The sequence below is a fragment of the Oryza sativa genome, chromosome 8 (assembly GCF_034140825.1).
Source record: "Oryza sativa Japonica Group chromosome 8, ASM3414082v1".
NCBI classification, from domain to species: domain Eukaryota; kingdom Viridiplantae; phylum Streptophyta; class Magnoliopsida; order Poales; family Poaceae; genus Oryza; species Oryza sativa.
In genome coordinates this window covers 21,570,256-21,641,729 of record NC_089042.1, presented here as the reverse complement: position 1 = coordinate 21,641,729, position 71,474 = coordinate 21,570,256, and the positions used below count along the sequence as shown (strand labels likewise).

Genomic DNA, 71,474 nt, shown 5'->3' with positions numbered 1-71,474 from the left:
AAGATAAATCTAAAACAGCCTTTACCATGACAGAAATAGATTTCCCAATAATTAAAACCCAGAAATTCCTACTATAGTAATTAGTAGAGGTAGTATTTGACTACTCAGTTTAAATGAGTAGCTTAGTGACACAATAATGTCTTAAATATGTAGTTCTATGAAATAGGTTCACAGATTTGTAGTCCAATGAAAGCTTTACAATTTACGTGCAATTTAAGCAATTCATATATACTTCTCTGTAAACTTATCGTTCATATGAATCATAAAGAGTTCACCATTTGTATGTAACATTACTTTTCTGTTTCACACTTTCACTTAACTAAGTAAACCCTCCTTTTTGTATTTGCATTTCCAATTTTATCCATCACATCTAGCAACACCTGGGACACTGGATATCCTAAATGTGTAAGCTGAATATTGCATAGAAAATGACATTGCATTTACTAGAAAGTATAAACTAGAAAGGCAGTACGAAAGTATGGATCTATGTATAAACAAACACATCATTACCAAAGTAAAGCATAGCACTGCAGGTCATGAACACATTTTACCAGAAAAAAGTGTAGCAATGCAGATGAACAAATCGAAGAATTATTGGAGAAACCCAAGCATATAACAGAATACAGAATCTTCAGATCACCCTAAAAGAAAAAAGGTTTAAATAGTTCCCAGTGTTACCATAAATTCATATTTTAGTATTTGCATTAAGCATTAACTGCATGTAGGGAGTAAGCCTGAAATGGCACTACATCCTGTCATCGTACAAATCAACATGGCATCTTGCTTTCAACTTATCTGTCGTCTGGTATTATGAATCACAGGCCGAACTACCCAAAGCAAGATTCACAGAAAGCCCAAACAAAATCCGAGCAAAACTCATATGCAAAGGACCAGCTGGTATGTTGGATGGACTACACATCCAAGGAATTTACAGCATAAAGCAATAAGAGGTTGCAAACAGTCAAATAATGCTCAAATCATCTCCTAATACGATCCAATGAAAGTCAGTGTAGAATTTTGATGGATGATCAAAGTGGTCTATTTCGACTTAACAAAATCTGTCCATAGGACCCAAGGAAAATCACAACAAGAGCTAACACTCGATGTTTTGATGCATTCAACAGTTTAGTAGGCATAGGTGAAATCCACATTGCATACTAAAGCATTTTTTCTCAAAATATGAACCAAAAAACACATGTGCGTTCAACAATAACTGTATCTTACAGTTTAACAAAATTATATGTGAATTACTTAATGAGATGTTGATTTGATAACACAAAACAGTGGCATATCATTGGTATCAATTCAGTATTTCAAATTTCGAATTATCACATACTAAGACAAGGTTACTAATTACATTTTATCATATAAGAGAAATATTACGAATGAGACTACTGAAGCCACACTTTGGAACTCACACAGCAAACATGAAACATTACGAGTATGTATTAACCATACTATTATCATTTATGTGGATGACAACAGCACCAAGATGATAATGAGAAAACGAGGCCAACATGCAGCTTGATCGAACCATTTATCTTTGCTTCTAAACTTTGTCCGTTGAAATAAAGCATCAAACAGCAGAAATTATAGTGAGGATTATGGACAGTACCAATGTATTGCAACAAAGATATAAACACTACCACAACAAGATCTTGATTGCGATAAAAGTCATAGGCAAGTTCTTTCTCATCCATTCACAATTCATACCAACGTACTAGAAAGCAGAGGCATATGCCTTCCATCTTAACACCACCAAATCTGAAACAAATACTGCCGCATCCAGTCTCCGACGCAAAGATGTAATTCAGCTCGGTACCGAGGGACGGAACCAGCAGCAGAGCTAGCTACCTATTGCTTGAACGTGTACGGCTGGGGGAGCGAGATGGGGCCCCGGCGGTCGTCGCCGCCGTCGAGCAGCCGCTGCACCCGCTTCTTGGCGGAGTACTGCCGGTCGAAGTGCTTCACCTGCCCAAGGAAACCAATGTCAGAAAAAAAAAATCAAGAGAACGACGCGAATCGTGAAAAGGGGTCGGATCGCCCGCGTCTGACCCAGGAGGGGCGGCAGCTGTTGACGAAGTTGGCGCGGGACTTCTTGCAGTCGGCGGGGTAGAGGAGCCCCATGGTGGCGATCTCGGTGGGCTTCTTGTCCGCGTGCTTCTCCACGCACGTGTAGAAGGCGTCCCGGGCCTAGGGTTTGGAGGGAGAAAGACAAGCGTCGCCTCCATCATCATCAGTAAACGAGCGCGGCGGTGGAGGTAGGGTTTTCTCAGGGGGTGGGTCGCTCACCTTGTAGCAGGCTTCCCGGCCCTTGGAGAGGACGTCGGCCATCACTGCTCCGGCTGCTTCGCCGCCGCCGCCGCCGCCGCCGTAGTCGGAGTCGCCGTCCGGGGAGAGGGTGGACATCGGCCGCGGTGGTGGGGGGTTGGATTTGTTTGCGGCTTTCGCTTGGGGGAGGGGAAAGGGAAGGAGCAGGTGGGTCGTATTGGGCTCGGGTCTGCCACGTCGATCGGCCTATAGAATGTACTGGGCCGAACTCTCCGTGGGCTCGTGCTCTCGGCCCGAGGCTGCGGCCCAAATCAGGTTTGCTACGAAATCAGAGGACACAAATTAGGCCGCATGGCTGCACCCGTATATCTTATCTTATCTTAACTACTTCAAAATTTTGTATCTTTCCTATTGTCACACGCAATTTTGGTTCGTCGTCCGAGTTAGGACGTGATCGGATGAAGCAGTGGCGACGTCCCCACACCTGGCTACGTACGTTCCTCTTCTTCTTCCTCGGTTCAGGTCGAGCAAGCAAAGGAAGAGCGGATGAATGGTGTCAGCATCCGGTGGTATAACAGCGACAACGGCGGCGCATTGACGTGATCCTGAACATGGCCCGATGGAGGAAGGAGGCAGCTAGCGTGGGGAGCGAGGAAAGAGTTGGGAGCACCGGCAGGAGAGAGAAAACTCCAGGGTGGCTTGATGTGAGGTGGGAGAGAAGGGAAAATGGGGAAAACAGACTCGCTCAAGTGTGAAGATGCTAGTGGCGAGATACGCTCTAGGGAAGGATATCACTCCGACGAGACGGTAGCTCGGTATGGCAGAGCTCAAGCTTGAAGCTTGGGTGCAGTGGAGGGAGATGGGAGCGTGGATGTTGATGAAGAAAGGCGACCGCAATGACTGGTTGGAGAAGGAGGCGCGGGGCATCGTCTTGAGATTGGCTGACCATGGTGGCTGGGCTTGATGGCGATGGCTTGCTGACGTCGGTGGGATGACGCAGCAGCTGAGGTCGGCGACGGAAATGATGGGCGATAGAGGAAGCACTAGGAGGCGGCGCTCCCATGGCGACACGTCTTGCCCACGGTTTGTAGCGGCAATAGGCATGGCAACGGGCTAGAGCAAGGGAGGCAGTAGAAGCAGTGGAGGAGGAGGAGCACGACACGGTGGTGGTTCCTCTTGACTCGGCAAAACGGTGGCAGTGCCCTTGCGGCAGGGGCGGCAACGACGTGCTAACACGTGCCACATGGGCCCTTTGGAAGGAAGGAGACGGTTGGATCAGCTGGGCCACATCCTGGCTAGGCCGTGTAAGGGAGAGAAGGCCTGAAGGGCCCAGAAATCAAGGGGATGGAATCAACCCAGGAGGGAGAAAACGTGGTAGAGAGAAAAAGAAGGATGACCGGTTGAAGGGATTTCGGCCCAAAAGAAATAGAATAGTTTTCTGAAATTTTGGAGGGGATGATTTTAATAGAATCTAAAAGGGATGCAATGCAAAAGAATTTGTTTGGAGGCTATTTAGGATTTGAAGATAAATTTTAACATGTAGTTCATGGACTCTATGAATATGTGGGTTTTTGCTTTATTTTCGGAAATGGAAGTTTAAAGGAACTTTTTTTTGACGGTATTGCTTTAAGGAAGGAGTATTTGAATAAAGGAATAGATACTTGAATTTGGAGGAGAGCCCTTCGGCAAGAAAACTTTAGAATATCAGTGAAGGCAAAAATCATGGAATTTAGATGAAATGAAAAAGGAAAATAACCCAAATACAACCTTTTAAGGACGCTGGTGCTTAGGAAGCAGAAAAAGACACATGAGTTTTGGCATTTTAAAAATAACCAAAACAACATTCTGCAATGTCTTCTCCTAATAAAAGGTGTGGAGGAATACACATGAAATGGTTGGGAGAGAGGAGGGATGACTGACCTATGATCCCACCTGTCTAGATTATAGTGATGGTAGATTCACCCTATACTACGCTGATAACAATATCATTCACGCATATACAAAATGTGTGCATGATTAAAATTTTATTTTATCCAAACAATTAAAATTTCCTTCGCCTGTTGTAACAGGCATTTTGCTAGTACATACAAAAATAGAGAAAATACATAATACAAATCACATGGAAAATATGTAAATTACCGTAGGATCTAAAAGTGGGTTTACTCAAGATGATGTGGATAAATCTCAGACGTCCACTTTTTAATCCTACAATAGTTTTTAGATTTTTCACTAAATATGTATCGATTCCATTTTATGGTCTTTTTGGACAAATCTCAATTGGCTAGTACTACCTTTTAGACTCCATTTTGTGGTCTTTTTTTTAAAGAAAAACTCAATATTCATAATAAAGATTAAAGACAAGGTTCAAGGGATACAAAATCCTTCATACATTGTCTGAAACAAAAGATCAAACTGTACAAAATCATATTCCTTCAAAAGGTAAGCAGAGCTGAACTAGGAAAAACAATTTTGCAAATGAAAATATACAACAGAATTAGATCATTTTGTGGCTGGTAGACACTAGAGTGACGGATTAGAAAGAAACATATATATTAAAGGGAAAGCTCTAAATATATATATACTATCTTAAAAGATGCTTGTGGTGGTGGTTGTTATGCCACCCCTATCTATCTGGCAAGTGAGGACCATCACCTATCTTATGGACCTATCATTCTTGATCAACATACTTAAAGTGAGAAGCTTTATTTGCTTTATGCATATGCACTATACAACATACTGTTTGTCCTATCATCAATATTCAGAACTTGAGATCAATGATTTAGTTTTAATCAACTTATCTAATACTATAATGAGTCTGGTGCAACACATGAGTATTTTGCTAGTATCTTTGAAGATCGTTGTATAATGAGGATATTACTAGCTCAGATATGACCATGCATACCTTATATTTATACACCAAATGTGTGCATGATCTATATGAGAGATTTATGTGCTATATATTTGAACAAACGTTATTGCACTATGAGTTTCATGTATTCTGGTTTGCAGAAATACTTGATTGATGAAGGAAAGGAGTGATGGATAACAAAGTGCTTGGATGATCAAAAAAAAGTTGACTGGGGAACAAACCAAGATCTTCCCCAAATTTACTCCTACCTCACCACATCACTTTTAGTCTACAAAAGGTAACAGATGAAGGTCTGCACGTTTTGGATTCGGATTCGGGTCTCCTAATAGTATCAACTTTAAACGGACCTAACCACCGATCTAGAATGAATCTTAGGGCTCACGAGTACTTGTTGAAAATTTTATGAAGTCTACTTTCAGATGGTTTTGGTCCCACATCAAAATTTCTTCTCAGCCATTGGGAATCTGCAAAACAAGCCATATACTTCATTCAGTCTGAGTCTGATTTGGCTTTGGGCCTTGTAATTGTATCATGGGCTAAGCCCAAGGGGGTGGTGCCCTAGGTAAACCCTAGGACATCCCTAATCATATTTATTCAGTAGCCATCATAGTTTCAGGTCGGGTTTTGCTTAGATTATTTCTGGCATTGCAGTTTTGTCGCTTGTTCGGTTTGTGGAACCCTAAATTCGAGTGCTTAATAATTCATATGCAATCGAGTTGCAATAATCTACCTTGTTCTTACTCGTGTTCTTCGATTCGCATGTAGGGATTAGTCTTCTCGATGAGGTCAACTGGGCAGGGCACGGTTGATAACCAAAGGAGATGTGGTGCTTTGATTGTAGGGTTCGAATTATATTGATCGGAAGCTGGATCATGTGTGTCAAGTTTCCGCCATTTAATTGAGAGTTATCAATATATATATCAGAAGATCGGGACCTAGTTCCTTATCATTGTCCTCCTGTAGAGAATCCCCATTTCGTTTAGAGAAATTTCCTTCTATACCCCTGAATGTTTAACCAATCCCTTCTATCCCTATGAGTTTTGTCCATTTTCTTGTATGCCCCTGAATTTTGGTTTTGATCCCTTTCATACCCATTCAATTAGTTGACCGTTATTTGAATGTTTAATTCCTATGAAAATGACCATTTTGCCCTTACACATGAAGGAAATCTGGATATTGTAGACTAGCTATATTGTTGGAAGTGTATAATTTTGTTATATAAGACTATTATATTCATGATTTTATTGTACAAGGTATTATTCATGACAAAGTTTATTTTTACATAATGACATAAAAACTAATATTTATTTACTTATTAAAAGATTATATGTAGCATTTTTTTATGGTAGTTCAATATTTTTTTCCTGTCCTATATATTATATAGGAATGCTTTTCAAAACTATGTTTATGATTTAAAGAAAATGCTACACATACTTTTTAATATTTATTAAAATTTCTATGTACAACAAGCTTATGAATATTATAATCACACAATAAATTTCTATGCTTCCAACAATATAGTTTACAAATTTCTACATATTCCTCACGTATTGAAGGGCAAAACTAACTTTTCTATACCTATTAAATGGTCAACTAGCGATCAATTGACGGCAAGGGTATGGAAGAGATCCAAATCAAAATTCAGAGGTATACAAGCGAGTGAAGAAAATTCAGAGACATAGAAGGGATCGGCTAAAATTTTAAGGGCATTAAAGAAATTTTCTCTTTCGTTTAGTACATGCTCTGAATGTATCTCTGAAGTCTGATAATTTTATGGGGTTCAGAAGACTTGCAAGCTTCATTACTTTGGTCGTATGTCTATCGGCGAGATCAAAGATGTAATTAAACCATTTAATTTCCGTTATATAAGAAAGATCGATCATAACAGTAATGCTACTGTGACATCTATATGATACGCTAATGCATGATGCAGAATCAGCACAAATAATCCTGCTACATTCATAGGATCGATCCAGGATGAATTAATACAGAGTTTCAGCGGCAGCTTCTTGTCACTACTCATGCCCGATCAAAAGGTCAATTGATTGCCAATATGAAATGGTACGGTACCCACTGCACAATAATTTGTAGGGTTAAGATCACAGCAATTATGGCATATAGATGATACATCGTCTATATGCGCCTGGAGTCTTGTGATGGGACGACTGATGCATGCGTTGATATAGACACGCGGATATTCACTGATAAGGGGAAACAAATTTTTTTGTATTAGTAACTTTGCTAGCTAGAACATGCTGCGAATTTATATTACACACTATTGCAACAAAAGAACAATGGTTTAGTAGTATATATTATTAGTCTACAAATTACTCATACTGTATATTATCTTCTGATTACAAAAGTCGGCATACAAATGGTGGAAATCAGTCAATCATTCAATCATTCATTCACATTACATACTCCTAGGGACCAAAAAATTAAAGGTGATCCTGACTCATGTTTCATGCATTCAGAGTTTTCAGTTGTCTCCACATGTCCATCTCCAGACTTAATTTCCAACACGTGCCAGATTGTCTGTTGTTGGGGCATATGGATAGCTGAGATCGAGCGAGACACATCGATCCACACATGGCGATCGATATCTGTACTGCTGCAAAGTGTTATTAGCATGCTGACCACATCCACATGGCGATCGGTATCTGTACTGCGGCAAAGTGTTAGCAGGTTAACGTAGCAGCAAAAACCAGTTTATTGACCGATACTTTCTTTGATTTTAATCGTTTTGATTTAAATCAATTCTTTTAAAGTTTGATCTTGTTTATCGATAAATATAGCAGTGTGTGTGTCTGTGTATATATGTATATAAATTAGTTTTATTATGTTTATTTTATGTTAGAAATATTATTATAGTTTAATATAAATTTGGTTAAAATTAAAATATATATTTTGACTAGAAAAAAGTTAAAGCGTCTTATAATACGAAACGGAGAAAGAACAATTAATAAAGCTTATACAGATGCATACATAGAGATCATCGTGCATATATACTTCTCAATTTGTTAAGAACGTTTTATACGCTGAGAGTAATAACAAGAAAATACAGATTTGCCAAACACAGCAGAGAGATCGGTCTCAGGTGTAAGAGCATTCAGCACCAACATTTCAACTTCGATCGTAAGACAATTTTACTGCTGTATACGTACGAATCACTAGCTACATGCTACGATATCGGAACCCTTTGAAATTGGTATGTTTCAAGGCATTTAATAAGTATATATTTCAAATAATGGAAATGATGGTTTATATGATCCCCGATCTATGTCATAGAGCACACAGCCAAGAAATTTGGCTAAATAAGAGGCATTTAGCTAGCTACATTTAGAAATATATTATATATAGTGTTGCTGTTGGTTCCTGTATGTATATTATTTATGAATAAAATCAAATTAACCAAAACTACATTATTTCTGTAAATGGTGTATGCGCATATACAAACTACAGGCGCAGCTGATAAACGCCATAGTATCAAAGAATTATACACATTAAGTGCTAGTTTTATCAGAACAATATATAGATATCAGGACAATAGTGCCAGGGATCTAACCTCCAAAATATGCAGTTTTGCTACAAAATCTGATGCTAAAAGATATAGTTTTACGGTACCGTGTGGCTGAAAAAATAGTCATAATATATTCAGGGTTTAATCTATAGTTTAATTTATGGTACTGTGGCTTTAATACGATGTAGTTATGTCATAGTTTCTGTCAAGATTTTTGTTGTTTTGCAAAATTTGCTCTTTAATATTTGTACAAATATTGTACTCATCATCCAATCATGTGAATTTGATTTGTATGGAGCAATCACTACTGCAGAAAGACTAGGTACAAAAGGAACACTGCTAGTGTACTTCTAAATCAAGGTTCACACAGGGGCACATACACGCGATTACATACAGCGGGACGACAGGTACAATGCCACAGAACATTTAGCACATACTTCTGTCTAAAAAAAAATAAACTTTAGCTACAAATCTGGACACGCATGTGTCCAGATTCGTAGTTAGGATTGGATCTTTTTGGGACGGAGGGGTAGGCCACAAAAGTGGCTCATATATAATGACTAGTCAGCATCCCGTGGCATTGCATGAGCTATTATTTTTTTTATATTATAATTATTTAAATTCTAATTATATATATAATAAATTAGTTAGATTAGAATTAGAAGAGACTAGCTACGTCAATTACAACACTCTGATTATTGAATTTAAATTTCGAAACTAAATTAACAAATTAAGGTCCAAGATAGGTAACTCTATATTCAATATATTGATTCTAAAGAATTACTAATCCTAAAGCATTCATGGTAGTAGAAACTAAAGAGAATCTATGATGTTTTCAATAGACCGCTTTATTCTTAATATTATCAACGTTCACAATATATGATAAATCCAACTATTAAAGGGCCACATCTATTTTTTATTAATGCATGTGAGAGCTCTTTCGAAGTACTCAATTAGCCCAATTAATTAGACTCAATATGTTGCTTAAGTAGTATTTTACAGCACTACCGCACATACTAAAAAAATCTTACAAACTTTTCATTCATTGTTTTTAATTTGTTAGAAGTTATAGATAATTAAACACTCAATTGATTTATGTAAAAGTCTATTCAGCAACTAACATTAATGAGAAACTGAGTTAAATAGAAAATTACTTATTGCGCTGGTAGATGCAAACCTTCACATTAATAGCTATGCTATATTTAATGACTTCAAACTATTTGGTCAAATTCGAGCAAAGAAGTTATAGCACTGAAAAAATACATATGTATAGATGGAAATAAGAAAATATGTGTAGACGATCAACGACCAGATTTCCTGGTTAACATGGGAGCTCGTATAAAGTGTCCAATTTGAGTATATAGAACACAAATGAAAATTCTACTCAACCCCTGATGTAAAGTTGGGATATAAATCAGGACCAAGGGACCACATGAAATTAAATCCATGAGCAGAACTTATACATCTTTTTTCTGAAGAACATGCAAAAAAAATGCCTATTGCATTAGAAAATTAGGATGGTTAAAGGTCAATATGAAATAAAGGGATGGTCAGAAAAGCTAAGTTTTACAAATATATATGTTATACTCCCGGTATTAAATCCCCTAGTTTATTTGCCCATGATATATATAAACACCACCACCTGCTTTCCTACTTAATTTACTTTTGAATGGGGAAAGAACCTTTGGAAAAACTCTTTGATTGGGGGAGAGAACCTACAGAAAAGTTGAATTAGTGTGCAGCAAAAAAGATAGATGGTTGATCTTAATTGGCTTCGAAAATAACATCATGTGTAAATTAACTAAGGTTGCTTATGGGTTCCTAATTAAACATTGGTTAGCTAGAAATTAAATCTCCACACAAATTAAAAACCATACAAATCCGCAGAAAATAATCATCACCATGTAACTGAGAAGATCATATCTCATCTCATAAAATAAGAATCTCCCACCCAGCTGATTTGTGCATATATATTGCGGTCCTCTATAGGTCGAGTAAAGGGATTTGTGTGCATATATAGTGTTGTCTATAATAAAGAACATTAAAACCAAGAACAGGTTGTTTTTCGCAGTAAAGAATCTTATTCATCTTAAGTTGTTAACATAACAAGCAGCTGCTTATGTGCGAAGAACATCCAAAGAAATAAGTACTAATTAACAGCAAAACTCATTATTCCTCAAAAATAAATTTGAAAAAGGAAAAAAAAACTCATGCACATGAATGTTGGCATAGTTAGAATCAAGCAACCACTTTCAGACTCGAACAATCAGTACACAACAAATAGGCAAATAGAAAACCTCAAGAAACTTCTATCAACAGAAATCAATCGATGAGAGCAACATATAAGATCAGATCGATCGATCTCCAACTCGAAGCCAACAAGTACGAACCAATATACATACGTTTACAGCGCAGTTTCCAGATCTGGGCCAGCCGCTATACTGACGCTCTCCTCTCTTCTGGGGCAGGTGCGCAGGTTGCCAGATCTGCAGTGTACATCAACCTTCTCCAATAATCACAGCTAGCTAGCCGCTGCCATGGCCGTCCTTTCTCCCCCTTTGCAGCAGCACACATGAGATGATAGCACAAAAACACACAAGCTTGAAGCTTTCTTAAGAGAGGTTGTAAAAAAGAAGCAGCTAGCAGCTAGCAGCTAGCTAGCAGCAAGAACACACAGCGGGTAAGTACCATATGGCGTGCAGATCTTGGGATCCGCTAGTAATTTTCTCACCAGCAGCATCATTAACCCATCGACTCGAGGTTAATTAATCGCGCGTGACAAATTAGCACTCGAATTTATACAGGTTAATTAATCAAATCGTCACGCGCGATGCTCCCTAGCTTATTCCCCCGAGGCTGGCTGGCTGTAGTAGTGTCGTCGTCCTCCCCCAGATCTCTGGGAAACCAAGACAAAAACCTGCAAAAGCAGAGAAGAGCAAAAGGAGTATACTACTACTATGGCAAAGCCCATGTATAGTAGCTCATGCCAAAATAAGAGTCTCCAAAGCCGTCTCCTCCCTCCTCCTCCTTGTCCTCGGTCAGAGAGCTCATGGCACGTATAGGGCTCACCCCCAAACCTGCAGTACAAGATAAGGACGAGGTCCCGCGCTGCCTAGCTTTATCACCACCGCGTTGCAGCAGCAGCAGCATGCTCTTATCTCATCGGAGATCGATGCGAGTCCAGAGAGAGAGAGAGAGAAGAGGAAATTAAAGGAGCAGTTAGATAATGGAGAGAGTGTGGCTGTGGCAGCGTGCATGCTGCAGGGAGAGCTGACAGAAAGAGAAGTGAGCACGCAGCGGCAGCTGTATCATCATCATCATTTCATCTCTCTCTCTCTCTCTCTTCCATGGCCGCCGACGGCCTCTCTTTCTTTCTATCTAGCTATCCTGTCGAAGGGAAGATTGATAGATCGATGCAGTCTGGCCGCTGTGTGCTCACTCTCTTCTGTCAACTGCCACCACCCAAAACCAAGAAAACAGAAAACCATTAGGTAGACAGACATAGCCACATAGGAGCGAGAGAGCCACTAGCTGCCGGCTGACCGGCCGGCGGCGGAGATGTGCCGCCGGAGTGGGAGAAGAAAGGTGGGCGCTAGCTAGCTCAGATCTGTGTGCTTTGATTGATTGGTGGTGTGTGACCATAGCCTGGTGGATGCAGCATTATATATAGAGGGGGGAAGAGACCATGGTTCATAAATCCTTTACCCCATATCTCTCTTTTCCTGCTTTTCTCATGATATGCCATATACGGCTGCTGTTCTAGCTTAGGGTTTGGCCGGCCGCCGCTGCCGTATCCCGGAGAGGATACAATATCATGCTATATCATGTTGTCAGCTTTTTTTACCGTGGGGAATGGGGTTCTTTCTAAAGAAAAAAATATTTTCCGAATGCCTTTCCGTCATTACTGGCGCATCCCGTCGGCAACACCTATCCACGGATTGATTGATGTCACTAGGTCCACATTTCAATGTGTGGACGATGATTGATCTGTCCTAAAGATATGTTATGTTTGCATTTATGAGAGGGACGGCTAGATATAGTTTTTTATTGTGTGGTTCAATCATTGGTCGACACGTATTTATTCCTTGTTTGATTGGGTTGTTGTGGTTATTCAATATTTTATTGTTTAATGTTTTATCTATCACATCTTTTATGTATGCATATACTACTAATGAAAAAGTAAAATTCCTTGCATATATAGCTTTATATGAACATGCAGATATATAGAGAGCTTTCATTTAACATAGTTCTGTACTATTATGACAAATTCGAAACTTAGTTTTCATGCATGTGTAACTCTGCTTGATTTACATAATTTGGAAGATAATTAAATCACACATATTGTTGAGTACCAAGAAGACATATTCTTTGCAAATATAGCTTTTACATGAATAATATATAGAGATCCTTTTTGTTTTATTTTAATCTTTTATTGCGGAAGCATTACGACCGGATGCACTTTGTATTACACAAAAACTACTTTGGGATTCATAAGTAGCCCTCAAACCATAGCAACAGAATCTCATGTGTACTACTGCATAGCGCGTTCATTGCTACTGTGGTATCGACACTAAAATATACTGTGGACACGATAACATGTACGAGACCTCGCAAAAAACCAACTCAAAATTCTACGTACATGTATATATACATAGAGAAAACAAAACAAATTCATACCCTGAATAGTGCACACAAACAACACGCATCAGTATTTCTTTGTTTAAATGTTTTTATATCTCCATTTATATATATATTGAATGTCAAGGTGAATATTTGTGTGGCGATACACATTATCATGTGCGCACTTAAAAAAAAACATTTTTTGCGTCGGTAGCATGGCGCTACATGGCAGGGTCATTCCTCCATAGAGAAAATTTTTATTTTTTAATAATAGACCATTTCAAAAAAAAATTCTAAATCTGAAACTTTGTCACGCCACGCGCACCACGCGCAGTTGGCGTGACCATGTTGTTCGGCCACGCCACCATGGTTGGCCACACCAGCTACTCGGCTGGCGTTGCCGAAAGGTTTAGTTTTCATAAATACTTTTTGGAATGGTCTATTAATAAAATTTAGAAAAATAAAAAGTCTAAACAATAAAAAAGTTTCCTCCATAGAACTACCCCGATGCATAGGACATCAGGTAGCATTTGTACTTTTTAGTTATTTTAGACTATGAATTACAATACTATTGTCAATTAGAGTCTAACTAGGTTCTCCACGGGCTGTTGGTTATCCACGGTCTGGTTAAATCTACTGTTGGTCTAGCCACATGGTCCTGATTAGAGGAGTCTGAGATTATGAGAAGTTGTTGGTGAGAATCTCAAAACATTGGGTTTTATAGTTTCAAACTTTTAGTTTTTTTTCAAAACTATAAAATAGAAGTACTGAAAATATTCCTAGTAATTAGTCCATAGAACTAAACAGGGCCTTAAGAACTTTTTAATAGCTACAACTTCTCTCTTAGAATCAACTCTTCTAAGAGAGAAGTTGTGGCTATCAAAAAGTTCCTGAGGCCCTATTTGGTTCCATATATGGGCTAATTATTAGCCCTAAATTAGCCCCAAGAATCTAAATAGGTGGGCTAATCTGGGGCTAAAGTAAATTAGCACCCCTCAAAATATTAGCTCCTCCAAGAAATGCTAATTGGGCTAATTTTCTATAGGACCATAAAAAAACAGCCCTATCTCCCCCCTCTCTCTCTACTCTCTCTCCAACTTTTAGCGCTGATTTAGCCTATGGATCCGAACATAATGTTTAGCCTACCAATTCAAAACTAAACATTAGCTCTCAAAATTAAACCTGGGCTAATCTTTAAAGCAGGACCTAAGTGCAGCGTACATCTAGATGAACCCTAAAAGAATCCAAGCGGATTAGGAATCTTTAGTTATGCATGCATAGTTGCATATGGACTCACTCACGCAGAGTAAAAGGCACCACCACTGAAAATTACTTGTCTCATTGTCTGTAGCAATTATCCTATTACCGATTCACTGTCAGTGACAGAATGCTTTATTCTCAACTAGTGAAGAACATTAATTAAATCGCTATTTGCAACAGTTTCAATACCTCAAAAACAGCGTCCTGTCTATTTTCAACAGATCCGCGCATAACTACGGCACTATGCGCATCCAGCCCAACTATTACTGGCCCAGCCACTACGTCCCCATGTCAGAAGGTCGACACATTCCGGCCCAATAAGTATGGGCCGTACGTACGTGTCAAATTGTCAAAAATGTTTGGGTTCGGCCAGGTTCTAGTCCATATTCTAGGTTTTATAACTGCATATTCTTAGATTCTAGTCTATTTGGAGAGAGGGGCTAGTGCTTCTGAAACTAAAAGTAGAGCTAAAAGAATAAGGTGGACCATTTACAGCGAAAAATTCACTGGATACAGGCTGCCTTTTTTTGGGGTCGCAACATTCCTCTTGGCATGCAAAATGGAACGAAAAATTAGCGTATTATTAATTAAGTATTAAATAAAAAATAAAAAATAGATTAATATATTTTTTAAAGCAGTTTTAAAAAACACGACGTTTATCAGTTTGGAAAGCGTAAATGTAAAAAACGAGGGAATAAAAGTTACTAGAAAGGAAAGAAAAGAATACATCCTTAGCTAAAGTTTCCTTCCTTCATTCCAAAAATAACTTAATCTAGGATGTGATGTGATCCATCCTAGACCAACGATAAATTCAAATTCGTTGGTTTAGAATGTGTCATTTTGTATCTTAGATTAAGTTATTTTGGAATAGATGGAGCATATGAAGGAGCAAAAACACATGAACGTACACGGCGCCATTTATTCCATTATTTCGCTGCATATGTAACAGATGTGATAAGACGAGGAGAAATATGCATGCATCAGCCATGGGAGATCAGCTAGTGCCATAGCCCATAGGCTAGCTATTGGAGCATTTAAGCTAACCGATGACGGGAATTTTGAAGACGATGCCGTTGTCGTCCATGAAGACACGGACGCGCTTGTCGTTGAAATCCGGCGTGAGGGGCGCGCCCGGCGGGAGCACCTCGACGGCGACGTCCGGCCTGTCCTTGCCGATCTGCGTCGCCGCCAGCGTCGCCAGTACGCCCACCAGCTCCGGCCACGACGACTTCTGGCTCATCTCCGGCGATCTCTCTAGCTCTCCCCTGGCTAGCTTAGCTAGCTAGCTCAACCAGAGAAAGACGATGGTTGTCAGTGATCGATGCTGCGGCTAAATCTATGAGTGAATTTATAGGAAGGTATGTACATCGAATAGCCATATCAGACAGAGAGATGCGAAAGCGACCGACGAAGAGAGAGAGAGCGCGCGCCAAACTGCATGTCTGAGACCCTGTTTAGATAGGTCACATCGAATGTTTGGACATTAATTAATTATAAATATTAAACGTAAACTATTAATAAAACCCATCCGTAATTTTGGACTAATTCGCGAGACGAATCTATTGAGTCTAATTAATTCATGATTAGCCTATGTGATGCTACAGTAAACATTCTCTAATTATGGATTAATTAGGCTTAAAAAATTATCTCGCAAATTAGCTTTAATTTATGTAATTAGTTTTGTAAGTAGTATATATCTAATACTCTAAATTAGTGTCTAAATATAGAGATTAAAGTTAAGTCCCTATATCTAAACGCCAACTGCGTTGCCAGAATCCTAGATAGAAATCTTGTTTTGGTCAGTATAACTATCTTGTTTGCTGATGCATGCACAGCTAGAGCTCGCAGTCGTCGTCTCGTCGAGCTGTTTTAATTGGTTCATCCGTTAATTATTCATCGCGCGCGACGAAGTGATCACTAATTCCTAGGGCTTCTGTTGGTAACCACGTCCGCCGAACAACTAGGTGATACGCACGATGTTCCAGGGGTGATAAAACGAATTAACCGCGAAAATTATAAACCTAAACAGCCAATTTAAATTGTTCATTCCAATGACCGGAAATTGGATAGCAAAACTCTAGCTAGCAGCAATCTCGGTCGTCCGTCCAGGGCCGTACAGTACTTGGGCCCTCCGTATTTGGCCCAAAATCTGCGCCCAACGTAAAGATAATTTGGGCCCCAAATCTTATTTGGGCCGTCCACGCTTTCTGCTCCCGCTCGATCAAAACAAGGCTGGTTTCTCTCTCATCGGTGATGGTGTCGGCGCGGGAGAAGAGGGAGTTGAGAGGATCGGCTACTCTCCCCGAAACATGGTGAGATTATTACATCACAACACATCTCTCGTTTTATGTCTGCTACGATGAGTAGTGAATTCATTATCCAATCGAAAGAGATTCACTTATATTGCTAACGTTTTGGGAGATTTGGAAAGAAAGAAACCAACGAGTCTTCCATCATATAGAGCTCTCAACAATCTTCACTTGTCACTAAAATAAAGGAGGAATGAAAACTTAGGCGTGAGCAGGAGCAAAAGACTCGTGGAAATATTACCCTAGTTTCTCTAAAAACACTTGTACTATCTTTTTTCTTTTCAGATAAATACTTGTACTCCTACGCTATACAATAAAATTGGCATTGTATTGTGCCGGTTTGTTAAAAAAAATTGAAAGAGATTCATGATCCACGGAAAAACAGATAGAATTCCCCAATTATTGCGCTCATATAATGCTGATGTAGATATGGATTATCTGTCTACTATCAATCTGAATGTCCTGTACCCCTGACCTCTTTACACCTGCCATGGCCCAAAACTGGCTAGCAACAGTAGGCTAGGCTACCATTCATCCATCATCCACATTATCATGTGGCTGCATCTTAATTCCTACTATCTGCCAATGGATGGATGCGTCAGTGTCGTCCTCCACGACTTCGATTATTCCGAATACAAAATTCCATATCCTAAACCGAAATTATCGTGCCATATTAGCCGCATAATCAAGCAGAGTTATGCAGTTCTGGAACACTCAGCGAAGTCATTACTTGTCAGAGCGTGACCAATGTCACATCCCCATGGTAGGTGAAAGCACCGTGGAGATGATGACACATGCATGGACCCAAAGGACAATAATTGAACAGTTTCTCATCAATGGGAATGGGTATTTGATTAGAAAAAGTTAACCAAGATTCAATGTGTGAGCCTATTAGAAGGGGACACCAATGATAGTCCTTTTCTAAACAATATCATCTTTCCTCTCAAAAGAAAATATTTTCTGAATAGAACATGAAATGCACCTATGATTATACATTCAGGCTCTGTGTTCAGTGCATGAATCAGGGTTGTCTTTTAGGGGACAGTGAGCCTATGTATTATATGCTTTTAAAAATGACATTATTGTGGATGGTGCATCTCATTTTGTCTGGGAAAAGGTTCTCCATTTGTTCTGTTTTGCATGGAGATACACTGTCACCGGTAAGAGATAATAAGGCAGCGTTCGTTCTAGGAGATTGGAGATAGATTGCACATCGTTTTCCGCATGCACGCTTCCCAAACTATTAAACGGTGTGTTTTTTGCAAAAAAAATTCTATAAGAAAGTTGTTTTAAAAAATCATATCAGTCTATTTTTGAAATTTGAAATAATTAATACTCGATTAATCATGCACTAATAGCTCACCTCGTTTTGCGTATCTTCCCAATCTTATCTATCTCCCCTTTCTCTAACACAGCCTAAGATTTCTTGTCGCAATGAGCTAGCTGGACACATGGGCAGAGTTAAGCCTACTAGACCTTTCTCTTATATGCACTGTATGTCATTTCATTCTGACCTGAGTCTATCCGTCCCTATCATGCACTAGAGATCAATTCAAATAATACAGGTTAAATATTTTCATTCACAGAATGAGAGAAACATCATGTTTATTTGTTCAAGCCTATGCAACCAAAGAAAAATCATGCATTTTCAGGCACTCACTGCAACTGGCCATCTTGCAACATAGTCCGCCCAGAAAAAGGATTTTTTTACTGTACCCTCGGGTAAACATGGATCATCCATTCGTTGCATCCAACGGATCATATCCGCCACTACTACACTGAGTATTATGGATAGTATTATTTCCCCAAGGGTAGATTTGGAAAATTTTGCATGGTAAAGAAGTAATTTCGCATGTGTTAATTACCGGTTAAGTTTTTTTTTCTAATCTACTCTATTTTTTACGCCATCTCTTGGTTTTGCTTAGATTATTTCTGGCATTGCAGTTTTGTCGCTTGTTCGGTTTGTGGAACCCTAAATTCGAGTGCTTAATAATTCATATGCAATCGAGTTGCAATAATCTACCTTGTTCTTACTCGTGTTCTTCGATTCGCATGTAGGGATTAGTCTTCTCGATGAGGTCAACTGGGCAGGGCACGGTTGATAACCAAAGGAGATGTGGTGCTTTGATTGTAGGGTTCGAATTATATTGATCGGAAGCTGGATCATGTGTGTCAAGTTTCCGCCATTTAATTGAGAGTTATCAATATATATATCAGAAGATCGGGACCTAGTTCCTTATCATTGTCCTCCTGTAGAGAATCCCCATTTCGTTTAGAGAAATTTCCTTCTATACCCCTGAATGTTTAACCAATCCCTTCTATCCCTATGAGTTTTGTCCATTTTCTTGTATGCCCCTGAATTTTGGTTTTGATCCCTTTCATACCCATTCAATTAGTTGACCGTTATTTGAATGTTTAATTCCTATGAAAATGACCATTTTGCCCTTACACATGAAGGAAATCTGGATATTGTAGACTAGCTATATTGTTGGAAGTGTATAATTTTGTTATATAAGACTATTATATTCATGATTTTATTGTACAAGGTATTATTCATGACAAAGTTTATTTTTACATAATGACATAAAAACTAATATTTATTTACTTATTAAAAGATTATATGTAGCATTTTTTTATGGTAGTTCAATATTTTTTTCCTGTCCTATATATTATATAGGAATGCTTTTCAAAACTATGTTTATGATTTAAAGAAAATGCTACACATACTTTTTAATATTTATTAAAATTTCTATGTACAACAAGCTTATGAATATTATAATCACACAATAAATTTCTATGCTTCCAACAATATAGTTTACAAATTTCTACATATTCCTCACGTATTGAAGGGCAAAACTAACTTTTCTATACCTATTAAATGGTCAACTAGCGATCAATTGACGGCAAGGGTATGGAAGAGATCCAAATCAAAATTCAGAGGTATACAAGCGAGTGAAGAAAATTCAGAGACATAGAAGGGATCGGCTAAAATTTTAAGGGCATTAAAGAAATTTTCTCTTTCGTTTAGTACATGCTCTGAATGTATCTCTGAAGTCTGATAATTTTATGGGGTTCAGAAGACTTGCAAGCTTCATTACTTTGGTCGTATGTCTATCGGCGAGATCAAAGATGTAATTAAACCATTTAATTTCCGTTATATAAGAAAGATCGATCATAACAGTAATGCTACTGTGACATCTATATGATACGCTAATGCATGATGCAGAATCAGCACAAATAATCCTGCTACATTCATAGGATCGATCCAGGATGAATTAATACAGAGTTTCAGCGGCAGCTTCTTGTCACTACTCATGCCCGATCAAAAGGTCAATTGATTGCCAATATGAAATGGTACGGTACCCACTGCACAATAATTTGTAGGGTTAAGATCACAGCAATTATGGCATATAGATGATACATCGTCTATATGCGCCTGGAGTCTTGTGATGGGACGACTGATGCATGCGTTGATATAGACACGCGGATATTCACTGATAAGGGGAAACAAATTTTTTTGTATTAGTAACTTTGCTAGCTAGAACATGCTGCGAATTTATATTACACACTATTGCAACAAAAGAACAATGGTTTAGTAGTATATATTATTAGTCTACAAATTACTCATACTGTATATTATCTTCTGATTACAAAAGTCGGCATACAAATGGTGGAAATCAGTCAATCATTCAATCATTCATTCACATTACATACTCCTAGGGACCAAAAAATTAAAGGTGATCCTGACTCATGTTTCATGCATTCAGAGTTTTCAGTTGTCTCCACATGTCCATCTCCAGACTTAATTTCCAACACGTGCCAGATTGTCTGTTGTTGGGGCATATGGATAGCTGAGATCGAGCGAGACACATCGATCCACACATGGCGATCGATATCTGTACTGCTGCAAAGTGTTATTAGCATGCTGACCACATCCACATGGCGATCGGTATCTGTACTGCGGCAAAGTGTTAGCAGGTTAACGTAGCAGCAAAAACCAGTTTATTGACCGATACTTTCTTTGATTTTAATCGTTTTGATTTAAATCAATTCTTTTAAAGTTTGATCTTGTTTATCGATAAATATAGCAGTGTGTGTGTCTGTGTATATATGTATATAAATTAGTTTTATTATGTTTATTTTATGTTAGAAATATTATTATAGTTTAATATAAATTTGGTTAAAATTAAAATATATATTTTGACTAGAAAAAAGTTAAAGCGTCTTATAATACGAAACGGAGAAAGAACAATTAATAAAGCTTATACAGATGCATACATAGAGATCATCGTGCATATATACTTCTCAATTTGTTAAGAACGTTTTATACGCTGAGAGTAATAACAAGAAAATACAGATTTGCCAAACACAGCAGAGAGATCGGTCTCAGGTGTAAGAGCATTCAGCACCAACATTTCAACTTCGATCGTAAGACAATTTTACTGCTGTATACGTACGAATCACTAGCTACATGCTACGATATCGGAACCCTTTGAAATTGGTATGTTTCAAGGCATTTAATAAGTATATATTTCAAATAATGGAAATGATGGTTTATATGATCCCCGATCTATGTCATAGAGCACACAGCCAAGAAATTTGGCTAAATAAGAGGCATTTAGCTAGCTACATTTAGAAATATATTATATATAGTGTTGCTGTTGGTTCCTGTATGTATATTATTTATGAATAAAATCAAATTAACCAAAACTACATTATTTCTGTAAATGGTGTATGCGCATATACAAACTACAGGCGCAGCTGATAAACGCCATAGTATCAAAGAATTATACACATTAAGTGCTAGTTTTATCAGAACAATATATAGATATCAGGACAATAGTGCCAGGGATCTAACCTCCAAAATATGCAGTTTTGCTACAAAATCTGATGCTAAAAGATATAGTTTTACGGTACCGTGTGGCTGAAAAAATAGTCATAATATATTCAGGGTTTAATCTATAGTTTAATTTATGGTACTGTGGCTTTAATACGATGTAGTTATGTCATAGTTTCTGTCAAGATTTTTGTTGTTTTGCAAAATTTGCTCTTTAATATTTGTACAAATATTGTACTCATCATCCAATCATGTGAATTTGATTTGTATGGAGCAATCACTACTGCAGAAAGACTAGGTACAAAAGGAACACTGCTAGTGTACTTCTAAATCAAGGTTCACACAGGGGCACATACACGCGATTACATACAGCGGGACGACAGGTACAATGCCACAGAACATTTAGCACATACTTCTGTCTAAAAAAAAATAAACTTTAGCTACAAATCTGGACACGCATGTGTCCAGATTCGTAGTTAGGATTGGATCTTTTTGGGACGGAGGGGTAGGCCACAAAAGTGGCTCATATATAATGACTAGTCAGCATCCCGTGGCATTGCATGAGCTATTATTTTTTTTATATTATAATTATTTAAATTCTAATTATATATATAATAAATTAGTTAGATTAGAATTAGAAGAGACTAGCTACGTCAATTACAACACTCTGATTATTGAATTTAAATTTCGAAACTAAATTAACAAATTAAGGTCCAAGATAGGTAACTCTATATTCAATATATTGATTCTAAAGAATTACTAATCCTAAAGCATTCATGGTAGTAGAAACTAAAGAGAATCTATGATGTTTTCAATAGACCGCTTTATTCTTAATATTATCAACGTTCACAATATATGATAAATCCAACTATTAAAGGGCCACATCTATTTTTTATTAATGCATGTGAGAGCTCTTTCGAAGTACTCAATTAGCCCAATTAATTAGACTCAATATGTTGCTTAAGTAGTATTTTACAGCACTACCGCACATACTAAAAAAATCTTACAAACTTTTCATTCATTGTTTTTAATTTGTTAGAAGTTATAGATAATTAAACACTCAATTGATTTATGTAAAAGTCTATTCAGCAACTAACATTAATGAGAAACTGAGTTAAATAGAAAATTACTTATTGCGCTGGTAGATGCAAACCTTCACATTAATAGCTATGCTATATTTAATGACTTCAAACTATTTGGTCAAATTCGAGCAAAGAAGTTATAGCACTGAAAAAATACATATGTATAGATGGAAATAAGAAAATATGTGTAGACGATCAACGACCAGATTTCCTGGTTAACATGGGAGCTCGTATAAAGTGTCCAATTTGAGTATATAGAACACAAATGAAAATTCTACTCAACCCCTGATGTAAAGTTGGGATATAAATCAGGACCAAGGGACCACATGAAATTAAATCCATGAGCAGAACTTATACATCTTTTTTCTGAAGAACATGCAAAAAAAATGCCTATTGCATTAGAAAATTAGGATGGTTAAAGGTCAATATGAAATAAAGGGATGGTCAGAAAAGCTAAGTTTTACAAATATATATGTTATACTCCCGGTATTAAATCCCCTAGTTTATTTGCCCATGATATATATAAACACCACCACCTGCTTTCCTACTTAATTTACTTTTGAATGGGGAAAGAACCTTTGGAAAAACTCTTTGATTGGGGGAGAGAACCTACAGAAAAGTTGAATTAGTGTGCAGCAAAAAAGATAGATGGTTGATCTTAATTGGCTTCGAAAATAACATCATGTGTAAATTAACTAAGGTTGCTTATGGGTTCCTAATTAAACATTGGTTAGCTAGAAATTAAATCTCCACACAAATTAAAAACCATACAAATCCGCAGAAAATAATCATCACCATGTAACTGAGAAGATCATATCTCATCTCATAAAATAAGAATCTCCCACCCAGCTGATTTGTGCATATATATTGCGGTCCTCTATAGGTCGAGTAAAGGGATTTGTGTGCATATATAGTGTTGTCTATAATAAAGAACATTAAAACCAAGAACAGGTTGTTTTTCGCAGTAAAGAATCTTATTCATCTTAAGTTGTTAACATAACAAGCAGCTGCTTATGTGCGAAGAACATCCAAAGAAATAAGTACTAATTAACAGCAAAACTCATTATTCCTCAAAAATAAATTTGAAAAAGGAAAAAAAAACTCATGCACATGAATGTTGGCATAGTTAGAATCAAGCAACCACTTTCAGACTCGAACAATCAGTACACAACAAATAGGCAAATAGAAAACCTCAAGAAACTTCTATCAACAGAAATCAATCGATGAGAGCAACATATAAGATCAGATCGATCGATCTCCAACTCGAAGCCAACAAGTACGAACCAATATACATACGTTTACAGCGCAGTTTCCAGATCTGGGCCAGCCGCTATACTGACGCTCTCCTCTCTTCTGGGGCAGGTGCGCAGGTTGCCAGATCTGCAGTGTACATCAACCTTCTCCAATAATCACAGCTAGCTAGCCGCTGCCATGGCCGTCCTTTCTCCCCCTTTGCAGCAGCACACATGAGATGATAGCACAAAAACACACAAGCTTGAAGCTTTCTTAAGAGAGGTTGTAAAAAAGAAGCAGCTAGCAGCTAGCAGCTAGCTAGCAGCAAGAACACACAGCGGGTAAGTACCATATGGCGTGCAGATCTTGGGATCCGCTAGTAATTTTCTCACCAGCAGCATCATTAACCCATCGACTCGAGGTTAATTAATCGCGCGTGACAAATTAGCACTCGAATTTATACAGGTTAATTAATCAAATCGTCACGCGCGATGCTCCCTAGCTTATTCCCCCGAGGCTGGCTGGCTGTAGTAGTGTCGTCGTCCTCCCCCAGATCTCTGGGAAACCAAGACAAAAACCTGCAAAAGCAGAGAAGAGCAAAAGGAGTATACTACTACTATGGCAAAGCCCATGTATAGTAGCTCATGCCAAAATAAGAGTCTCCAAAGCCGTCTCCTCCCTCCTCCTCCTTGTCCTCGGTCAGAGAGCTCATGGCACGTATAGGGCTCACCCCCAAACCTGCAGTACAAGATAAGGACGAGGTCCCGCGCTGCCTAGCTTTATCACCACCGCGTTGCAGCAGCAGCAGCATGCTCTTATCTCATCGGAGATCGATGCGAGTCCAGAGAGAGAGAGAGAGAAGAGGAAATTAAAGGAGCAGTTAGATAATGGAGAGAGTGTGGCTGTGGCAGCGTGCATGCTGCAGGGAGAGCTGACAGAAAGAGAAGTGAGCACGCAGCGGCAGCTGTATCATCATCATCATTTCATCTCTCTCTCTCTCTCTCTTCCATGGCCGCCGACGGCCTCTCTTTCTTTCTATCTAGCTATCCTGTCGAAGGGAAGATTGATAGATCGATGCAGTCTGGCCGCTGTGTGCTCACTCTCTTCTGTCAACTGCCACCACCCAAAACCAAGAAAACAGAAAACCATTAGGTAGACAGACATAGCCACATAGGAGCGAGAGAGCCACTAGCTGCCGGCTGACCGGCCGGCGGCGGAGATGTGCCGCCGGAGTGGGAGAAGAAAGGTGGGCGCTAGCTAGCTCAGATCTGTGTGCTTTGATTGATTGGTGGTGTGTGACCATAGCCTGGTGGATGCAGCATTATATATAGAGGGGGGAAGAGACCATGGTTCATAAATCCTTTACCCCATATCTCTCTTTTCCTGCTTTTCTCATGATATGCCATATACGGCTGCTGTTCTAGCTTAGGGTTTGGCCGGCCGCCGCTGCCGTATCCCGGAGAGGATACAATATCATGCTATATCATGTTGTCAGCTTTTTTTACCGTGGGGAATGGGGTTCTTTCTAAAGAAAAAAATATTTTCCGAATGCCTTTCCGTCATTACTGGCGCATCCCGTCGGCAACACCTATCCACGGATTGATTGATGTCACTAGGTCCACATTTCAATGTGTGGACGATGATTGATCTGTCCTAAAGATATGTTATGTTTGCATTTATGAGAGGGACGGCTAGATATAGTTTTTTATTGTGTGGTTCAATCATTGGTCGACACGTATTTATTCCTTGTTTGATTGGGTTGTTGTGGTTATTCAATATTTTATTGTTTAATGTTTTATCTATCACATCTTTTATGTATGCATATACTACTAATGAAAAAGTAAAATTCCTTGCATATATAGCTTTATATGAACATGCAGATATATAGAGAGCTTTCATTTAACATAGTTCTGTACTATTATGACAAATTCGAAACTTAGTTTTCATGCATGTGTAACTCTGCTTGATTTACATAATTTGGAAGATAATTAAATCACACATATTGTTGAGTACCAAGAAGACATATTCTTTGCAAATATAGCTTTTACATGAATAATATATAGAGATCCTTTTTGTTTTATTTTAATCTTTTATTGCGGAAGCATTACGACCGGATGCACTTTGTATTACACAAAAACTACTTTGGGATTCATAAGTAGCCCTCAAACCATAGCAACAGAATCTCATGTGTACTACTGCATAGCGCGTTCATTGCTACTGTGGTATCGACACTAAAATATACTGTGGACACGATAACATGTACGAGACCTCGCAAAAAACCAACTCAAAATTCTACGTACATGTATATATACATAGAGAAAACAAAACAAATTCATACCCTGAATAGTGCACACAAACAACACGCATCAGTATTTCTTTGTTTAAATGTTTTTATATCTCCATTTATATATATATTGAATGTCAAGGTGAATATTTGTGTGGCGATACACATTATCATGTGCGCACTTAAAAAAAAACATTTTTTGCGTCGGTAGCATGGCGCTACATGGCAGGGTCATTCCTCCATAGAGAAAATTTTTATTTTTTAATAATAGACCATTTCAAAAAAAAATTCTAAATCTGAAACTTTGTCACGCCACGCGCACCACGCGCAGTTGGCGTGACCATGTTGTTCGGCCACGCCACCATGGTTGGCCACACCAGCTACTCGGCTGGCGTTGCCGAAAGGTTTAGTTTTCATAAATACTTTTTGGAATGGTCTATTAATAAAATTTAGAAAAATAAAAAGTCTAAACAATAAAAAAGTTTCCTCCATAGAACTACCCCGATGCATAGGACATCAGGTAGCATTTGTACTTTTTAGTTATTTTAGACTATGAATTACAATACTATTGTCAATTAGAGTCTAACTAGGTTCTCCACGGGCTGTTGGTTATCCACGGTCTGGTTAAATCTACTGTTGGTCTAGCCACATGGTCCTGATTAGAGGAGTCTGAGATTATGAGAAGTTGTTGGTGAGAATCTCAAAACATTGGGTTTTATAGTTTCAAACTTTTAGTTTTTTTTCAAAACTATAAAATAGAAGTACTGAAAATATTCCTAGTAATTAGTCCATAGAACTAAACAGGGCCTTAAGAACTTTTTAATAGCTACAACTTCTCTCTTAGAATCAACTCTTCTAAGAGAGAAGTTGTGGCTATCAAAAAGTTCCTGAGGCCCTATTTGGTTCCATATATGGGCTAATTATTAGCCCTAAATTAGCCCCAAGAATCTAAATAGGTGGGCTAATCTGGGGCTAAAGTAAATTAGCACCCCTCAAAATATTAGCTCCTCCAAGAAATGCTAATTGGGCTAATTTTCTATAGGACCATAAAAAAACAGCCCTATCTCCCCCCTCTCTCTCTACTCTCTCTCCAACTTTTAGCGCTGATTTAGCCTATGGATCCGAACATAATGTTTAGCCTACCAATTCAAAACTAAACATTAGCTCTCAAAATTAAACCTGGGCTAATCTTTAAAGCAGGACCTAAGTGCAGCGTACATCTAGATGAACCCTAAAAGAATCCAAGCGGATTAGGAATCTTTAGTTATGCATGCATAGTTGCATATGGACTCACTCACGCAGAGTAAAAGGCACCACCACTGAAAATTACTTGTCTCATTGTCTGTAGCAATTATCCTATTACCGATTCACTGTCAGTGACAGAATGCTTTATTCTCAACTAGTGAAGAACATTAATTAAATCGCTATTTGCAACAGTTTCAATACCTCAAAAACAGCGTCCTGTCTATTTTCAACAGATCCGCGCATAACTACGGCACTATGCGCATCCAGCCCAACTATTACTGGCCCAGCCACTACGTCCCCATGTCAGAAGGTCGACACATTCCGGCCCAATAAGTATGGGCCGTACGTACGTGTCAAATTGTCAAAAATGTTTGGGTTCGGCCAGGTTCTAGTCCATATTCTAGGTTTTATAACTGCATATTCTTAGATTCTAGTCTATTTGGAGAGAGGGGCTAGTGCTTCTGAAACTAAAAGTAGAGCTAAAAGAATAAGGTGGACCATTTACAGCGAAAAATTCACTGGATACAGGCTGCCTTTTTTTGGGGTCGCAACATTCCTCTTGGCATGCAAAATGGAACGAAAAATTAGCGTATTATTAATTAAGTATTAAATAAAAAATAAAAAATAGATTAATATATTTTTTAAAGCAGTTTTAAAAAACACGACGTTTATCAGTTTGGAAAGCGTAAATGTAAAAAACGAGGGAATAAAAGTTACTAGAAAGGAAAGAAAAGAATACATCCTTAGCTAAAGTTTCCTTCCTTCATTCCAAAAATAACTTAATCTAGGATGTGATGTGATCCATCCTAGACCAACGATAAATTCAAATTCGTTGGTTTAGAATGTGTCATTTTGTATCTTAGATTAAGTTATTTTGGAATAGATGGAGCATATGAAGGAGCAAAAACACATGAACGTACACGGCGCCATTTATTCCATTATTTCGCTGCATATGTAACAGATGTGATAAGACGAGGAGAAATATGCATGCATCAGCCATGGGAGATCAGCTAGTGCCATAGCCCATAGGCTAGCTATTGGAGCATTTAAGCTAACCGATGACGGGAATTTTGAAGACGATGCCGTTGTCGTCCATGAAGACACGGACGCGCTTGTCGTTGAAATCCGGCGTGAGGGGCGCGCCCGGCGGGAGCACCTCGACGGCGACGTCCGGCCTGTCCTTGCCGATCTGCGTCGCCGCCAGCGTCGCCAGTACGCCCACCAGCTCCGGCCACGACGACTTCTGGCTCATCTCCGGCGATCTCTCTAGCTCTCCCCTGGCTAGCTTAGCTAGCTAGCTCAACCAGAGAAAGACGATGGTTGTCAGTGATCGATGCTGCGGCTAAATCTATGAGTGAATTTATAGGAAGGTATGTACATCGAATAGCCATATCAGACAGAGAGATGCGAAAGCGACCGACGAAGAGAGAGAGAGCGCGCGCCAAACTGCATGTCTGAGACCCTGTTTAGATAGGTCACATCGAATGTTTGGACATTAATTAATTATAAATATTAAACGTAAACTATTAATAAAACCCATCCGTAATTTTGGACTAATTCGCGAGACGAATCTATTGAGTCTAATTAATTCATGATTAGCCTATGTGATGCTACAGTAAACATTCTCTAATTATGGATTAATTAGGCTTAAAAAATTATCTCGCAAATTAGCTTTAATTTATGTAATTAGTTTTGTAAGTAGTATATATCTAATACTCTAAATTAGTGTCTAAATATAGAGATTAAAGTTAAGTCCCTATATCTAAACGCCAACTGCGTTGCCAGAATCCTAGATAGAAATCTTGTTTTGGTCAGTATAACTATCTTGTTTGCTGATGCATGCACAGCTAGAGCTCGCAGTCGTCGTCTCGTCGAGCTGTTTTAATTGGTTCATCCGTTAATTATTCATCGCGCGCGACGAAGTGATCACTAATTCCTAGGGCTTCTGTTGGTAACCACGTCCGCCGAACAACTAGGTGATACGCACGATGTTCCAGGGGTGATAAAACGAATTAACCGCGAAAATTATAAACCTAAACAGCCAATTTAAATTGTTCATTCCAATGACCGGAAATTGGATAGCAAAACTCTAGCTAGCAGCAATCTCGGTCGTCCGTCCAGGGCCGTACAGTACTTGGGCCCTCCGTATTTGGCCCAAAATCTGCGCCCAACGTAAAGATAATTTGGGCCCCAAATCTTATTTGGGCCGTCCACGCTTTCTGCTCCCGCTCGATCAAAACAAGGCTGGTTTCTCTCTCATCGGTGATGGTGTCGGCGCGGGAGAAGAGGGAGTTGAGAGGATCGGCTACTCTCCCCGAAACATGGTGAGATTATTACATCACAACACATCTCTCGTTTTATGTCTGCTACGATGAGTAGTGAATTCATTATCCAATCGAAAGAGATTCACTTATATTGCTAACGTTTTGGGAGATTTGGAAAGAAAGAAACCAACGAGTCTTCCATCATATAGAGCTCTCAACAATCTTCACTTGTCACTAAAATAAAGGAGGAATGAAAACTTAGGCGTGAGCAGGAGCAAAAGACTCGTGGAAATATTACCCTAGTTTCTCTAAAAACACTTGTACTATCTTTTTTCTTTTCAGATAAATACTTGTACTCCTACGCTATACAATAAAATTGGCATTGTATTGTGCCGGTTTGTTAAAAAAAATTGAAAGAGATTCATGATCCACGGAAAAACAGATAGAATTCCCCAATTATTGCGCTCATATAATGCTGATGTAGATATGGATTATCTGTCTACTATCAATCTGAATGTCCTGTACCCCTGACCTCTTTACACCTGCCATGGCCCAAAACTGGCTAGCAACAGTAGGCTAGGCTACCATTCATCCATCATCCACATTATCATGTGGCTGCATCTTAATTCCTACTATCTGCCAATGGATGGATGCGTCAGTGTCGTCCTCCACGACTTCGATTATTCCGAATACAAAATTCCATATCCTAAACCGAAATTATCGTGCCATATTAGCCGCATAATCAAGCAGAGTTATGCAGTTCTGGAACACTCAGCGAAGTCATTACTTGTCAGAGCGTGACCAATGTCACATCCCCATGGTAGGTGAAAGCACCGTGGAGATGATGACACATGCATGGACCCAAAGGACAATAATTGAACAGTTTCTCATCAATGGGAATGGGTATTTGATTAGAAAAAGTTAACCAAGATTCAATGTGTGAGCCTATTAGAAGGGGACACCAATGATAGTCCTTTTCTAAACAATATCATCTTTCCTCTCAAAAGAAAATATTTTCTGAATAGAACATGAAATGCACCTATGATTATACATTCAGGCTCTGTGTTCAGTGCATGAATCAGGGTTGTCTTTTAGGGGACAGTGAGCCTATGTATTATATGCTTTTAAAAATGACATTATTGTGGATGGTGCATCTCATTTTGTCTGGGAAAAGGTTCTCCATTTGTTCTGTTTTGCATGGAGATACACTGTCACCGGTAAGAGATAATAAGGCAGCGTTCGTTCTAGGAGATTGGAGATAGATTGCACATCGTTTTCCGCATGCACGCTTCCCAAACTATTAAACGGTGTGTTTTTTGCAAAAAAAATTCTATAAGAAAGTTGTTTTAAAAAATCATATCAGTCTATTTTTGAAATTTGAAATAATTAATACTCGATTAATCATGCACTAATAGCTCACCTCGTTTTGCGTATCTTCCCAATCTTATCTATCTCCCCTTTCTCTAACACAGCCTAAGATTTCTTGTCGCAATGAGCTAGCTGGACACATGGGCAGAGTTAAGCCTACTAGACCTTTCTCTTATATGCACTGTATGTCATTTCATTCTGACCTGAGTCTATCCGTCCCTATCATGCACTAGAGATCAATTCAAATAATACAGGTTAAATATTTTCATTCACAGAATGAGAGAAACATCATGTTTATTTGTTCAAGCCTATGCAACCAAAGAAAAATCATGCATTTTCAGGCACTCACTGCAACTGGCCATCTTGCAACATAGTCCGCCCAGAAAAAGGATTTTTTTACTGTACCCTCGGGTAAACATGGATCATCCATTCGTTGCATCCAACGGATCATATCCGCCACTACTACACTGAGTATTATGGATAGTATTATTTCCCCAAGGGTAGATTTGGAAAATTTTGCATGGTAAAGAAGTAATTTCGCATGTGTTAATTACCGGTTAAGTTTTTTTTTCTAATCTACTCTATTTTTTACGCCATCTCTTGGTTTTCTCAGACTGTAGGTGGGCCTGTCCTAGTGATGAACGTGCAAGTGTTCATGCGGATTTTTGTTTTTGTTCTGTTGATTTTGTTGCTTCTAATCCGGAGAGAAGGACGGTTCGCCGATCCCTAATTGCATGAATGCAAACATGGTTGGAATGCATCGCTGCTCTTTCTTCAAATTAGTACATGCATATACACATGTGCCGTCTAAATTGATGGAGGATTCCTAAAAATAAATTGATCGAGCATTATTCCTGTTCAAGACACCAGTGAGAAGGTTAAGACGCCACACGCCGGTGAGAAGTTATATGAACCGGCGATGAAGCAGCCGGCGGCGCGGCGACCTTGCCAGGATCCGTCGATTAGGATAATTGCAGCGCCAAGATTACGAGCAATACCCTTCTATAATTGAAATTAGAGTTGAAAGTCAAAAATACCCTAATAAGCATTTTTAAAAGCCCTAAAATACCCAAACAAATGAAGGGTCTGATTTAGTTTCTACTACACTACTACACCCAGTAATAAAATGTACTGTAAAAGGCCCCCAGAAAAAACAACCAAGAGGTCTGCCTGATGAAAAGTTCTCTTTAACGAAAAATTTCGTAACTGTCCACAAACAAGTAGGCTAAATCACTCTTTATCTGCGTGTATCTGTGGTATTCAATTATCCTTTTTCTTAAGAAATCACTCGTTGTTTTTACCTGTCTCTTCCTGCAGGTTAAGGTAGTAAACATGATTGTTTCGATAGACTCAAGCTAATAATTAGAACAAGACGAACAAAATACTGCTAAAATTAATCTGGATGGGGTAACAATTAAAATCATGCAGTGATAAGTTTAGCTAGATGCATCCTGGAGCTTATCTTATTTTTTGTGGCAGAAAAATAGATCAGGAAGTGAAGGGTTATCAGTGAGCACAGCACACTAGTGGACAGGATAGCCCAGCAGATGAATCAGGTTTGGAGATACCCTGACAAAGAATGTCTCGTGAACATGCCGTATGCACGCTCAATCCAGCAATAGTGTGTGTATTGCCTATATATCTTTATTCATCTGCTGTTTAATCATTCTCTATAAAATTTTACCTGCAAACTGTCTGATAGCAGGTTCATAGGCTTACGGATTATGGATCAGCGCGAGTATGGTTTTCAAGCTCCTAAATGATACGATTTTTTCAATACCTTTATTCATTAACATTTCTTAAAATTCTTCTATTATTTAATTTATTCTTTTGTGCCCTCAAATAATTGTTTTATACTCAGTTTTATCCATCATCAAGAACAGGCCAGGTTAGCCGTTGAACATGCCCCTCAACGTCCCCTACTCTCAAATCCCCAACTCAGATGAGGAGCTGCAGTCTGCAGAATGAACAGGGCAGTATCTAAGAGGAACTTAATTAGCAAGCCCCAACAGAAAGATGATTCATCTCAAACAGAAGAAAAAAAGATAAACTTTTTATGTCATTTATTAATAAAAAATTTATGTCAAAAACGTAAAAGAGAAAGATGATGTTCGGGGACAGGTCCTAGAGACATCGGCTTGGAAGAACACAGGAAGGGAGCTGGCCTGATTGACTGATTGTCCCACGTGCAAAATGTTGAACGGTTATAATGCACAAAAGCATCCCGAGTTGCCGACTGATGGAACGAGTAACAAGAGGAGCTTGAGCTTTGCTCTGAACAAGTTCAAAACAACCACTTCGTTAAACATTAGCATAATAAAGAGAGATGTAGACAGAAGAACGTTCCCTTTCAACACTTTAAAATTTTTCAAGTATCATTTTTATTTTCTTTCTATCTCTCTCTCACCTCCTCTCCTCTCCTCATTATTTCTCACTTCCTACTTACTAGCCGGCGGCAGCGGCGATCGAGCGGGAACGGCTAACGGGCTGGTGGTAGCCAGCTCGGCTTCCTCGAGAGCTCGGTAGCGGGAGCAACGAGCGGTGGGCGTATCTGCCTCCATCGGCCCTGCGATGATCGGATCCACCGCCACTGACCCGTGATGGCCGGATCCACACCTCCTCCACTATGGAGGCGCTAGGGTTTTGATTTTTTTTGTGTGCGGACGACGTAAACACCTAATGCGAAAATTTGACTTTTACGTGCAATTACACCACTGCAAGGGAAAATAAAGATTTTCGCAGATACTTTAAAGCAGGCTGGTTGTTCAACCGCACATAGCTTTTTTTTACTAATGTCGGAAAAATCCACCGAGCTGATGATTGTCGCAGAAGCTTTTGATGCGTATTTTCTTCTCGCCAGGTGACGCATTAGTGTATTATTTCTCTCTCTATCAAGGAAGCGAAGCGAAACTTCTGTCCTTCGTTTAGAAGTTTGCCATGGGAATAAAATCATAGTTAGGCGCTCTAACTAGGCTGCTGTTTGAGAGCAGCGCACGAGTGTTCGGAGATCGAAATTGGAAGCAAATTAGCTTCTTTGAAGCTTTACAGTTTCGCTTTCACATTTTGTCATCGCCGACAGACATCAAAATCCATAAGTTAAGTAGTGAACGATAAGACGAGCAAATCGAACTGCAATTGAAGAGAGAAAAAACCTCAAAACCAGCTCTAAATTTATGGTTAAAAATTTAAATTTTAACTTACAAGCATAAACATAAACGAAAAGATGAGCCCTAGAGTATACGAACTACCTTTTTTTTTTACCGATCCATTCTACGAACTATTTACTGTAAATTTGATGTCTTTTTACCCTCGTTGCAACCACTAGACTACGTTCTCTTTCACAACACATTTACTGTTTAAATTACCTTCTTATATCTATCATTCAAGAGTTGTAGGGAAATCCTTTTAATCAATGGCCAGGCCGATTTTTTTGGTAAAGAAATCTATGTCAAAGCGAAACAACTTTGGACTGAACACTGAAACTGTGAACCATTCCAATCATACAGTATTGCACGGCGTCTGAATACATATAAACAGCAAAGACCATCAATCATGCAGCAGAGATTGTCCCAGAGAAGACACGGAATATTCAGATGTAAGCAAAGACCATCACAAAAACAATTGCAACTTGTGCAAAAGAAAAAAAAATGCTGTTGCTTTTGAGGCAGAGATACAGATTTGTTCTTGCCAACTGCCCCCACCACCCAAACAGCGATACTAGTTCATGCACGTCGCTATCGAATCAAGCACAGGAGGAGGAAGAACAGCATCGGCTACTGTGACACAATGACTTTGGACGCTAACAATGGTGGCATCAGACGGCGGCGGTCGGCGTTGGGTCGGCGGCGGCGCCCCAGACGATGTCCTGGAGCGCCGGCCGGAGCTCCTCGCTGCAGAATGAGCGGTACTCGAGCGTGTCGCCGCCGTCCTTCTTGACGTCGACGACGAGGACGGAGGGCGCCACGCTGAAGATGTCGGCGGCCACGGCGAGGCGGCCCTTGGCCCCGCCGCGCTCCGCGCCCTCCAGGCGCACGCCGCGGGCGCCGCTCTTGGTCACCCGCATCCGGCCGCCGCCGCGCGCCGCCACCCCCTCGAGGCGGGAGATCACGCCGCTCGCTGGCTCCCGCGTCGCGAACAGCATGCCACCGTCCCGCCTCCCCTTGGCCGAGTCCCCCTCGAACAGCGGCGAGAGGTCGAACCCCTCCGAGAGTGATATCAGGTGGAACGCGTTCAGCGTCTCCGGCTCGTCCTTCTCGGCCTCCTCCTTAGCCGGAGCAGGATCGGCAAAGGCCGGAGGAAGCTCTATGCTCACAGGCCTGGAGATGGACGTCTTCTTGAACCACGGCGTCTCGACGAGCTGCGCGACGCTGATGCGGGTGGTCGGGTTGGGGTCGAGCAGCCTGGGGATGAGGCGGCGCGCGTCGGTGGACAGCCACGCCGGGCACCGGTAGTCGCCGCGCTGGGCCTTCCGGTACAGGGTGACGATGTTGTCGTCGGGGAACGGGAGGGACCCGGCGAGGAGCACGTAGAGGATGACGCCGCAGGACCAGAGGTCGGCCTTGGCGCCGTCGTAGCCCTTGTCGCGGAGCACCTCGGGCGCGGCGTACCCCGGCGTGCCGCAGAGCGTGTGGAGGAGGCCGTCGGCGCGGGCGTGGTCGGCGAGCGCGCTGAGGCCGAAGTCGACCACCTTGAGGTTCCCGGCCTCGTCGAGCAGCAGGTTCTCCGGCTTGAGGTCGCGGTGGTAGACGCCGCGGGAGTGGCAGAAGTCGACGGCGGAGACGAGCTGCCGGAAGTAGTGCCGCGCGGCGTCCTCCCTGACGCGGCCGAGGCGGACGATGCGGCCGAAGAGCTCCCCGCCGCGGACGAGCTCGAGCGCGAGGTAGATCTTGGAGCGCGTGGCCATCACCTCGTGGAGCTCGACGATGTTGGGGTGGGAGACGCGCTTCATGACGGCGATCTCCCGCTTGATCTGCTCCATCATCCCGGCGCGCACCACCTTCTCCTTCGCCACCACCTTCACCGCCACGCTCCTCCCGGTCCTCAGGTCCCGCGCCACGTGCACCCGCCCGAAGTTGCCGTGGCCGAGCACCCGCCCCATCTCGTACCTCCCCTGCAGCACCGTGCCGCCGCCCTTCTTCCCCTCCCCCTCCTCCGCCGCCGCCGCCATCATCCTCCTCCTCCTCCTCAAGAATCTACCTAACTACTACTAATCTACTACCAAGAGATGGATCTACCCGTCCTCGACGTGCTTCCGGTGGCAGGTGCGGCCGCCGCGCAGCTTGCGCTGGACGGCGGCGTCAGTGCCTCGTGCCCGCCTCATCGCTCCGCATTCCCCTTGCCCCGGACGGCCTCCGGCGTCGGCGTCGTCCTCCTCGTCGTCGTCGTCGCGCGGATGCGGATGCCGAGATGCGATAACTCAGCGTTGGTCTTGCGATGCGCGTGTGGCTCGTGATTTGCCGTTGCCCTCCCGCTGCGCCGCGCGGGTTATATCGGAGGAGGGAGGTGCGCGGTGGCGTAGGGGGGCTAGACTCGTAGGGGCCCTGGGCTGCGGCGCCCTAGGAGGGTAGGACGGTTTCTCCCCGTCTCTGGGCCGTCGGATGCGGATCGGACGGCGGGGGCGGCGGTGTCGCGACGCGCGACGGGCTCTATGATTGAAGGGCGGGGTGGTGGTGGACCGTGTGACGCGAGATGGATGGACGGCCCGATTTGGATCTTAGCGCCACGAGGTGGGGGCATACGGGGAAAACCGTGGTCCGGGCTTATGCAACGGTTGGGCAGGATGATCGCAACGCGTCGTATACTCGTATCTCTCCAAGCGGTTAGCCCATTGTTTTGGCCTTTGCGTCTAGGTGCGGAATCTGTTTCATTTTTCACCGCGTATCAGAATTTTAAAGGAGAAGATTTTTTTTTAATTTGGTTATATGAGGAAAAATTATCTTCTAGCTACCGTTGTTCATACTATTAACTATTGAGATCGATTTTAGAATACCCTGATTTGAATTGTAATAATGATTTTCTCTCTGTACATTTTTAAGGTGATTGATTGCTTGGCAAATTTGGCAGAGAAAAATTGATCATTTATCCTAACGTTTTCGGTTCATCCTTTTTGGTGGAGATGTTGGCATCTCATTTCGTCCTCATCAAACCGCTCTTCCTACATCATCCTAGCTAGCTCACCTCAAGGCGGCAGCAGGTCACGCTGATAAAGAGATATGTACATGATGTTTTGTTTGTTGTTCCTTAACTAAGCTAGAGACATTCACATGCACGCAAGGCGGCAAGGCTTCTGTTAGGTGCCTGCTGGCTGCTAGCGCACAGATGATGGTTTGCAAGTAGGAGCGGAGGCATCGTTTGTTTGCTCGGAGACCCTGGATTCATTGTGTCATTTCGATTTGTTGAAGGTGCAACTTCCAATAAACATCTATCTTAGATACAATCGGTTTTGCTGCGTATTATAACGCATTATAATTGTTTGTTTAAGAAACAAAATACAAATGTATGCGCTCGCAACGCCCTGACACTCACTAGTCCTATGAATATGCACACGCACACCCTACCCCCATTAACGTCTCCAGAAAACTGAACCGGTATATCATGAGATTGACGATGTCACCATGAGTGTCTCGCTATTTATTAACGTCTCCTAAAAACTGAACCGGTATATCATGAGATTGAAGAAGTCACCACGAGTATATCGTTGTCGACGGATACACCACCTACCACCGAAAAAATAATTAACCGTAGTGTCTTGCTATCTATTAACATCTCCGAAAAACTGAACCGGTATATCATGAGATTGACGAACTCACCACGAGTATCTCGCTGTAGATGGATCACGAGTATCTCACTGTCGATGGATAAATACGAGCACTCATGCCAAGTTTAGGACTTAAAACCTGGGTGGTTTGGTTCCACTACAAGAAACCTAGCCAGTTGAGTTACGCTACCTTCGCGCACGATAATTACTAATAAGTAATAATATACTTCTAAATACTATAGATGTTCTCATATATAATTAGATAATGATAATAAAACTTTAACAACATCGTGTTATGTCCAAGTAAAACTCTTCGACCAAGCATTTCCATCCTTGAGCTGACATCGTTTTGGCCTACCATGAGGTTCTTTTAGAAACTCACAACTTAATTCGAAATGCAGCACTGATCGAGTTTGCTCTTATGAGCCGCGTCAAATAATCGTTACCAATTTCAGCTTTGGCTTTTATAGCTACGAGTAACAAGTCGCCGGAGAATTCAACCGGCATTTCCTCTCTGTGATAATGATCGATTAGGATAATGCGATTCGGCTCATCTGTCCCAAGAGTTCGCAAGTCAATCGCTCTCACATATCGAACCGAGCTGCAAGGCTACAAGCCTACCTAGGCATGAGCATCCTGAGCTGGTACGCTCTCACATCAGTAAAACTACAGCGGCAGTCAATGTATAGTACTAGAAGTTGCAGATCGCAGTTGCCGGCTGCCGCGAACTGTACATATTACAAAACCATGTTTTACCCGTGTTCCATGCCTTGAAAATGCAATGACTTTTACCGTGTTTAGTTCCAAACTTTTTTTCAAACTTTTAACTTTTCCATCACATCAAAACTTTTCTACATATATAAACTTCCAACTTTTCCTTCACATCGTTCTAATTTCAACCAAACTTTTAATTTTAGCGTGAACTAAACACACCCTTTCGCCGCCCGCCCGGCCATCGCTACCCTCCAGCTACAGAAATAATGGAGCCGTGAAAATGAGAGAACGAGAGATCGAGAGATATCATCGACGAGAATTTGGTTGCCATGCGGCCGTACGTGTGGTGGTACACGCCCCTACACGGCGCACCGCATCCCTAATCGATCGAGCAACGGCCCAACGGCCAACGGCCAATGCCGCCCTCCCCAACCCGAGCTCTGGATGAGACGCGCTATCTGATCTATCAGCTGCTTTGTCGCGGCTGGCAACGGCGCGCGTGCGGCCAGCGGTTCAGTTTTCTCGCGACCCCGGCCGCTGCCATCGCGCCGGCGACAAGTGTCACGGCGATCGCTGTCGCCACCGCGCGCACGCGCGCGAACGATCGGCGCGCGGGCTGGTTGTGGATGGAGGGGTTAGTTAGCCTCCAAAACGCGACGACGCGCGGGGCCGGGTCGGGTCGCCGTCGCGTCGGGGTCTCCGGAAGGTGAGGCGAGGCTGGCCACGCGTCGATCGTGTATTTTTGCGCCACCGCGCGCGGCGCCGATCGACGACGTCGCACTCGGACACTCGGTGTGCAGTCGTGCGGCGGGTCTTTTAGCTCCTTCTCGCCGTCCTTGTCTCGTCGATTTCCCAGAATCGCAGCGACCGCAGCCTACCACGTTGCGTGCACCGTCATCGGCGGTTCAGCGTGGAGCCGTGGATCGCCCGTGAGGCCGTGAGACCAATCAAGCCAGACGCTCTTGGCCCGTTGCGCACTCGGGTCGGCTGTGTCTGGACTTGGGTGAATTTCGATCGGGCCGTGCGACCGCCTTGGGTGGACCTTGGCAGATGGGCTCTATGTAACGGGCCGTCTGATTTAGAGCCGTCTAGTTGGGCTGGCTGGCCTGGTTTGAATCATTGGACTGCCTCATGTAAATTGTCAGGCGGGATAAGTTCATCTGAGGTCCCTTAACTCGTGAATGAATTCGATTTTGTCCTTCAACCACAAAACCATATACAACTCGCCCCTCAACTGTCAAAACCGGTGCAATATAGGGCCCATGATGGTTTAGATGGCCTTTTTAGCTGACATGACATCTATGTGGCTAATTTGACTCGATCTTCATCAGACGTGGCATTTGACGTAGCACATGAAGCAAAATTTAATAATTTAATAAATAAAATAAAATGGGCGCACATATCAATCTTTATCTTTACCTATTATAAAAGTTTAAGATGTTTTTACCAACTTTCTTCGTACATCGTCTCTAGGCACAGTCCGATTCCCTCCCTGTACGCGAAACGGACAACTCTAGGGTTTGCTATATGGCTTAATTTCAAGGTCGATACGATGCGATTTTGCTCTATATCTTGGAAAAACAGAAAGAGAAGAAAATAAGAATCAAAACCCCTCAATCAATTTTGGATTATATCCGTAGATGCGGACGGATTTCACGGAGGGGACGGTTTCCGGCGGTGTTGGGAAGCTGCGGAATCGGACGGAGGTAGGGAACGACCTTGTAGTACTGGAACCCATGTGACAATGAGAGGAGGAGAAGGGACGCTGATTAGACTTTGTGGTTGCTTGATGGGCTGGATGCGCGCTTGTAGGCCGAGGTGGAAGGGAGGAGAAGTCAGGTTACTGGGCCGGCTCGGCTACGGGCTAAAAAAAGAATGGGCTCAAAATGGCCTAGGGAGAAAGGAGGGTTTACATTTAAATAAATGCTAAAATGACGTTTGTATTATTAAAAATAGCAATGGTGCTCTGAAAATACTGAAAGAAATTTCACATAGTGTAATTACTCCCTCGGGGCTGATAATACTTGTCATTTTAGACAATGTTGAGGTCAAACTTTAGAATATTTGATTATGAATCATTTTTAAAATATATGTCTTTCAAATATGGTGACTACATGTATAGATTAGTCTTAAAAAGTATTTTAGTAAAATCATATATTTGTTAACACTTTTATACATATTATAATAGAAAATAATAGTCAAAGTTGTTTTTTGGAGACCGTGCCCTTGTCTAAAACGATAAGTATTATCAACCTGGAGGGAGTAATCATGGAGAGTTTAATAAAAATTAAATCCAGCTATAGTTTATTTGGAAAATTTTATTTTCCACATTTACCTTGATTCTTATGAACTTTTTTTTTTCTTCAACATAGTATACATGTATAGTTGTGATTTTATATTTTAATTAATTACATAATATAAATATTTCTTAACCTTTTCTTAAATTTCTCATGTTTTTCCCGTTGCAACACACGAGCATTTTTAGTCAAATAATAAAATTAAAAATAGTGGGACCCACATGTCAGTGGGCCTACTTCCTCCCCCTCATCTCCTCCAGGCCTCCACTTCTCTCTCCCATCCCCTTCTCCAGTGCTCTCATCCCCCTCATCCACATGACCACACGGCGAAGGATGGTGGCGTGGCCCACGGCGGCGACGGAGGAGGCAGCCGATGGAGAGAAGCAGAACGTTGAGGGAGGACGACTGCTGCCGCATGCCTCGCTGTCTTGTGACTACTAGACCAAACCATGCCACAAACTGCTCTCGGACCGTGGGAAAGTCGGCTCTCTGCCACTCCTAGCACCCACGCGGGTCCTCCGGTCCATCGTCATCCCAGCCCCTTAAAGTCGGCTCTCTCCCAACCATGATGCCCTCTTCCCCTCGCCTAGCCGCGCCCCCAACCATAATGTTGCTCGCGGACGCTCGGGCTCCTCTTCCCCTCGCCTAGCCGTGCCCCCAACCATAATGCCGCCCGTGGATGCCCACCCAAGCAAGCTCGACAACAACCTCTTCTCCCCATCGGCCGCCTGCGGGCTGCTCACCCTGAGCCGCCTCGTCGCCGGAAGACCCTAGCCCTGCCACATAGAGGCAGAGCTTGCTCCGCCCTCACTTGCTACCAAATCACACCGGAACGCAACCACATCCATCGATCCCAATCAGAGTGGCAGTCGCGCCGGGTTAATACGGGCACGCTCGACCGTTGTTTTCCATGTCGCAAGTGGCCGCTCATCGCAGGACTTGTGTCGTTGAGCTCCACTCTAATAGTCGTTCTCCATCCTTCGTCGCCCCTCTGCCGCCACGGGCCACGCCATCATCCTCCTTGATGAGGACATCATTTCGTCGGATACGCTCATAACTTCACACACGTTCCAATGATAATTCCAAGTCCAAGTCCAGTTCGGCCTCCGGAGACAATACTGACTTCAAATGGACCTAGCGTCTTCATGCCAACTCTGATTTGGGTGATCTTGGACTTCGTGGAAAGCTTATCTCGCTACCTTTCAAACGCATCCACTCTCATGTCCAAATTCATCTCGAGTCAACGGGAATCGCCAAAATAAGACAGTACTGTTGCTAAAACCGAACTTGGGCCTTGGACCTTGTAATAGACTAGCCCCATCTCGGAAGTGTCTCCCTCCACCTCCACGAATTAGCACTTAACCCTAGCTTTATTTTCCTCTACAAATAGCTTTGTACATCCTCAAAAATAATTGGGTTTTGTTTAGTTGAATTTTGCCAAGTGCCATTCACCTTGTCTCTAGTCCTCGCTCGATTAGTCGACGACTGTAGATTCAGAGCCCCCAATAGTTGGTGTGTTGATTTTCCGTGTCGATTAGATCTACCACTTCAATCGCAACTATTTCTTTGTGCTTCATCACCTATTCGCAATATTTAGATTGCATCTTATCTTGTTCTTGCAGTGTTCTCTCGTTTGCATTGCAGGGATCATCAACCGCGCGTCACGGTTGGTACGACATCGTTTGTGGTGTAGCGATTGCACGACGTCCTGGACTTGTTCTGGTTGGTAGCCACGTCGCAAACGTCGCAAACGTCACACTCGATTAAAGCGAGAGTTATCCCCTCACCAGAAGATTGGGCCACGAGAGAGAGCGTCATCAGTTGGTATCAGAGCATCGGTTGCCTGGTGAGGATTTTAGTTTGCAATTTTATTTCATTTACCCATTGTCTACCATATAGCCACACCATTTTTTTTCCATCACCAAACATTAGTTTTGAGCCACGCAATTTCATTCAGTTTTGCTTTATTGAGTTTCTGTCCACTGTCGAGTCGGAGTGCTGGCTTTAGTCCTAGTTTCATCCTGGTTTGAGTTTGCATCTCGGTTGTGCTAGGTTGAAGGAAAAAAAAATAGCAGATCGATCCATTCATGATTTGGTTTGTTGCTTGCGCAAGGAATTATAGAGATCTGTTTCCTCTAAATTTTGAGTCGGTTTCCATTTAGTTGGGGAATATCTGTATTGTTTTCCTCCTGTTGTGCGCAACACAGAAACTGAGTGGGTCCCGTGTTATCTCGTGCATGCAAATGCAAGTCCGGTTTTCTTGCATTTCAGTTTCTTTGTTTCGGTAGTTAATCTCCCTAATTACCTTGGTGTGTTTCCTTTTGTTTAGCCATGCATGCAAGTTCCATACATGCACGTGAACTCCTCTTACAGTAATAGCTAGCAGCTGCTTGTATTTGTGCATGCGCGCACGCACTTGCCACTTGTTAAAGAAAAAAAAAAGGAAAAAAAGAAAAAGGTATCAGAGGTGCAAAAAAAAAGAAGAAAAAAAAGAGCCGCACCAAAAAAATCAGAAAAGGGAAAAAATTAAAAAAATAAAAGAGAAGAAAAAAAATCAGAAAAAGAAAGTGTGATATTTTTTTTGTTGGAATCTTGGAGAGAGAGTTGCTTGTTATAGCTAGTTGTGTTTTGTCCGAGTATGATCATTTGCTTGGTTAAGCTAGGATTGAGTCTAGGCTAGACCAGTAATTTTGACTAGTACTTTGGACTATTATTCAATTTTCGTATTTCTGTTTGATTTTTGCTATTCCTTGTGATATAGTAAAGCCTACCAAGATCCACATACTACTAACCTTTACAGGTCCGGTTTTGCAATCGCTCCACTCATCAAGCGTGTCATTGTGCCACGAAACAGCCATGGTGATTGACCTGTTTTGCATTCTTTGAGAATATTATAAGAATTTGGTATATGCTTTAGTGTTGAGTGCCTTCAAAAGCTCCACATATCTATATATTGTTAGGAACTGACACTTTCTTGTGAGTTTCTTTTGCTTGCTAACGATGTCAGGTACAAGTTCCGACGAACCAACACTGGAGAATCTAGCGCATAAACTGAAGGGCATGGAAAATTGGTATGAAGAGTTGATGCGTAATAGTAAATCATACAATGAAAGCACAGATAAACATTTAAAAACCTTAAGTGAAAGCCTGGTGAAAGTAGTGGATCAAATTGAGCAAATGAATCAATCACATAAACAATTAACTGAAAATATTCAGAATATGAATATTGGACATGAAAATATTGTGCGACACATTGGTTTACTTGAGGCTGCAGGTGAAGAAGGTGCAGGTGCCACTGCTCATCGACACCAAAGATATGACGATGAAGACGAAGAGCAATCTGTTGCTGACGATGAGGAGGAAGACGAGAGTGTTGGAAATAGAAGACGACGTCGAGTTAGGGATAAAGATGATCCTTTATCTAAGGTAAAATTTACTAAGCCTTCTTTTGATGGTAAGTTTGAGCCTTCTGTTTATCTAGACTGGGAGCTAGCTGTTGAGCAAAAATTCTCTTGCTATGATTTTCCTGATAATAAGAAAGTTAAAGCTGCCAGTAGTGAATTTACCTCCTTTACATCTCTATGGTGGAATGATATATGTGGTAGAGGACTTAGACCTAGAACATGGGATGATATAAAACGTACAATGAGGTCTAGATTTGTTCCTTCTTACTATGCTCGTGACATGTTAAATAAACTGCATCTTTTAAGACAAGGTTCCAATTCTGTAGAAACATACTATCAAGAGATGATGATTGCTTTGTCACGATGTGATTTGCAAGAAACTGAGGATGCTAGAATTTCTAGGTTCTATGGAGGTCTTAATAGAGAGATTCGGGATATTCTTGAATATAAAGAATACAATACCATGAATAGATTATTCCATTTTGCTTGCAAAGCTGAAAGAGAAGTGCAGAGACGCAACAAGCATAGGAGTTCTTTTGCAGGTGCTACTTTCACACGACAGTCAACACCACGTCAATCTACTACTGCCGTTCGTCCACCTACCTCCACGCCACCTACCTCCACGCCATCCCATGCTCAAGAACCAAGCAAAAACGCTTCAGTTCAGACTCCAACCAAGAGTGCAACTTCGGTAGCTTCCACTGGACGTACCCGTGATATTACATGTCATAGGTGCCATGGCATTGGACACATTGCCCGCAACTGTCCAAATCAGCGAGCTCTATTTGTGAATGATGATGGTGAGTATACTTCTGCTAGTGATTGTGATGATGAATATGCTTTAGCTGCCACTGACCATGCAGGAGGACAAGATAACGATGACATCGAGGAAGTCCATTTGCATCCAGAGTCGCTAGATCAGTATCCTAGCCTAATTGTCAAGCTAGCACTTAGTGCTAAAGAGAAGTGTGAAGAGCAAAACCAACGCCACAATTTGTTCCAAAGCAAAGTTCTTGTGAAAGGCCATACCATCAAAATGATTATTGATAGCGGGAGTTGCAACAATTTAGCAAGTAAAGAGATGGTCAAGAATCTTGGCTTGACTACCTATCCACATCCACATCCGTATTATATTCAGTGGTTTAATACATGTGGTAAGATGAAGGTAACCCGCTTGGTTAAAATACCTTTTTCTATAGGCTCCTACCATGATCAAATTGAATGTGATGTTGTGCATATGCAAGCTTGTTCTGTTATTTTGGGGCGACTATGGCAATATGATAGAGAAGTTGTTTTTGATGGTAGGACTAATACATATAAATTTATGTTCGATGGTAAAAGAGTTGTTTTGCATTCTATGACTCCAGCCGCTGCTTTGAAAGATGATCTTGCAAGACTTGAATGTGAAAAGAAAGTGAAAAGTGATAATCAGATTATTGCTAAACATCTTGCTTCAACTAGTAAAATAGAACCAAGTACCACAAAGAATGAAATTAAGTTGAAGGGTGCTTCGTTGGCTTCTAAATATAATATTTGTGCACTAGATGAGCCAGATTCTTGTTGCTATGCTCTATTTTGCAAAGATCCTATACTCACATTCGCTACTGCTCCTAGTACTTTATATTCTTTGCCACCCACTGTTACTCAGGAATATGAGAATGTTTTTCAAGATGAGATACCTCCAAGGATGGCCACTAGACGAGAGAGTGCACACAATCAAAAAGATGGGATTGAGTCGAGGACGACTCCAATTCAAGAAGGGGAGGATGATGAGGACATCACTTCGTCGGATACGCTCATAACTTCACACGTTCCAATGATAATTCCAAGTCCAAGTCCAGCTCGGCCTCCGGAGACAGTACTGACTTCAAATGGACCTAGAGTCTTCATGCCAACTCCGATTTGGGTGATCTTGGACTTCGTGGAAAGCTTATCTCGCTACCTTTCAAACACATCCAGTCTCATGTCCAAATTCATCTCGAGTCAACGGGAATCGCCAAAATAAGACAATGCTATTGCTGAAACCGAACTTGGGCCTTGGGCCTTGTAATAGACTAGCCCCATCTCGGAAGTGTCTCCCTCCACCTCCACGAATTAGCACTTAACCCTAGCTTTATTTTCCTCTACAAATAGCTTTGTACATCCTCAAAAATAATTGGGTTTTGTTTAGTTGAATTTTGCCAAGTGCCATTCACCTTGTCTCTAGTCCTCGCTCGATTAGTCGACGACTATAGATTTAGAGCCCCCAATAGTTGGTGTATTGATTTGCCGTGTCGATTAGATCTACCACTTCAATCGTAACTATTTCTTTGTGCTTCATCACCTATTCGCAATATTAAATTGAATCTTATCTTATTCTTGCAGTGTTCTCTCGTTTGCATTGCAGGGATCATCTACCGCGCGTCACGGTTGGTACGATATCGTTTGTGGTGTAGCGATTGCATGGCGTCCTGGACTAGTTCTGGTTGGTAGCCACGTCACAAACGTCACACTCGATTAAAGCGAGAATTATCCCCTCACTAGAAGATCGGGCCACGAGAGAGAGCGTCATCACTCGTTCCCCGTCGTGGGCCACGCCGCTGTCCTCCTCCACATGGCGGGCCACACGCTAAAAATCTATCTTCAAAAGTGCATATTGAACGCAACTTAAGATAACAAAGCTAACCCAACAATCAAGAGAACATGTATAGTTAGGCACTGTTCACTTCTAAATAAGATGTAGGTTTTATCTTAGTTTGCATTATCACGCTATTTAAACGGTTAAACAATACATTTCGTACGAAAACCTTTTAGGCAAAAGTTATTTTAAAATATCAAATAAATCGATTTTTAAGTTTAATAAAATAATTAAAACATAATTAATCACACGCTAAAGATTTTTTTGTTCTGTATGCTTGTACTTAATCTTTTTTTATCTTCAGTAAACTTATAAACGAAAACAGAAGCCTCTACTTTATATAGGTTCAGAGAGATTCATTCGCCGCCTCGGTCGGTATAGGCTGGCTTTATACAGGGCCGCGGTCGCGCCGTCGCGGCCGCACCAGCCACCACAAGCAGCCGTCCTGGGTCACACCCGACCTGTCCCGGCCGACCCCACCGCTGCGAGCTGCGGCGCGCGCAAGCGGGATTTACAGCCACCCACACCACCAAGGCACCAACGCATCCATCCAAACCGCCGCCCGCCGCCGCCCGGCGTCGTCGTCGTCTCCACGCTCCCTCGCCACCGCGCGCCCTCCCGGCCTAGCCCGCCGGGCCCCGCTGCTACCAGAGAGGGCGATGGCGACGGCGAGCGGCGTCTCCACTCCCCTGCAGCTCCCCTCCACGCGGCGGGTGGGCGGCTGCTGCTCCCGCCCCGGCAGCCCGGTACGCTCCTCCTACTTGCAATGCCCACCACCTGTTCGTTCGAATGCCTGTGTGAGGAGAGGTCGTTTTATCTGTGGCTGTTGATGCGCAGGCCCCGGGCAAGAACGCGTTCCCGCGGAGAGCAGCCGGTGGTGCCCCGGCAGGTATGGCCCTGTTTCGGTAGCAGTTTTGTGCTGGTGTTCCCTGGTGCTTTTGGGATTTGGGATGTGTTGTTCGTTCTAAGCATAAATATTTCGAGAGGTGCGGACTGGAGCAGAGTAGCCGACTAGTTAATTCAGTCTTACATATGGGCTCTTGGTTGTAAATGGTAATCTTGGGGTGACAGCTAGAAATTCCATGACCTGGTAGCTCCTGAAACGGCATGCCACAATGTGCGGTCCAGTTAGGTGTTCTCTGCCGGGACTGGATGATATATATCATGGAAGCATGGAATGTTAAAGATGTTATATTAAGTTGTATTTTAGAAGAATAATGGAAACGATTACTTATTAGTGTGTTCATTGGTGTATATCGCAATGAAAACTATTGATTAAATTACTGTCGTGCTTATTTGGCAATACCGTTCAGCACTTTAGATGTTACATTATCATGTTTCACCAGGTACATTTTTTTTGAAGAGAGATTCTGTATATAAAGGACAGAGTTGTCATCAATTTTTACCATTGAAACAAAGCGGAAGGTTGCAAGCAGCAGTTCTGCCTGTTACTCCACCTTTGTTAGATGATGAAGAAAAACGGAAGCAAATGTGTGAAGATTATGGATTCAAACAAATTGGAGAACAGTTGCCAGATAATGTTACTCTTAAAGATGTAATGGATAGTCTGCCTAAAGAGGTATATGAGCTACCAACACCAGCTATGCTGCTGTGGCTTCCTATACACAAATTCCTCTAATGTAAAATTTCTTGTCTGCTAGGTATTTGAAATCGATGATCTAAAATCTTGGACTTCTGTTTTAATATCAGTTACTTCTTATGCTCTTGGTATTTTCTTGATATCAAAAGCTCCCTGGTATCTTCTTCCCTTAGCCTGGGCATGGACTGGTACAGCAGTTACGGGGGTAAGAACCCTCCCCTCCCTTTGTAAGCTTATATAAGTTTGTGTTCCTTTCATGTGCTACATGCTTGCTTGCTGTTTTGTCTATTGTCCACTATTTAATTGATGCCTTTGTAAAGTTCTTTGTCATAGGTCATGATTGTGCCCACAAATCATTTTCGAGGAATAAGCTGGTGGAAGATATTGTTGGAACTCTAGCTTTCTTGCCATTGATATACCCCTATGAACCTTGGAGATTTAAGCATGACAGACATCATGCCAAGACAAACATGTATGTACATACCACCCTATATTATCATCTCCAATATTCTCCAAATCTCAGACAACGCTCTTTCCAGTGCGGTCATGCATTACATTGTAAGAACACTCATGCACTTCATCATGCTTAAATACATATGGGATATGGCATACCAAAACAGTTTTTTACTTGCCGCTTTTTTAATTATAGTTCACATGTCAAGTGTTGAAACAATTGTACAAATAAAACAAACATAACAACATGATCAACATTTTTTTGAGTTATCTGTAAGTCTGTGTTCATATGTATTAAAAGCCATTTGATAATATGAAAAGACTTAAAAACAGTTCCAACCAGGTTGAACTTTGGTCATTCAAATCTTTACCTCCTGCATAACCTCCAGGTTGATAGAAGATACTGCATGGCAACCCGTTTTTTCAAAGGAGTTCAGAACAAATTCCTTACTGAGGAAAGCAATGATATTTGCTTATGGTCCTATCAGGCCATGGATGTCTATTGCTCACTGGTATTTCTTTTTCGAACACCTTTTCATATAACATGGACATCTTCTTTAGGAATTATTTTCCTTCAACTTCTCCAAGCAATATCATTGCTGTTCACTACGATTGCTTGTCAGGTTAATTTGGCACTTTGATCTAAAAAAATTCAGACCAAATGAGCTCCCAAGGGTGAAAATAAGCTTAGCATCTGTGCTAGCGTTCATGGCAATTGGATGGCCACTGATTATTCTCAAATCAGGAATAGCTGGATGGTTCAAGTTCTGGTTCATGCCATGGATGGTTTATCACTTTTGGGTAATATTTCTTATTCTGTCAACATCATTTACTGCTAAGCTTTATATGGTCCAAATTCATGGAAATGTTTAGCTATTAGAGCATATTGGTGCTATATATTGCAAGTAGAAAGTAGAAACTCATGTTAATTGGATAATTAGTCCTTGAATATAATATAGCTCTGACCCATGGAGCCAACCAGATGACAGGCTACTGACCTTTTGTGACACTTATATGCCACTTCTGTGTTGCCCTGTTACCATTTTTTTTCTTAGTTCAAGAGTTTATATATTTTAAGCTTTTGTATTCCCGAAGATATTTGGATTGCTTCAGATCACTACTCTGTGTGCATTATCAACTCCTGGCAATGGATCTGACTCAGTTTTAGTTTTTATTACAGTATTTGGTTACATTACAAGGTAACATTTCGGAGAATAGTGTATCATTGTATTTTTTTTTTGTAGCAGTACGTAAGCAGTCGAGCTACATATTTTCAGATCTTATTATGTTCCTTTCCACTGTTCACAAACTAGCAACAGATATGATTTCATTCTCCACCAATTTACTAGTACATGCTGGTTTACCATTTTTTCTCATGAACCCATGATTTTGGGTCAGAAGCATCCATTCGTCAGTACTAACATGGAATAAACTCGCTTTAAATCACTGTTTAAACTAGCCACAATTTGATATACTTGTTCTGCCAATTTGACAGAGCAAGGGAGCACTTACCTAAACATATAATAATTTTGTTCAAAGTTGTTCGCTTTGCATTGTTGATTAACTTGTATAATGCAAATATTTTTATTTATCCTGTAAGCTGTTCTCTTCAGATGAGCACCTTTACGATGGTACATCACACTGCTCCTCATATACCATTCAAGACATCAGAAGAGTGGAATGCTGCACAGGCACAATTAAACGGCACAGTTCACTGTGACTATCCTCGGTGGTACGCATTTTGTTTTCTTTTACATCTTTCTTTTCTTACATATTATAATATTTTCTATCAAGTTGCTAAGTAATGTTAACCATCTTTAAACAAGCTAGTTTCCATATTAATTTTTGTCACACATGGGACCTATCGGTTATATCAATAAAATAGGTTATTAATCAAAAGATAGATGCTATTACTTTTCAGTTGTTTTAATAGTGCAGATTGATTGGATATTAGCACAGGAAAGCTCTCATGGACTAAAAAGTACTACATAAAATCTCAGAAAAGAGAGATCTACACCCTGATTTGGGTGGGGTCCTAATTATAATGGTATAGATTGATTGGATATTAGAACACTTTTGTATTGAAACTGCATGAAAAACAAAATTATATACTATGTAGAATTATAGCAAATAAAACTTTCACTGGACTATAATCCCAGTAAAAAATTGGGCTAGTTAATATCACATGACAAATCATTGATTTTGCCAATAAAATGACAGCGACAATTCATTTATTGTTTATTTGTATCTTTGAGGATTAAGAAACTTTTCCATCATGTGGTTGTACTGTTTTCCTGGATTGCACATAAGTTTCATATCTTGTAGAATGTGCCACAGGTGCATATAAACCATGTTTTTTTTAATTTAATAGCTCAATTGAGTCTAGTTCTACTCCCATTTAGCACTAGCATAGGATAAATATATTTCAGTAAAGTGCATGTGGTAAATATGGGATATGATGTGAATATTTTGTCATGAAGTGTTCATACGGGTATAAGTGTCAACATTTGTACAACTGGAGCAAGCTGAATCACTGTCTTGGTTTTGTCAAAATTATCTTGGAAACATGCTTCTGTAGAGTTGGATTGTATCTGACTAATGGATTTTTACAGGATAGAGATACTTTGTCATGACATAAATGTACATGTTCCACACCATATTTCTCCAAGAATTCCAAGTTATAACCTTCGTGCTGCCTATGATTCCATAAAACAGAACTGGGGCAAGGTACTTCAATATTTCTCCCATTTTTTTGGGGTGCATTTCACTGGTTTTTTTTTTTGTATAGTTATTTCATTTCTCTTCCCTTGATACCTTCTACTTGCAGTACATCAATGAAGCCAGCTGGAACTGGCGCTTGATGAAGACAATACTGACTAAATGCCATGTTTACGACAAGGATAGATACTATGTTCCCTTTGATGAGGTTGCGCCTGAGGAATCCCAACCAATTAAATTCCTCAAGAAGGTCATGCCAGATTATGCATGATGAAATCAATACTGTTGGCTGGTGTTTGCATAGAGAAACAATCACAATTACTTAGTGAGTCACATCCTAAATTCTAACTAGAACGGCACATGCCCGAAATTTTGACTGCAAATTGCTTTGTTGGATTGTGTTACACGGCTTCAGAGCGGTTGCCAAAAGTTCATTTAGAAGAAAGGCTGTCAGAAGTTATCCTATAAATTTAAAAATAGTGCGCTTCCAAACCAAGCGCCTTTTTCAGTTGTTCGGTACATCAAATATGTATTGTATACCTTGGAGGCTTGGAATATAAATATGGGCACGCTAGTGCTACAGCCATTTGCTACTGATGTACCAGCAACCATTGGTTTGTACCTTGATTAATTCATGACGATGGTCTAATTCTGTTGTCCTCTTTTTGCAAATTCTGCTGAACTAACCATGGTAATTACAATTCAGCATGCACAGTCCTACCTCTACGGCTCTACCACTTATGGTGGGTTACACGATACTTCACCGTGCTTTGTTTATCGTTTATTCTCTGAAAAATAATCAGTTGATGCAGCAGCGTTTCATCATCAAGGAGAAGCAAACAGGAAGACTCATACTTCAACATGCATTATTCTTAATTGTAAAAGAGCCAACAACATACAGGGAGAACTGTGGTGCAAATAGCGTACAAAGCTCACGTGGTTACAAAACATTTGAATTCTCTACATTGTACTCATGTGGTTATAGAAATCTGATCATCTATATGGAACACCTCAGCCCATGGTGTAGGATGGAGATGGTAGGTTTATGACAGTGCTCTTCACCTTGGTCATCATGTTTATGCTGTTAGTTATCCCCTGGGATCCAATCCCACTGTCCTTCAAGCCCTGTAGTCCAAACCCCATAGAAATTACAAACAACTGAAGAAAGCAAAAGGTAAATTGAACAAAATGATGGCAAGCCGAGTCAATGGCATGGTAACAATACCTGGAAGGGGAAATGGTCAGGTCCTCGAGCCGGTGCAGAGTTGATCTGAACGGTTCCGGTCTCCATCGCATCGCTGATCATGATCGCTTTGTTGATATCTTTAGTGAATACACATCCCTGAAATGGAAGAATGCATAGATGAATCAGATGCACAATGATATTCATGTTGTAACAAACATCAATGTCCATTTCTATCATGTATGTGAGTGTGCACCTGCAGCCCAAAATTGCTGGCATTGCAATGGTGGATGCCTTCCTCGACCGAGTTGATCCTAATCACAGGCAAGACAGGGCCAAATGGCTCCTCCCAAGCAATCCTCATGTCAGGCCGGACGTGATCCAGTAGCAACGGCCAGATAAGGTTGCCTTCTCTCCTGTACTCCTGACAAAAGGTTGCTCCTTTCTCCTTGGCATCCATGACCAAACCCTCAATAAAATTTGCTGAGGATTCTGTTACAACTGGGGTGATATCAGAGTCAGCCTCAGGTGGCCCAACTGTCAGTTTTGCCAACTTGGCCTTCACCTTCTCTACCACGATATCAGCAACGGATTCCATGATCAGCACCACTTTCACAGCAGTGCACCTCTGGCCACTACGTTGATCATAAGAAATGTCAGTAGAAATCCAGAGTATGATTTGATGCAAATTCAGTTAAGACTTCTGTCCTCGCATAGTTACTAGGGCCAAGCATGGAAAATAATAGAAAAGCAAAAGAAAATGGCACATAAAGATGAAATATGGGTGTATAGAACTATTTAAATAATATAGTATGGTACAAGGATGGAAGCAAGGAAAAGCATATGGCAACATTATCTGATATGCATGATGACACTACTTGGATGCCACACGTCATGTTCTGTTAGCTAAAACTTATCTGAAAGTTTTTATGATTTCCCGTGGCTGATTTCACTTTTTTAAGGAATTGTGGTATCCATATTTTGACATGTCCAAATATCTAATAGATCAAATGAAACAACACGATAAACGTTGTTCTAACCCATAGATCGATCAATCAAATTCATTGTTTAGTACCTGTAAGAGAAGCCTCCTTTTACTATATTTGCTGCCACTAAATCCAGATCTGCATCCTCTAACACAACACAAGCATCTTTTCCTCCAAGTTCCATCTGAAGCGGGACCATTCCAGCCTTCTTTGAAATGGCTATACCAGTATCACCTCCCGTAAAACTACATGGCATAAGTGTTTACTGTTTAGTCTGTGTCTTATTGAATCTGCATATGCCAGAAATAGGAGCGGATGATTATTACCTTATGCAGTTGACTCCAGGATGCATCGTAAGAAAATCACCAATTTCAGAACCTTTCCCGGTGACACAATTGATCAAGCCTTTGGGGAAACCAGCAAGGTGGAAGCAGTGCACCATATGTAGTGCAGCCACCGCTCCCTGGTTGAACAGTAGTACACCATTTAAGTATGTTTTACTTCAAACATAGGCAAGTCTTTTTACATAAAAGAATATATACCTGAGTTGGAGGCTTCAGAACAAGAGCATTGCCAGCAATTAGTGCTGGGCCAATCTTGGAGACTGCTAGGTTGACAGGATAGTTAAATGGTGGGATTGCCAAAACTACTCCAAGAGGTACCTGCATGAATAGGACACTGAATTAGATACCGAAGGAAACAAAATGATGGATCATCAATTTCAGGATATTAAGTAAATTCACTGGAGCATTGATAGTCAAATGTATCAACCATAATATTCATCTTAGGACTCATGAAAATTTTTCTTGAACATACATTCTAGAGCATGCAATAGAGTACATGATACTCAGTTTCAACAATCCGTTATCTTCTAAAGATTAAAAAAAAAGATGATCAGAAAATCACAATCGTTGGAAATTAGTTTCTTGAACAAACCATATCACTGAAAATCCTATTGAAGAAATATAGCAGCATATTCACATCTCAAAACCATCCAGGTATTGATAATTAGTACTAAGGAATAATGACTTTGAAACTATGTTTAATTTAATGCACAGAGTCAGATGGCCAAAGATCTAATCACACTACAATGCTAACAATCTCTGAAAAGGACCCAGGAGCAACAACCATAGCTGAATGTTTTCCTGTCATCTAATACTTTGTTTCTATGAGAAGTATCTAATTTCACGACATCAACGATAAAATGGGCCACGGAAGTTCATTTAGAAAGTACCAGTTACACTTACACACCAAACTCAATGATTAGTTCAAGTTCACCACAGGGCTATTACTATAACTCAACTAAAATAGCAATGAACAAACTAAAGTGGGGATAACTACTGTATACCAATCACAAAGAATCAAAGGTTCACAGAATCACAACCTATATTTTAATTTTTATGCTTCTGCAAATCATTGGAAAATACAAGAATATATTCAGTTGAGAGTTCAGATTTTGAAAACCAGTGGAAACAGGCCTCACAAGTAACCGGCAATCCTAGATTTCCAGTTGAAGACAGTATCAAATACGGAATGGTTTCATTCCAAGCTTGTTTGAGCTGTGGTCGGTCTGGATTACAGCGAATTTTGCCAAAGTTATGGCTAGTCACGTCGACACCTGCCCAATTTTGTTTAACTTTGGCCAAATGAGCACAAGTATCAGAAGCACTTCTTTTATGTTCAATATCCAAAAACTAGACAGATAGAGGAGAAAGATCAGCAAGGGAAAGACACAGACTCAGGGATTTGGTTTTGCTGCAGTCGGTAGTGTGAGTATGTGTCAGCTTCGAGTGGATTTATCCAGGTACTGCAGACTCTACTGTACCATAGTTTACTGTAGTAATGTTACTGTAACTGATAATCTTGACCCTTAAGATGCAGTCCCACTGCATGCCCATCCCGATCAGTGATCCTAGACTCAGGGAGAAGTGCTAATTTCAGAGGTCACCTCATGACGATAAAGAAACCAGAATGACATGGGCTACTAGTACCACTAGCATCCAAGGAATATTCCATAATACCATATTCCATTATACGTGTCAATTAGCTGCATAATTTATATCAACCTCATTTTATCATACAGGTAACACATATTAAAACTTGATTTAGACAGGTGCCTCCAAGGCATCAACTTTTTGTCAATCTGCCAGTCAACAAAGGCCCGTTGATCAATTAACAACAGCCACCAGACACAAACACTGAAATACTACAAGCTTCTTTTTTTTCATCGCTATTTCTAGTCAAAATGAGAGACAGAAACAACATGGCAAACAAACTTAACCGAAAGTCGACTGAATCTAGCAATGCAACACATACCTTGGAGCTCAAACAGTACTTGTTCCGTTCATTGCCCGGGAAGCTATCAGACACCAGCAGCTTGCCTTCCCCCAGTATCCGAACACCCTCCTCAGCTGTGTACGACACCAAATCCCCTGACCTCACCACCTGTCAAAACTCAAAAAACACAACAAGCCATCTTTGTCAGTTAGCTTCGCTTCAGATGAAGAATGGCACTAAAATTCACCAAGTACAAACTGAAATTGCCACTGACTTCAGAGATCGCGTCCTTGGCAGGCTTGGCGATCTCCTTGACGAGGCACTCTGCAATCGGGGTCTTGTGCTCCTTGAGGATGGCGGCCGCCTTGTGCAGGAGCTCCGCGCGCTTCCACAGCGGCGTGCGCGCCCACGCCTTCTGCGCCACCTTCGCCGTCTCCATCACCTTGTTCACCTCCTCCTGGGTGCATGCTGGACACACAAAAGGACCCCCAAATTTTCTCAGCTAATTGTGATATCAGGTTCAAAGTCAACTCGTTTCGCAATTCGTAGCAACACTCGAATTACAGCCGCAAGAATGAAGCCGGCGATGAATCCGAGGCATGTTCTTGCGCCGACAAGATGGGAAATTCACCGGTCACCAAATCAGGGAGCAATTGAGAATCCAAAGGGAAAACCAATTAGGTAAGGGGAGCTATCAGAATTAAAGAAGGCGAGCTCGCACGCAGTTACTCCAGTTAATTAGTGGCGCCGATCAACTTAGCCGTAATTAACTTCGTAAATATCGAAAGGGATGGTCGCCGTCAAATCGTCGATCAATCAATCATATCCAATATCCACCCAGCCGATCAACTATAAGCCGGGAAGGCAATCATCCCACCAGCAGTAGCAGCAGAGTAGTAGCAGCTCAGAGCAGCAAGCATGCAAGCGAAACCCACCTTGCACCCTGTACTGGGTGAGGCGGGTGGTGGGGTTGACGATGGCGACGGACTTGCCGGAGGCCGAGACGCGCCACTCCCCGTCGGCGTAGTACCTGTACACCTCCCCCTCCAGGATCTCCGCGAACACCCCCGTCCCCGCCACCGCCGCCATATCTCCTCCTCTTCTCCGCCGCCGCCGCCGCTGCTGCTAGCTAGTGGCGGTGAGGCACTCGGGCTCGGGGGAGGAGGGAGTGGAGTGGGTGGTGATGGGGGCGCGAGTGGTGGAGAGGGGAGGAGGCGCGGTGGCCGAAGGAGGGTTTAATAGAGCGGAGGAGGAGGAGGCGAAGTGATCGGCCGGGGACGCGTGGTGAGGGAGGTGGGACCCACCGGATTCGGAGGAGCACGAAAAGAGACGAGAGGCGAGGGGGGTTTTCGTCTTCGCGTCCTGTTCGTTTTATTTACTTTTTTTTTCTCGCTCTCTCTTGGCACGGAGCAGTAATATTTATCCCAAAATAATTGTAGCCATAAGTTTTCGCGTCTAACTTTGATCATCCGTCTTATTTGAAATTTTTTTAAATTAACATTTTTGTTGTTATAAGATGATAAAATATGACTAGTACTTTACTCGTGACTTATGTTTTTAATTTTTTTAACAAATTTTTAAATAAGACGAATGGTCAAAATTGGGCACGAAAAATTATAGCTGCACTTATTTTGGAACGGAGGGAGTAAGCTGCTATGGCTGTATCGCTCTCTTGGCGTGGGCGTGTGCGCGTGTGGTTTGGGACGGTGGTGGACTGACTGGTGGTGGTACTGGTGAGAGGCTGAGATGAGAGCTGCCCCCTGCGGCGGACCACGGCCGTGTGTGGTACTGGTGTGCGGGGCTTCACATTTTCGAGCGGTATCATCAGATCATGCGGAATCAGTTAATAAACCGATAAAACCCTATAAAAGCCGAATAAATTCTATAAAAAAATAAAATTCAGTTTGATTTTTTCTTAAAAAAAACTTGATTGGAGAATCGAGTAGTATATGTTTTTATCCGATTTTTCTTAAAACAATATTGAGGCTCACTATGATCCTCTTGGAGTTATTTTAAGAGGAAGATCATTTGTGGTGGTAGGTGGCAAAGTGACAAGTGGCATCAATAGTGGAGATAGCAAGATTGAATAGTCAGCTCGTAGATCATAAAAGGTAAAAATCGAAAGCTTCATAATTTAAATATATAAAGAAAAATGCAATTAAGTATTGATATATGTAGTGAAAGGGCCTGTAATCTAGTGGTTATAAGAGTCTCAGTAGCACCTTAGGTCCTGGGTTCAACTCTCTATGTGAGCGAATTTTCTAGGATTTAATGGTGTTGGATTTGCCGGCCCAGTCTTCGAAAATGCTCTAGAGGTAGGGTTCTTCGTCAATCTCTTCACGATTTGCTGTCCCATTCTTCGAAGATGCTCATAGAGATAGGGTTTGCGTGCGTGTGTTCATAGGGGTGAGTGCGCATGCGTTGTGAGTGTCTGCGTTTTACACAGTATATCTGTAAGTGTGTTCATAGGGGTGAGTGTGCGTTTTACACATTATATCTGTAAGTGTGTTCATAGGGGTGAGTGTCTGCGTTTTACACAGTATATCTGTAAGGAGGCTCCGGTATGTTTTCTTTATGCGTTACTTTTCAAATTTACATTTTGTCCCCAGGGAACCTGAAGTCCCATTTCTCAATCTTTTTTTTTCGTTAGCACCAGCATTCATCTGTTATGTTGGTCTCCTCAGGTCTTCAAGAACACGAGCACCTCTGCAATCCATGTTGCCGGAAGAGCATAGACTCCAGAATGATAAGGGATTCACCAAGGGAACAATGATCAGATCTAGGAGATTCTTATGGATATTATGGATCTGCTTCGCAGATTCCATTAACAAGAATTGATTGAGTGAATCTTGAATTCTATATACTTATACAGTTCATCCTTACCAAATATTTATAATGTTATTTCTCTCTTCTCTCATTAAGGCACATCACCCTAATTATTTCTAACTTTTGGATGATAGATGTATGGTCCAAATTGTCTCTTCTTTGTTCTCTCTTAAAAACATCTAATCTCAATTATTTTTAGTCTCAAAATTGTATCAAATTATTTTAGTTTTAATAATCAAATTACATCTTATTTATACATATTATGCAACTTAATTTTCTACAACAACGCGGCTGGATATTTATCTAGTTCCATAAACAAGTAGTACTACTAAACTGTGTAGATAAGGGGGAAAAATCAAGCATGACCAATGCAGGCCCTTGTGTCTACAGGATTCGTGAATCCCGTAGATAATAAATAACTCACTATGTAAAATAAGCATAAGAGATCTCATCCTCTACGCTGGCAATATTTATTGTCAAGTGATGGTAAAGTATGGCTAAAAACTAAACACACCCTTAAACTTTAGATCAAGGCAACATACAGACGAGGGGAAGGAGATAAAGAAGTTTTAAGACCTTACTGGAGATAATTGACCACAGGTTAGATACATAGAGGTATAGCACACTAAAGAAAAAAAGACATTATATGCTAAGGTAACAATTTCATTGGAATCAAATAATTTTAATTTTGTATCTTGCTCTCCTCTTCTTGATCAATGGTCCATGTTGTAGTATCTCTAGTACCTCTATGTACCACACAAACAACGTGAAACCTCTCTTGAATAATTTGGACGTGGCAGGAGCAGTCCGAGATATCTAATGATTTCTTGGACTGGGTAAATTTGGAGCAGTCTGAGATATCTAAGGGCTAAATTTGGACTCGTAAATTTAGCTCTAAGGACTAGGTCTAGAGTAGAATTGTGGAGTAATTTAAATTCAGCTCTGTCTCTCTAGTTTATTTTGTGATAGCACTTTCTCCAGCTCTACTCTTATCTTGGATGGAGGTAAAATTGTTTAGTTGTGCTCAAACTGCATGAGAGCTGGAGCTGAATCTCTACTAAATATGTCGCAACTCGCAAGTATCTGTAAAAATAAGGCACGAACATGAATTGTGAGGTACTAGGGAAGCATAAAATAGTTCATGAGACAACGTTTGGGGGAGTAAAAAAATAACAAAAGTAGAAGTGCTCGACTTTTAGTTGGATCTATGTGAATAATTGATAACATTGGTTGTTCATATGGTTGGCAATTTACTCATATATTCAGTCCTTTAAATAATGGACAAAGCTTCAAAATAATATCAATAATTGATATGTATAAGTCTATTATATGCTCTCTATACTCTCACGAGCGATATCTTCTGATTTCACATAAACCATTGAGAAACCGATAAAAACCAATAAAATCCCAACAAATATTGTCATAATAAAATTCGGTTCGATATTGACCCAAAAAATGCGAGTAGTTCACGTTTTTTTACTCGGTCCGAGTAGTTCTGGTTTCAACGAGGCTCACACATCCTCACGAGGGGCATAACCGGGCCGTGCGTGCCTCGATCAGGCGGTTACATGAGCTGCCCCAGTATACTTGTCTTGGCCATTGCAACTGCTGCCTGCTCTATTGTTTCTCTGAAACCGGCCGGCTAATCCAAATCGACGTATACATGACATGTCGACCACAAACCGCATATTCTCAGTGCTTAATTAGGGACCATAGTGTGAGAACAACACTACAACCTCAAAGAATACGACATTGATCACATCCCTTTTTGTTCTCAAATCCGAAAATATAAATCACACCCCCTTTTTTCTCCCCCAAACAAGCACACACACCACGCCTAGAATCCAACAACAATGGAGCTTATAAAGACGGGTTCTGATCACTTTCATCTCTTGTACGTACCGTCGTACGGGACCAACACAATTACACAAAGCAAAACAACAGTTCGATCTGTGGCAGCCACACAAGTCCGGGAAGTAAGGCCTCCTTTGATTCAAAGGAAATTCATATGAATTTTAGAGAATTTTATTTCTAAAGGAAATTTTCCTATATAGTCCTTTGAATCAAAGGAATGGATCTTATGGAATCCCATAAAATTCCTATGGAATGTCTAATGCTATGCAAGTTTTGGAGAAATTCTAATATAAGGTAGAACCTCATGGAAACTTTCCTTTGAGTCTTTATCTCTCCTCTAATTCCTGTGTTTTTTCTTCGGTCCAATCTAATGGTCATTCCTGTATTTTTTCCTTTGTTTTGTAATCCTCTGTTTTACACTTGCATTCCTACCAAAATCTTACGTTTTTCCTATTCCTACGTTTTCTCATTCCTATGATTCAAAGGGCCCTAAGAATACAGGTGCAGCAGCCCAACCGACTCGGACCACCGGTGGGCGGTGGCCACAGCCCACTACTGCCTTTGCTCGCTGCCGTTCATGGCGCCGGCGGCGTCCACGTCGTCCCGATTGGGACGCGGCCGGCCGGGCGCCGTGAGCGGCAGCGAACCACCCGCGATCGCGCCGTGCACCCGAATGCCAATAACTCTTTTGGTCCAAGCCGTAGATAGCTGCAGGTCTCGTGACCAACCCGAAGAATGAGATTGCCACCTGCTGTGCCCTGCAGCCAGGTAGGAGTACAGATTTTTCAGTTGCGTAGTCGCATCGGCAGCCGGTCGGGCAGCCGGCTGTTGAAATGAATGATCCAAACGTTTGATGATTCTTCACATGAAAAAGGCTAACACCAGCAAACCAAGGGGCACCTACCCACTGTCTGAATTACTTTATCCGTCCCACAAAAGATCAAGGGGTATTTACAAATTTGTCATCGGTTTTTCTAATATTGCAAGGATGCAACTCGAATGATAATTCTAGTGGCATTTTTGTAATTTTCTGGTGATAATTTTACAATAACGATTTAAAATAGTGGTAAATTTGTAATTGCCCTAAAAGATTCAATCTAGAAGTTTCGTCCAGATTTATTATAATGGATTATGTTAAATTCAATTTTAGATTAATTTTTTTTTGGATGGAAGAAGTGTACTCCACTTTATTACTCCTTGTTACTAGTAGCACCAGAAAGAAGTGGCAGGTTGATCGCTCGGGCACTTTGCTGGCTGCTGCTAGTACAGGTGTTGAAGTGTAGGTACAAGTGTTGAAGTGTAGGCACGGTCGTGTGATCTGTGTGCTGAATCTTGGACTCGTCGGTAGCTCTGCTCAGCTTCAGCACGCTGGAAAGGGAAGCAGCCAAGCCAAGGCAGGTCTGCAGGTGGTCTGTCTGTGGATCGCTGAGCAGTACATGACCATTGATCTCGATTCTTTTAAATGTTCCTCTCTGTGGATCGGCACGTACCTAGCCCAATGTTTTCCCGGTTGCTGCATTAATAATACTCCCCTGTGCACTGTGGGACTTACCAGATTTAACTCTGTGGGAGCCTGATGTTTCCATAACGTTGACTCTGGGAGTTCATTTAACATCCCTTACCTAGTATTACGTTAATATATTGAAAAACAGCCCAAAACTCTAAAAAAAAAACTCTAATACCAGGTATAACACACCCTCAATTCTTAGAACCTTTCGATTTAACCCTAATGGTCTAAACCAACGTGGTTTTTAACTGTGGTGTTGACATGACAATCCATTCAACATCAAAACAAATAAACAAAGATGGGAGCCACACGTCAGCGGCAACCGTACATCCTTCTCTACTACTGAGGCCTCGACATTATGGCCTAGTCCACCACCAAAGATAGCACCCTACAACTAGGAGGGATGCCGACTCTACCAGCAGGCTACATGGTTGTGGACGTGCTCTCCACCAGATTAACTCCTTCCTTCATCATGATATCCCTTAGAGTAGTGTTGCCCTTTACCGTATCAGGCTGATGCAAGCCCTCCATCACGGATCAACGCCACCATCTGCTCGCCAGATCAACGCCGCCGCACAATCCCTGCCGCTAGATCATTACCCCTCCCTCTTTCTATGATGAGATGGCTGGTCCTCAAAGAGGAGCCCCGTTGACAGTGGTGGCTATTCGGGAAGAGGCGAAAAGCCCACCAACAGTAGGTGGTGGGTGCAACGGGACTACGGGACTGTGAGGAGAGATCGAGAGAAAATGGAGGAGGTGGAGAAAGATGGTCACTACAAGGTGGGTTCTGCTATATTTTAAACTTAAAGGTTGATTGGGCCACCATGTCAATGCCACGTAGGCAAAAATTACTTTGGTTGAGACCGAGGGTGTGTGTGCGCTGCAAGAAGGGGGGTGGTTTAAATATAATTGTTTTAAAAGTTAAGGGTTTTGTTATATCCGATTTTGGAGTTAAAAGGACGTTTTTTTGTTCATGCAAACGCAATAAGTTGAGTGGGTAAAATGGACTTATCCCTATAGAGAAACTACCTATTCATTGGGCCATCCTATTATAGAGAACATTACATTTCAAGAAGGAATTAGTTTATTTTGCCTCCCTCAACTCATGCCACTGGTTGAATCACATCCTTTAACCATAAAACCAGATATAACTCGTCCCCCAACTCCTAAAACCGTTGCAAATCGACACCCCAAGCAGTTTCGAAGGTGGTTTCGTCCGATGTGGACCCACTTGTCAGTGCCCTGCACCTCATCCCATCTTCTCCCTCTCCTCCCGCCCTCTCTCTCTTTCATCTCTTCATCTTTTCTCACCTTTCATTAGTATAGAGGCAGGATGGTGGCGACGGCACACGGGGGAAGAGCTTGGCAGCCAGCTGGCCGCGCATGGAAGGAGGAGCTCGTCAGCCAACCGCAACGCGTGTGGGGAGGAGATCATCAGCCGTCGGTGGAGTTTTGCGGGCCTGTGGCGACAATGGACGTCGAGGTGGTGGTGCTGTGGTGACGCCATCCCTGCCCTCTCCTACCCTCTTCCCAGCTCGACTCAGTGTCGTCGCCTCCCCTTTCCTCTCATCCCCTCGTCCTAGCTCGAGCAGGGCACCAAATCTGGCCGTTCAAGCATGGGTGGGGCCTTGACAATGGCAAAAAAGAAGGGGTCCGACATGGTGGCGGCCGGAACCCTCGTCAATCTCCTTCGTCGTCAGATGGTGAAGCACCTCGATGACCATCGCTGTCCTCTGCGCCCCCTTCCATCGTCCCTTATCGCCTCAGCCTCTATCTCGGTGGCGGCACCGGAAACCGGAGACGGTAAGAACGGCGTTGCCACCGAGGTTGGCAAGGCAAGCGCACACCCTCGCTGTTTACTTGCATGGATGCCGACAAACCTTCTCCAGCTGGACCAGCCGGCTCGCTCATCCCATCACGCGGAAGCGCGGCGAGGCTAAGGCCGGCATGGTGGTCGTCCAAGCCCCCCATGGCGAGCAGCGAGAGCGCGGCGAGCGCCACGAGGAGGAGCCGCGCCAAGCCGTATCCCATCCCTCTGTGGTGGAGCTGATCAGTGGGCCCCACCATTTTCATTTTTATCCTTGTCACTTACATGTGGGTCCCACAAGCTGATTCAGCCAGTCAACAGGGTCAAAGATACCATGTCGGACGAAACCGCCGGGGAGTCGATTTGTAACAATTTTGGGACTTAGGGATGAGTTATATCCGGTTTTGCGGTTAAGGGATGTGATTCAATCAGGGCATAAGTTGGGGGCTTCCTAGTTGGCGCGTGCGCGCCGGCAACGCGCACGCAGCCCCTAGGGTAGGTTTTCTTTTTTTTTTCTTTCTATTACTCTTTTTTTCACTTTCGGATTTTTATTTTTTTTTGTGGTTTTTTTTATCGCGTATGCCGGTGGATTTTTTTTCGATGAGTATATCTAACGTAACTAACATGTTAGTTTTAGATAACGACGGTAATTAAGATAATACTTTTTTTCTAGAAGATATTTTTAAGTAACAGATTGAAAAAAAATCTATGTGTGAAGTCAAATTTTGAAAACTTTCAGTCTATATTTAAAAACTTTTCAACTCGGAAATTGAATTTTTGAAGCCAAAATTTGAAAACTTTCAACTTTTCATCTCAAATTTGAAAAAACTTTCCACTAGGGTTTAAAAACTTTCAACTCGAGATTTTGAAAACTTTCAACTCGGGTTTGAAAACTTTCATGTCGAGATTTTGAAAACTTTCAACTCGAGATTTTGAAAACTTTCAACTCGGATTTAAAGACTTTCAACTCAGGATTCTGAAAACTTTCAACTCGGTTTTGAAAACTTTCAACTCAGGATTTTGAAAACTTTCAACTCGTGTCGACGTTTGATGTCGCGATTCTGGTATTTGCACAGTATGGGGATCGTTGGTACCAGGATATATGCGAGACTTAGGTAAAAGAGACAGAGACGAGAATTTTTATACAGGTTCGGGCCCCTGAATTATCAGGTAATAGCCCTACATCCTGTTGGCCGAAGCCGGTCGTTGCTCTTATTCACCATAATCACACTAGTACAATATTTGAGGTAGCCTATCTATCTGTTGTCGATATAGCGGCTTGAAGTATCATCACGTAGTCGACAACAAAGTGGTCTTCCTCCTCAAATTCGTGTCCGGCGAGATCAAAGACAGTGCTATGTCTCTCCTGACGGTATCCGTAGGCACCGTAGGGGACTAGCCATGTTTATCTCTGAAGTCAATATCCGGCGTCTTGTCTTGGCGTATGTTGGCTTATGTTGTTCCGTGTATGTTGATTGTGTCCTCTCTACTCCTAGGGGGCCTTGTATTTATACCCATAGGTGTCCCCTTGTCCAAGTAGAACTAGGGAAACCAATATGGATACAATTGGAGTAGTCCTTGTCGTTTCCATGTAGAAGTCTATTCATCCTTCCTTATGCGGAACTCTTCCTATATCCGAAAGTTGTTTCCGTATAAGATATGGTATGTGGTGGGTCCTACCGAGATTTAGTCAACTACTATTAGGTATGTGGTATCCATAACCCTGACAACTCGGGTTTGAAAACTTTTAACTCGGATTTAAAAACTTTCAACTCAGGATTGGAAACTTTCAACTTGAGATTTGAAAACTTTCAGCTCGAGATTTAAAAATTTTTAAGTTAATTTTTAAAAACTTTCAACACAAAACATTTAAAAAACACGTGTTGTTGGAAGATTAAAAAAAAGTAATAAAAAGCGGAAAAAATCACGGAAAAAAGAAGGCGAAATTTTTTTCTAAAAGTAATCGAAAAAAGGAAAGGAAAGGAAAAAATCACGGAAAAAAAAGAAAAGCGAAAAAAAAAAAGAAACGCTGTCCCCGCGCGCGCTGGCGCTGGGCTTTCTGGGCCTAAACGCGCGCCGCCGGCGCACGCGCGTGAATTAGCTCTCCCGCATAAGTTGAGCAAGGTAAAATAGACTTATCCCTTTCAAGAATGGATCCTAGTACAGACCAAAAAGCCACGGCCCATTAACGCATGCGACCTTAACCGCGCTGCATCCAAGTCGCCCATCATGCATCCTACGGTCTGCACACCAAGCTTCGACGTGTCCGTGCCACGTGCCGTCCCTCCATTCGCCCACTACACGTGGAGGGGCTCTGGGCCCCAGTCCCCAGCGACCCAAACGCGTATAGCTTCCCCACTTCCCCCATTCTCCACGCCCACGGAGACTCCTCCTCCTCCCCCCGTCCCCGACTCGGCAAAATCCCGATTCCCAACGGCCGCGACACGCACACGCCCACCCCACGCCCGCCGCGCGCGCGAGAGAGATCGAGATCGACCGCCACCGTGAGCGCCTCGCGCTTCCCCGCCCGCGGCCACGGCACCGCCGGCCTCAGCCGGCGCCGCCTCCGCAGCAGCCAAGAGGAGAGGCACAGCCAGCTCCGCCTCCTCCGCCTCTTCGACGCCTTCATCCTCCTCGCCGCCGCCGCCGCCGCATCCGCGACAGGGGTCCCGTAGCGCGGCCGCCGTCGCGATGGCCGCGTCCGTTCTCGCGCTCGCCGTCGCGTTCCTCCTCGGCGCCAGCGGCTACGGGGTCGACAGGGGCGCCGCGGCCGCCTCCCCGGCGGCGGAGGGCGTCGAGGTTTGCCTCCTGCCTCCCCCCGATCTCGAGATCTGCGAATTTTTTTATTTATTTAGGGGTTCGGGTGTGATCTGGATCTGTGTGGTGGCGTTGCAGGTGGCTTATGGGAGCACCATCAAGCTGATGCACGAGAAGACGAAGCACCGGCTGCACTCGCACGATGTGCCGTATGGCTCAGGCAGCGGCCAGCAGTCCGTCACTGGCTTCCCCGAAGTCGATGATTCCAATAGCTACTGGGTGCGTCTCATTCTGTAGATCCGTAATTCCTCTCGTTCATGTTATAATAGGGCTCTTGATTTGATCCCTACCTATTTGTACAAGCCAACATGTGATTGAACCAACCATTCAATATTGATCTGAATGCAAGTATCTACTCACATTAATAGATTTTTTTCTATGGTACACATTGATTTGAGTTCAGTGTGCAAATATGCTTGGGAGTTGTGACGGTTTAAAAATGTGCTCAACAGTGTTGATTTGAGGGTGTAGAATCCTGCTGGCAATAGAATATCTAAACACTAATTATCAAACTGAGATATGTAAGCAATGGCACCTATATTGTTCAAATTATGGAAACTGCCCAAAAGAATTTTTGTGTATTTATGTAGTTACTGCTATTATATGTGTAGGATGATGGATCACATCTCAACCCCAAATAACAAAACTTTATTATTTATCGTCTGAAGAATTAGCAGTTACATTCTGAAGTGAATATGATTGCCATTCAAGTAGTGAGTAGTCCAATCAGACATAATCAGGGTTCTGATGCTATTTGATTACTTGTATATCTGCAGATCGTGCGGCCCTCTCCAGATTCATCAGCTAAACAGGGTGATGCCATTGAAACCGGTAGCATCATCAGGTTGCAACACATGAGGACACGGAAATGGTTACATAGCCACTTGCATGCTTCACCATTATCCGGTAACCTAGAGGTTGGTTCAACATGAATATCCCATGTGATATCTGGCAACATTTAGTTCCTAAAATTTCATAGGACCTCAGTTGTTATATTCTGAGTTTATTTTTTCCCAAAAGCTTGAGTGCTCTTCAAACTGATTGAGCTCTCTTCAAATGATTATCAGTAATAGTACATGGGATTAGAAGACCTACTTTATCCTTCCCTATCTGTGGACATATTGTGTCTAGCTGATCTCATATTGTTGTACACACCAGCTGAAAGATGACAGCGTATCTGCCAATTTGATATGTATTTTATCCGAAAACAAGAACACAAAACAAGAAGCAATAGTACATCATTCGGCCATCCACTGTCTGGATTTGCTAATGTTCATGAATTACATGGCCAACAGTGCCTAGAATTGCTTGCAACTAATGAGACTAAAACTACCATTAGTATATCTTCCATAGTACGGTGCTTTGTTAACTTGAATAACCAGTAGTTGTTGCTGTCCTTGTTTTAGAGCTAATTTTGTCCTGAAGTTTGAACATTGCTGATCTGAAGCAAAGTGGTTTACAATGGTCACACCACATTACAGTGCATGTTAAGTATGAGTATGTCAGGATTAAGTATGTTACGAATATATATCGATTTATCTTACTGTGAAGAAATTACCGTACTTATTAGTTCACTGCTAAATTAGGATAATATTGCAAGTTCTATGTCTTGCGTTTCTTTTGCATTATCTTCTCAAATATAATCCCTGAGGTTTGTATGTGTGATTTTACAGGTTAGCTGTTTTGGTGGGGATGGACAATCAGATACTGGAGATTATTGGAGGTGCAATTACTTAAGGCTCACAATATAAATGCCATTTGGTTGGTTAGTATGGCTTAGTGGATTTTTTTTTTGGGGTGTCCTGCAGGCTGGAGATTGAGGGAGGTGGAAAGCTATGGAAACAGGATCAGAAAGTAAGACTCCGACATGTTGATACTGGAGGTTATCTGCACAGTCACAACAAGAAGTACAACAGGCTTGGTGGTGGGCAGCAAGAGGTGAGTTTAGTAAATGGTTTATTTCCTGCCTCCAGATTATGAGTAAGTGTTAGATGGTAGATTAGCAGAAACAAACTAATCCTAGATCATTACACGGTTATAGTACAAGTATGGTATTGCAAAAACTTTATAGGGATATTTGAGTGACTGGGTTTGTGGATGTGACATTTTTACTTAATAGTTGGTATGAACTTTTAGTTAATTCAATGCATATTGTATCTATCACATCTTTTTATTAGTTACCGTGTATTGTACTCGCTCTGTCCAAAAAAAAAAAAACTCAAATCTAGAGGGAGTATGTATTAGTTGGAACAAAGTAAAAAAAAAAAGCATATCATGTAGGTTTGCTACCATATGTGAAAACAAAATTCTCTAGGTACCAAGTGTGATTTGGTTGGAAATTTGTTTGCTAAGTTGTAGCATTTATCTTGCAGGTATGTGGCGTTAGAGAGAAGCGAGCTGAAAATATTTGGTTGGCAACAGAGGGCGTCTACCTTCCCGTTAACAAAAGCAAGTAAACTCAACATTCCCATGGGTGCGTCCAAGGTTAACATAGCACCAGAATTTTACTGACATTTTGTTCTGCTAATGCTTTTAAATTTAAAGAAGGGACCTAAACCCTGAGTCCCGAGTATTTTGTTGGTTATAGATGACGATGTGCAGAAAATGAGAAATATACAAACGTTTCATGTAGCCAATTTACTTTCTAATATTCAGAACGACAAGCTGTTGTATAATTTGTATTTGCTCTTCATGCTGACGCTAGCAAGCACACCTATCAACTATGTTTGTTTACTATTAAGCTAAGTGCAATTATGTTAAGCTTGGTATAAGTCTGGAATTATACGCAGGATGCTGACCCAGGGTTTGTGACCCACAAATATAATACCACCTGCAGTGGGTAATCTGGAGCTTTTCTTAGGCTGTGTTCTTACCTTTAAGTTCCCAACCTATCTCCCTCGTTTTCCGCGCGCACGTTTTTTAAACTGCTAAACGATGTGTTTCTTTGCAAAAATTTTCTATATGAAAGTTAAAAAATTCCAATTAATCTATTTTTTTAAAAAAAGCTAATACTTAATTAATCATGCAATAATACATGTTTCGTTTTGCGTACCGGGAAGGAGATTCCCAACCCCTCCTCCCGAAAGCAGCTTCTGTGTTTGCTACGGGAGGATGGGAACATGTATAGTGCGTACGGAAAACGGAGTAATCTATTAACACGTGATTAATTAAGTATTAGCTATTTTTTTTTCAAAAATGAATCAATATGATTTTTTTAAAACAACTTTCGTATATAAACTTTTTTAAAAAAACGCACCGTTTAGCAGTTTGAAAAGCGTGTGCGCAGAAAACGAGAGGAAAGTGTTGGGAACACCCCCTTGCAAACACACCGTTTAGCTGTTCTTTCTGAAAGATACGTGGCTAGCTGTTCCAGTGCTCCTACAAGAAATATCGTAAGATCCAACAGGCTGTGGCAACAAAGGAGTTGCCTCTAGGCAAAGATCAGTGTGTCGAGAAGCTTTCAGACCACTTCACTCATGTCTAGCTCCTTTTGGTTTCACAACCCGATAACTCCTAGTTGAAATGGCAGAGAAGACTTGCGAGTGCTATATTGAGCAAACATCAAACTTGGGTACATCTTCAGGGTCTCAAATCGACTCGCTGTGGCCACATTTTGCATTTCTTATTTATAATATAAACAAAAGTAGGCAAACATGGACAGTGTTTAGGCCCTCTTTGATTAGGCTTATAAGCCAACTTATAAGTCGAAAAGTCTAAGCCAAAATAAACAAGTAGCTTTTTCATTTGGCTTTTTTAAGCCATAAGCCACTCTAACACTATTAAGCCAAAAGCTAGGTTGGAGAAGCTTTTTTTGGCTTATATGAGATAGATGTATGACTCCACCACTAAACTTAGGACATTAAATCCACTGGCTTATAAATCATATAAACCAATAAGCTGACTTAAAAGTCTAGGCCAATAAGCCTAAGCCTAAACAAAGAGGGCCTTAAGAGACCAGACATTTGTCTTGACAGTACATATCTGACTAGGTGTACCGACCAATCATGCATACACTGGAGTAGCTTTGAGCAAAAGCTCAGTTCGGCGATGCGCAGTGACCCCATATGTTTCTGTAATATCTAGCTCATATATGCCTGTTCCATTAGGCAAATTCCAATCAAAATGATAAAGAAGGCTTGCGAGTATAATCTCCAAACAACAAGTTTTTTTCAAAACAAAAGCAAAACAAGATCACACAATATCTCATTGAAACGAAATCACACAACAAAATGATTGGCCACTCAAACTGCACCAGTTGGATCAAGATCTAATGTGCATACTCTTAAATTTGTAGCCATTGGATCAAGATCTAGCATACATAGTCTTTATTTCACTAATCTAGATTTAACTCTCTCATCCGCTCTTTTCCTCCAAACCCTAGCCACCAACATATAGTTTTACGATAAATGGACTAGGCACGTGCATATGTTGATGAATGGGTGAATTTGGATGAATGCGAATGTGTGTATGTTGATGATGGATATGGAATTGAATA

General features: G+C 41.5%; 5 protein-coding genes and 2 long non-coding RNA genes across 7 annotated transcripts in view; 2 read left to right on the top strand and 5 right to left on the bottom strand.

Moving 5' to 3' along the window:
- Positions 1–2,453, bottom strand: part of LOC4345688 (uncharacterized) — a 4,472-nt gene extending 2,019 nt beyond the window's left edge. The window contains exons 1-3 of the mRNA XM_015794624.3: positions 2,293–2,453; positions 2,056–2,193; positions 1,855–1,971 (exon numbers count right to left, since the gene is read on the bottom strand). Coding sequence (XP_015650110.1) covers positions 1,855–1,971; positions 2,056–2,193; positions 2,293–2,409 — 372 coding nt within the window. The 5' untranslated portion in view covers positions 2,410–2,453. The remainder of the gene's footprint in view (positions 1–1,854; positions 1,972–2,055; positions 2,194–2,292) is intronic.
- Positions 2,454–10,871: 8,418 nt separating this feature from the next.
- Positions 10,872–12,278, bottom strand: LOC107281857 (uncharacterized). The gene is made up of 2 exons (XR_001548059.3): positions 11,349–12,278; positions 10,872–11,216 (listed from the first exon to the last, which is right to left on the bottom strand). It is a non-coding gene; the product is annotated as an uncharacterized lncRNA (long non-coding RNA).
- An 11,595-nt stretch (positions 12,279–23,873) lies between these two features.
- Positions 23,874–25,280, bottom strand: LOC107281856 (uncharacterized). The gene is made up of 2 exons (XR_001548058.3): positions 24,351–25,280; positions 23,874–24,218 (listed from the first exon to the last, which is right to left on the bottom strand). It is a non-coding gene; the product is annotated as an uncharacterized lncRNA (long non-coding RNA).
- Positions 25,281–34,726: 9,446 nt separating this feature from the next.
- LOC4345687 (CBL-interacting protein kinase 6-like) lies at positions 34,727–36,643 on the bottom strand. Its single transcript, NM_001422581.1, has one exon. It carries the CDS (start codon positions 36,330–36,332, stop codon positions 34,977–34,979), a length of 1,356 nt encoding a protein of 451 aa, NP_001409510.1. The 5' UTR covers positions 36,333–36,643; the 3' UTR covers positions 34,727–34,976.
- Positions 36,644–47,371: 10,728 nt separating this feature from the next.
- LOC4345686 (omega-6 fatty acid desaturase, chloroplastic) lies at positions 47,372–52,371 on the top strand. The gene is made up of 10 exons (XM_015794767.3): positions 47,372–47,697; positions 47,789–47,840; positions 48,298–48,530; positions 48,613–48,756; positions 48,872–49,023; positions 49,394–49,516; positions 49,628–49,805; positions 50,618–50,736; positions 51,617–51,731; positions 51,832–52,371. Exons 1-10 carry the CDS (start codon positions 47,611–47,613, stop codon positions 51,991–51,993), a joined length of 1,365 nt encoding a protein of 454 aa, XP_015650253.1. The 5' UTR covers positions 47,372–47,610; the 3' UTR covers positions 51,994–52,371.
- Positions 52,372–52,574: 203 nt separating this feature from the next.
- LOC4345685 (NADP-dependent glyceraldehyde-3-phosphate dehydrogenase) lies at positions 52,575–57,377 on the bottom strand. Its single transcript, XM_015794766.2, has 9 exons — positions 57,104–57,377; positions 56,443–56,636; positions 56,208–56,336; positions 54,434–54,553; positions 54,218–54,354; positions 53,981–54,136; positions 53,162–53,540; positions 52,948–53,064; positions 52,575–52,847 (listed from the first exon to the last, which is right to left on the bottom strand). Exons 1-9 carry the CDS (start codon positions 57,255–57,257, stop codon positions 52,734–52,736), a joined length of 1,500 nt encoding a protein of 499 aa, XP_015650252.1. The 5' UTR covers positions 57,258–57,377; the 3' UTR covers positions 52,575–52,733.
- Positions 57,378–66,537: 9,160 nt separating this feature from the next.
- LOC4345684 (stromal cell-derived factor 2-like protein) lies at positions 66,538–69,750 on the top strand. The gene is made up of 6 exons (XM_015793010.3): positions 66,538–66,961; positions 67,058–67,198; positions 67,756–67,896; positions 68,653–68,702; positions 68,788–68,917; positions 69,352–69,750. The coding sequence occupies exons 1-6, from the start codon at positions 66,854–66,856 to the stop codon at positions 69,433–69,435; spliced, it is 654 nt and encodes a 217-aa protein (XP_015648496.1). The 5' UTR covers positions 66,538–66,853; the 3' UTR covers positions 69,436–69,750.
- The last annotated feature ends 1,724 nt before the right edge of the window (positions 69,751–71,474 follow it).

Coding starts and splice junctions, on each gene's coding strand:
- LOC4345687 (NM_001422581.1), bottom strand. CDS start 36,332: ATGATGGCGGCGGCGGCGGAGGAGGGGGAGGGGAAGAAGGGCGGCGGC.
- LOC4345686 (XM_015794767.3), top strand. CDS start 47,611: ATGGCGACGGCGAGCGGCGTCTCCACTCCCCTGCAGCTCCCCTCCACG. Junction 47,698..47,788: donor GCTCCCGCCCCGGCAGCCCG/GTACGCTCCTCC, acceptor GTTGATGCGCAG/GCCCCGGGCAAGAACGCGTT. Junction 50,737..51,616: donor CACTGTGACTATCCTCGGTG/GTACGCATTTTG, acceptor GGATTTTTACAG/GATAGAGATACTTTGTCATG.
- LOC4345685 (XM_015794766.2), bottom strand. CDS start 57,257: ATGGCGGCGGTGGCGGGGACGGGGGTGTTCGCGGAGATCCTGGAGGGG. Junction 56,637..57,103: donor CACCCAGTACAGGGTGCAAG/GTGGGTTTCGCT, acceptor TTGTGTGTCCAG/CATGCACCCAGGAGGAGGTG. Junction 54,137..54,217: donor CCTGGAGTCAACTGCATAAG/GTAATAATCATC, acceptor TATGCCATGTAG/TTTTACGGGAGGTGATACTG.
- LOC4345684 (XM_015793010.3), top strand. CDS start 66,854: ATGGCCGCGTCCGTTCTCGCGCTCGCCGTCGCGTTCCTCCTCGGCGCC. Junction 66,962..67,057: donor CGGCGGCGGAGGGCGTCGAG/GTTTGCCTCCTG, acceptor GTGGCGTTGCAG/GTGGCTTATGGGAGCACCAT. Junction 68,703..68,787: donor GATACTGGAGATTATTGGAG/GTGCAATTACTT, acceptor GGTGTCCTGCAG/GCTGGAGATTGAGGGAGGTG.